The sequence below is a fragment of the Myotis daubentonii genome, chromosome 3, assembly GCF_963259705.1.
Source record: "Myotis daubentonii chromosome 3, mMyoDau2.1, whole genome shotgun sequence".
Classification (NCBI taxonomy): domain Eukaryota; kingdom Metazoa; phylum Chordata; class Mammalia; order Chiroptera; family Vespertilionidae; genus Myotis; species Myotis daubentonii.
This window is the reverse complement of record NC_081842.1, coordinates 139,718,524-139,790,612: the sequence shown is the minus strand read 5'-3', so window position 1 is coordinate 139,790,612 and position 72,089 is coordinate 139,718,524. Positions and strand designations below refer to the sequence as shown.

Below are 72,089 nucleotides of genomic sequence, written 5' to 3'. Positions count from 1 at the left end.
TTATCCATTTTGAGTTTATTTTTCTGTATGGTATAAGTTAGTGGTCTAGTTTCATTCTTTTGCATATATCTGTCCAATTTTCCCAACACCATTTATTGAAGTGATTGTCTTGACTCCATTGTATGCTCTTGCCACCTTTGTCAAATATTAATTGAGCGTAATGGCTTGGGTAGATTTCTGGGCTCTCTGTTCTGTTCCATTGGTCTATATGTATGTTCTTGTGCCAGTACCAGGCAGTTTTGAGAACAGTGGCTTTGTAATACAGCTTGATATCTGGCATTGTGATCCCTCCAAGTTGGTTCTTCTTTCTCTGGAGTCTTTTTTTATTCCATATAAATTTTTGGAGAGTTTGTTCAAGGTCTGTGAAATGTGCCATTGGTATTTTAATTGGGAGTGCATTGAATCTATAGATTGCTTTGGGTAGTATGGACATTTTAATGATGTTGATTCTATCAACCCATGAACATGGTATATTATTCCACTTGTTTATATCTCCCTCTATCTCTTTTTTTCAATGTCCTGTAGTTCTCTGAGTATAGGTCTTTTATCTCCTTAGTTAAGTTTATTCCTAGGTATCTTAATTTTTTTATTTCAATGGTAAATGGGATTATTATTATTTTTTAGTTTCTCTTTCTGTGAGTTCATTAACAGTGTATAAAAATGCCATAGATTTCTGGGTGTTAATTTTGTATCCTGCTATGTTGCCAAATTCATTTATTAAATCCAGTAATTTTTTGATGAGTCTTTAGGTTTTTCTATGGACACTATCATGTCATCTGCAAATACTGACAATTTTACTTCTTTTCCAATTTGGTTACATTTTATTTCTTCTTCTTGCCTAGCACTTCCAGTGCTATGTCAAACAGGAGTGGTGAAAGTGGGCATCCCTGTCTTGTTCTTGTTCTTAGGGGAAATGGTGTTAGTATTTTCCAATTGAGGATGATGTTGGCTATAGGTTTGTCATATAAGGCTTTTACTATGTTGAGGCATGATCCCTCTATTATCACTTTGCTGAGATTTTTTTTTTATCAGGAAAGGGTGTTGGACTTTGTCAAATGCTTTTTCTTCATCAATTCATATGATCATGTGGTTTTTGTCTTTTAATTTGTTTGTGTAATGTATCATATTTATTGATTTGGGAATGTTGTACCAGCCTTGCATCCCTGGAATAAATCCCACTTGGTCATGGTGTATGATCTTTTCAATGTATTGCTGGGTGTGATTTGCTGATATTTTGTTGAGGATTTTAGCATCGATGTTCATCAGGGATATTGGCCTCTACTTCTCTTTCTTTGTAGTGTTGTTATCTGGTTTTGGGATTAGGGTAATGCTGGCTTCATAGGACGAGTTTAGAAGTGTTCTTTCCTGTTGAATTTTTTGGAATAGTCTGAGGAGAATTGGTTTTAGTTCTTTGAATGTTTGGTAAAACTTCCCTGTGAAGCCATCTGGACCAGGGCTTTTGTTTGCTGGAAGTTTTTTGATTACTGTTTCAATTTCATCAGTTGTTATCGCCCTATTCAGGTTTTCTGACTCTTCTTGATTGAGTTTTAGAAGATTGCATTTTTCTAGGAATATTTACATTTTATCTAGGTTGTACAGTTTGTTGGAATAGAGTTGTAGTATTTTATTTTTATTTCACAATCCTTTGTATGTCTGTGGGGTCAGTTGTTACTTCACTTCTTTCATTTCTGATTTTGCTAACTTGGGTCCTCTCTCCTGGTTTCTTGGTGAACATGGCTAGAGGTTCATCAATCCTGTTTATTCTTTCAAAGAACCAGCTCTTGGTTTTATTGATCTTTTGTATTGTTTTTTTGGTCTCTATATCATTTATTTCCTCTCTAATCTTTATTATTTCCTTCCTTCTGCTTACTCTGGGCTTTTCTTGTTGCTCTCTATCTAGTTCTTTAAGTTATAGGGTTAGACAAGTTCTTACCAGTTTTTCTTATTTTTTTTGAGGTAGGCCTGTAGTGCTGTAAACTTCCCTCTCAGGACTGCTTCCACTGTGTCCCATAGATTTTGGGTTGTTGTGTTTTCCATTGTCATTTGTTTCCAGGATGTTTTTTATTTCTTCTTTGGTCTCTTTGGTAACCAAATCATTGTTTAATAGCATGCTATTTAGCCCCCACATGTTTGATTTTTTAAAATTATTTTTATTGTAGTTGATTTCTAATTTTATGCCATTGTGATGTGAGAAGATGCTTGATATGATTTCTACTTTCTTGAATTTGAAGAGACTTTGCCTGTGTCCCAATATGTGGTCTATCTTTGAAAATGTCTCGTGTGCACTTGAGAAGAATGTATATTCTGTAGCTTTGGGGTGAAATGTTCTGAAGATGTCAATTAGTTCCATCTGATCTAGTGAGTCATTTAGGATTGCTGTTTCTTTGCTGATTTTTTTGTCTAGAGGATTTATCAAGCAGTGTCAATGGGGTATTAAAGTCCCCTACTATGATTGTATTGCTGTCAATCTCTCCCTTTATATCTTCCAGAAGTGTTTTAATGTATTTAAGTGCTCCTGTATTGGTGCTATATGTGTTTACCAGAGTTATATCCTCTTGTTGAATCACTCCCTTTAGTATTATGAAGTGGCCTTCCTTATCTCTTGTTATGGCCTTCACTTTGAGGTCTATGTGGTCAGATATATGTATTGCTACCCCATTTATTGTTTTCATTTCTATTTGTCTGAAAATTTTTTTCCAGCCCTTCACTTTCAGTCTATGTGAGTCCCTTGTTCTGAGGTGTGTCTCTTATAGACAGCATACATATGGGTCATGTTTTCTTATCCATTCAGCTACCCTATGTCTTTTGATTGTAGCATTTAATCTATTTACATTTCAGGTTATTATTGATAGGTACTTCTTTGTTGCTATTTGTATTCTTTATGCCCGTGTTCCTTCTTCCCTTTCTATTTCTTCTTTTTATAGCAGTCCCTTTAGCATTTCTTGCATTGCTGGCTTGGTGGTAATAAACTCCCTTAGCCTTTTTTGTCTGTGAAGCTCCTGATTTCACCTTCAATTTTAAATGATAACCTTGTTGGGTAGAGTATTCTTGGATTCAGTTCCTTGCTTTGCATCATTTTGTATATGTCATTCCATTCCCTTCTGCCCTGATGTGTTTCTGTTGAGATATACATTGATAGTCTAATGTGAGATTCCTTGTAGGTAACTTTCTCTCTCTCTCTGACAACCTTTAAGATTCTTACTGTGTGGTTGACATTTCCCATTTTAATTATGATGTGTCTTGGTGTCAGTCTTTTCGGGTTCATCTTGTTTGGGACTCTGTGTGCTTCTTGGACTTGTGTGACTTTTTTCTTCCCAAAAATCAGGGAAGCTTTCTGTCATTATCTCTTCAAACAGGTTTTTTATTCCTTGCTCAGCTTCCTCTCCCTCTGGCACCTCTATTATGCAGATGTTGTTTCATTTTGTGTTGTCCCAAAGCTCCCTTAGACTTTCCTCTTGCTTTTTAAGTTTTGCTGCTCTGCTTGGGTGTTTTCTCTACTTTGTCTTCTTACGCACTGCTTCTTTTAGTCTGTTGAAACCTTCCATTATGTTCTTTATTGCAGCTATGTCATTCTTCATTCCCTCTTGATTCTTACACATGTTGATGAATTTCTCATCCAGCCTTTTGAGCATCTGATTTCTTTCTCTGACAAATTGCTTGCCTCCATTTCATTTATTTTCTTTTCTGGTGATTTCTCCTTTTCTTTCCTCTGGGGATTGTTTTTTGTCTCCCCATTTTTCTGTCTCTTTGTATTTGTTTCTATGTAATGTAAGTTGCTGTCACTTTCTGGTCCTGGGCAACCTGTTTGAGGTCCAAGAAGTTAAAGCCTCTAGTGATCCAATGGTCCAGGACTCCAGAGGTTGGGTCTGCCTTGAGTCTCATGCCTTTGTCTCTGCTCTGAGTTGTATTCCTTTCCCCCATGGATCTGGTTTCTCAGTTGGTCACTGCAGGTGCTCAGGATTGGCAGGGGTACATGCACACTTCTTCTGGTGTTTGACTCCATTGTGGGGTCCTGAAGTGCAGTATCTGGGTGCCCGGGGTCCTGGCACATGGGGTCCTAAGTGCTGGGTCCAGACACATGGCGACTGCGTGTACGGGGTCCCTGAAGCACCCATTCCAGGTGCATAGGGACAAGCATGTGGGGACTGGGCATGCGTGGTCCAGACACATGGGTTCCTGAAGCTCGGGGTCTGATTGTGCAGGTAGGCACAATGCGGGAGGTCTCTCTGGCCTGCAGTCACTACTGGGAGTTGGCAGTGAGCTAGGGCACCACTCACTGCAGATGTGGTAGGCAAGCAGCTCACTGCATGGGTGCTGGGTGGTGTCCAAGGGCAGTCTGGTTGTTGGTATACCTGTGTTCCTGGCCTCCACTGCTCCCCCTCAAGATGGCATGGGCTTCATGTCCTAGTTGTGCTGGTCTGGGAGTTCCTGCTGAAGTAGCAGGGGCTCCCCTTCTAGTAGAGCCCAATCTGCCAGTCCCCAAGACTCCTGTGAGATCTAACTGTCCCTCACTCACCCCCACACACACCACACACCTCCACACACTCCCCTCTTACTCCTTCATTCACACTCTTTCCCTGCCGTCCTGCTGGCAGCTATGTTGAGATCATGAGCCCTCATTCTTAACTATTATGTCACACAGACTCCTGCCCAGCTAGGAGGTAACAGGTCAGTGTTAGGGAATAAAGTGCCAGGGATTCTAAGGCCTGGGACTCAGAGGCCTGTGTCAGGTGGTCAATAGGGTGGTCAAGGAAGACCCCTCTGAGGATGAGCATTTCCGTTAAAACCTAAATAATGAAGTAATTAGTCATGTAAAATCTGAGGGTAGAATTTTCCAGGCCAAGCAATCAGCCAGTGAAAGAAATCTAAGGCAGAAATGAGCTAGGGTTTTTTCAGAGAGCAATGGTATGGTCATGATCTTCATGAAAAAAAGAATCCATATTCAAAGCAGAATAATTTGGTTTACTATTTGCCTATCAGTTTCTTCATCTATTAAAAAGAAAATGACAGAGCCACCCAGTTGTCATAGAAGATTAAAGAAGATCATGGTAGGCATTATTATAATAACTGCTATATGTAGCCTGGCTAACTTGGCTTTTTCCATAAGAACATGTCCATGTTACTAGCTAACACTAAATTGAGCATGTACTCTGTACTTAGCACAACAGGCATGTGATTTAAAGTCTTTACATCTTTCTTGTAAAGTACCTATTATCATTTTGTACATGAAACAAACGAACATTCTCAGAGGTTAAGTAATATTAACCAGTTTTGCCTTTCTTCAAAGCACAAGATGTTTCTCTTCTACTCATTTGTAAATTGTAAATCCCTAGAGAGTAGGCAGGGAACAATGCCTTTTCTGTGTTTTGGCATCACCTACAGATGCAGATACTGTGTAATAAGTCCTTTTTAGATGGAAGTTATGAAGAAATGGTGATAATATTGGAGTGACTGTGATAAAGTGGAACAAAGTGAATTGGAGAAATGGATTGCTTCAGCCACAATCCTGTCCTCAGATGTCTAAATACTTCTGATAAAAGCATGCTCTCCCACTGCTGTGAAGCTGTGCGTGCTTGCCCTGAGAGAATCAAGAATAAAGCTGATTGCAAACTTGGTGCATAACAGAGAAAATAAAGACATCATTTACTGACTGATTTGGACTAAGAAAAGATGTATTTACTTGCAGTTTATTATGTTGAATGTGACAGGCATACATTTGTGCTTTTTATTGAATGATGACTTACTACATACAGGAATTGGTGCAATTTGTAATGCAGATTATGTTTTTAAACAAGAAAGGGTGCAAATACACTGATGACTGTCACATGACTTGTTTTGCACTTCTCAAAAAGTGGCTTGAGCGTGGGAGGAATGAAAAATATACCCTAGATGCACAAATGTAATTTCCAAAGAAGATGATTCTGGGCAGCTTCCAATTCAGTCGGGCAGATTTAGACCGAAGAAATCCATGGCTAAGAAAAGCTAGTATCTTTAAATAGCAGGAATTGGAGTAGGATTATTGAACCACTCCCATTAACTGCTGAGAGGGCTCCAAAGAGAGAGAGAAGAGCTGCAAGGAAAATCAGGATGTGGGATGAAAGAGTATGTGTTGAATGATTACAAACGTTGATGACCTGGGAATGACATTTTGCTTCTAATGATGGGAGGTGGGAGCAGGAGAAAAGACTGAGGGATCTCCATTCTACAGTGAAATGCTGTAGAATGAGAGCCGGCCCATCCATGGCTCATTTTCTGAGTAATGAGTTTTGTGACCTCATCAGCTTCTAGGCACCGGGCCAAATCTTGTGAAACATGTGTGCAATTCCTCGAGGTTGCAGACTTGGGTTTTCTACTTGCAGTGCATCTGTGAATTCACCCGTGGGCAGGATTCAGTCTAGTTTTCCTGATAATCCACCACCATATTCATTTCCCTCAACACATAACTGCACAAGCTAAGTTTATTTTCAATGAAGGCAGATTCTATTAATTGCTTTTCTTCATCTGACTGTTTGGGCTTTACAACTGACTTCATTCAGGATCCAGTCATTAACAAGGAGTGTTCATTCATGCTAATAACTGCCATTAAAGCTGCCTGTGAGTAATATTCGAGAGAATGTATGACTAAAGGTGCAACCCATGCAAAGATTTGAAAATAAGTGGAAACATTTTTATTTTGAGACTTTTATTTGCCTTAAGGGAAGGCAAAACAGGGCATGACATAATTTTTGAATCATGTTTCACAGCGTTCACTGGAGTTTTTTGGTTGTTTTTTAACAGAGATATAGCATGCGCAACATGACATGTCAAAATGGCTCAAAATCTTGGAGCTTCACCAATACATTTTGCTATGGAGATTTTGACTCCTCTCTCCCCCACTTGGTAATTTACCAGAGGCAATTTTCCCTCCTTTAAAGGGCAAACCCTGTTGCTTGCACTTGCTGGAAGCCCTGCCTCGTGTGTGAGAGCAAATGCCAGGCCTCCAGTTACATTTCAAAGAAAAGCTCAGCTTGGCAGCTCTTGTCAGAAGTTACCACAGACAGCGATTTCATTTAAGGCCCAGGCACAGCATTGAAGGGCGGAACAATTTGGGTCTACACTGCAAATTTCAGCTCCCAGAAAATTTGTGCTGCAAAGGCCCACAGTAGGGTACTGGCCCCTTGTGCTCCTAGGTGGTGAGGCCTAGGGCCCTTTTTCTGGCGGCTGATGATGGATTTCCTTCCTTGCCTTTCACAGACCTGCTTTTCTCCTCTGGAGCCTGTGCTTATACTAACAGAAATCACTGTATGAGGGAAGGAGAGGGGACTGGGAGACCTCTTTGTTCTTCAGTGATGCCAAGCTACCTGAGGGCTAATTCTGCCTAGCCTCAGTAGATATGTTGATGCAGAGGTAGTTTGATAAAGTCATTTGGTTTTATTTTGCTTTGTTTCAAATTCATGCCAGAGCATGAAGTAGAAAAAAGTAGCAACAACCATCTTCCCCCTTCCCCCTCTCACTGCCCAACTCACCTACCTTGACCACTCCACGACCTCGCTATTTCCCTAGATCCTTCCAGGATAAGCCTTGGCAGCTGACTAGGTGAGAGACAGTGGTGAGGAGAAAGATAGGGAAGAGAAGATGCCCCCCTGACCTCCTCTAGAAGTAAAGAAGTGACATTAGGACAAGTTTCATTCTCTTTCTGCACGAATGTCAATTAGGGTGAGCTCTTGTAGAACTTGAAGATGTGAAACTGGAGGCAAAGGAAGGTTTTTGGATCCAGATTTTAGATTTATTGGCATTAGCTGTTGAAATAAACGTCATGATTTAACCAAATAAGGCCTTGCTGGCTGAGAGGGGTCCTCAGAGCTGGTTCTAGTTCATAGCCTTATAGAGGCAGAACCACTCAATGGCTCTCAAGTTAATGGTCTATGTGATACCTTTGTTAACATGTTAAAGTAACTGGCAGGTACGGAAACAACTAATAGTTCATTTAGCCTTAAAAGCTCTCCATTTTTATTTCCTAATTGTTATTTTTCCAAGCAGACCTCCATGAAAGTCTCTATGAGGGAAATTATAATCCTTAATTCATTCATATCTAGCCACACCATTGTCTGGATTGCTTATTACATTAGCTTACAGCCATTTTAGAAAAGCAGAAAATATTTTAAATGCAATAACCAACCTGGCTTTCTGCCATAGATCCTTCAGTTTCAGATCAGAAGTTTTCAAACTTCTTTTGACTGTGATTTTAAGAAATGTGTTTTTACATTACAACACAAGACACATATACCTAAAACTGAAACCCTTACCATATGATATGGACTTTATTAACTTCCTTATTCTTTTATCCCATTATAGTCTATTTTATTTTTATTTTAATGCATTTTTATTGATTTCAGAGAGGAAGGGAGAGGGAGAGAGAGATAGAAACATCAATGATGAGAGAGAATCATTGATCAGCTGCAATCCGAGGATGTGCCCTTGACTGGAATCAAACCTGGGACCCTTAAGCCTGCAGGCTAATGTTCTATCTATGGAACCAAACCAGCTAGGGCTATTTTATTTATTTTAAAGAGTGCTCTTTGCCACCCACTAAACCAATATCATAACCACTGATGGGTTATGACCTGCAGTTTGAAAAACAGTGGCCCAGCCTATATGACCATCAGCTGCAGGCTGAGCTCTTGTAAGCCACGAGAAACTGAGAGTCTCAGATAAGCAGTACAAGATCAAGGTAAACTTGCTGCTCAGCTTACTTTCACGTTGAGTCCTACTCAGGCAATCAGGCTCTTGCTGTGTTTCTTATACTCCAATTCCAGTATTGGACCACTTTTGGGTCCCAGCACAATATTCTTTTTTTTGTGCTTTATTTCTCCTACATCATAGTCTTGCTTCTAAACTCCCAGCTATAGGGTTCTGTCTCCACTGCATGCTCTCAGATTTCTCCAACTCTGCCAATGTCCAACAGCTACCATAGTACCCTGTGGAGAGTAAGCTTTCATTGGCTAGACAATAAATGTGCATATGGTAATGGTCTGATGCTTACTACTAAGTCAGTGCAGTGTTAACTTTTCATCTCGTTGGACTTCCTGCTAAGCTCACGATAGTGCCAGGAGTGTCTCAGTTCCCTCTGCACCCACCTTGAATTAAATCCCAGCTCTGCTTCTGAGGGAAGCAGTAGGAGAGGAGTCTGAAGCCCATCAGAATGGGGTCTCTAAAGTGAGAGATCTTGAGCAACAGGGTGCCAGGAGAGCACACAGCTTCTGAGATGGAAAGTCAGGGGGAGTGGGGGGCAGGGAAGAAGAGGCCAATGTCAAATACCAAAAAGAAGTTTGGTGAGAGAAACAGAGGGGAGAAACAGAGGCAGTGTAATGAGGCCCACAGATATGGCACAGAGTCCTGAATCTCACTTTCAGCCCAATCTCTCACTTCCTACACTTGTAAATTTGGAATGATATTACCACCCCATGAGCAGGGCAGGGCTATTGTTGTAGGGAGAAGGGAGATAGCATTTAATGCAATTAGCAATTATTATTTTGCAACTTTGCTTGCAGCCAAGTTTGGTAACAATTTGAGTGCAGAGTTCTTAGATTGTGGCTATGGCCAGCTTGGGCAGATTCTGGTATTCTCTTTCCTTCTTTTGTAGTATTCCCTTCCCTTCCCACCTCCTACTTCCCTAAAAAAACCTACGTTAATGATTTCTCCTAAGGTAGCTGGTGGTAACCACCTGGAGAGCTTCCCTATCCTCTGGACGTTGACATCTCATGAGAAGACTAAGACTAAACGTCTTAGTAATGTAATTGGAAAAATTGCTACTAACTGAATTTTAGGCATTATGATGAAAGTGGAGAGTATTATTTTGGTTAGGAGGGTCTCATTAGTCCTCTCAAAACATTGTCCTCCAAAAACATTGTAATTTAGAAGTTGGCACCATATCTCATCTATTCATATACTTAGCCTTGGCCCTAGTGATATATAAAGCAGAAGTAAAGTATTTTTTGGCTTTGTTCAAAGATCAGGATTCTTCATCATCTTAGAGATAATCCAATAAAAATCAATAGCTACTCCACCAGGAAACACTGGGGAATCATTGTGTTATTTCACTTAACTAATAATAAAATTCACTTACCTCTCAAGAACTCTATTTCCCACCTCTAAAGATTACCTCTTCCAATAATTTTTTTCAAGTAAAATACAGACTGTATGTGGAAAATTTGGGTAAGTCTTGTGTAATTTAAAAATGGATGAGGCACTCATAAAATACTCTTCTGTTTGCATTTCCCCCCAAGATGGTGTATATGTGTGTATTTGTGTGTGATGTGTGCGTATGTATATATATGTATATATATATAATCTGGATATGTTTATAATATTCAGACAGATGCTTATAAATATACATAAGGCAATTCATACATAAATGAATAATTTAAGTTTCTTAGCATCACCCGATCTGTTTATAGAATTCTCTTTCTGTCCTACTTGAACATCACAAAGTTCTTCTCAAACATCTTCTCTTAGCTAGCATTCTGAGCATGCCTGGTGCAACTAACAAAGTTTATAGAACTGTATTAGCTTTAAATTGTGTCATAATTGACCAAAAACTTAGTGGCTTAAAACATGCAAATTTCTTATTTTATAATTCTGGAGGTCAGAAGTCTTAAAATCAGTGTCAGCAGGGCTGCATTCCTTCTGGGATTCTTAGGGGAGATCCATTTCCTTGTTGTTGTTATTTTTTGTTTTGTTTTGTTTTTAGCTTCTGACTAGCAGCTGCCTGCATTACCTGGTCCAGGGCTTCTTCCTCTATTTTGAAAACCAGCAATAGAGCATCTTCAAATCTCTCTCTATTTCCATCATCACATCTCCTTTGACTTTGGCCCTCCTGCCTTTCTCTTATAGACTCCGATGATTACATTAGGCCCAATTTAGGGAATCTAGGATAATCTCTTCATTTTAAGATCCTGAACTTAATAAAGTAACAGGTTCTAAGGATTAGAACATGGATGTTTTGGAGAGCCATTATTGACTCTACTACAAGTATAAAAGAAAACAGTATAATATTGTAATCTTCTGTATGTTAACCTGTCCTTTATAAATGGAAGGAATGGAATTTGTTCATAATGACATGTATGCATGTTCCAATTCGCTAGCTGTCATGCTTCAAATGACTTCCTTATTTGAAGTATCAAATATATATGAGATTCCAAAAGGTGAACACAGGAGACTGTAAACAGGCCTCTAAGGTTGGAATATCTTAACAGAACAGAAAAATCTAAAGTTACTTAAAAGTTATGAATAGTTCAGCTCCTTAACTTAATTTCTTAAAGTGTTAGGATTTACAGCTTAGGCTAAAAGGATATTACTATCTTGATATTTAAAGAAATTAATCAATCAAAAATTTTTTGAAAATATTCTTTGTTGAAAGTATTACATATGTCCCCCTGTTCCCCCCATTGACCCATTCTAGCCCACCCCAGCCCCCTTCACCACCTTATCGTCTGTGTCCATGGGTTATGCACATATACATGCAAGTTCAACATTAAAAGATAACACTTAAAATCACTTAATTTAAAATCATTCATTCTTTGCTTTAACCAACCAATGTTTACAGAGCACACAACATACAGGCACTACATGGGGCACTGGGGTCTAATGCTGACCAAGGTTGACATGAACTTTGCCTTCATAAGCTTACAATTAGTAGCAGATAGGAAAAGTAAGGAAGGTATTACAATAGTGTATAGTAAGTGTGTGATAGGACTGTGTTTCACTCATCCAGTTACACCCAAGCCAGTGCTGGGACTGTCCCTTCCATATCACCATCTCGTCTTTAGGTATCAGGGCCCATCACCCTCTGTTGGGAGAAGAGTTTATGAGTATCCTAAGCTCTTAATAAATGGAGGGTAGTAGTGACTACCCATGTATTTCAGATGAAAAACTACAATAAACTGAACTATAAGAATCAAAACTGTCAAGGACAAAACAAATGGCTGACATGACTTCTCCCTTTGAGCAGTGTGTGCTATGCCTCGATGGTTACAAGAGGTTTATAGGCATTGGTTCAGCTTCAGCAGGTATCCCCAGGACTGTCCCCCATGGCTAGCAATTCTCCTGATGCTGGCCCTGCTTGCCTATATTTGTTCTGTCTGGTCAGACCTCTCATTCCCAGGCCTCCTCCTCTAAGGCCATGCCTGTCCTCCACCCCATCACACTCCTCCTCCTCAGCCCAAAAGGACTCTCTATTTAGATGTAGTGGTGGGGAGGCAATGCTCCATTTTTCTTTTATCCTCTTTCTACTTCTATTTTTACAGTCTAAACTCTGTTCTCAAATTCCCTCAGGACTTCTCTTCAGATATTCAAAAGCCTGTTTAGAGGTTTTAAAAAAAGAAATACTGAACATTGACTGTTTCCTGCTTTTTAGATTCCTGCCTTAACAATCCTACTTCTCCAGGCAAAGTAGATGTCTCTGACAAAGGGGAAAGTCACACTAGCAGAGGATGCTGGGAAAAGAAAAGCACAAAGATGGATATTTCAAAATATTATCATGCAATTAGTGTTATGACAAGGTAAGTGCAGAATGTTGAAAGCCAATAACCTATCATTTCATGTCAGAATGTTACGACAGTTGGACTTCATTGTGAGAGCATTGCAGAGCCCTCAAATGGTCTTAAGCAGGGGGAATGAAATCTTCTGACAATTTGGGTGCAGTGTGAACAGATTAGAGGGAGAACAGAATGAGAGTGAGAACAATTAGAACACGAATGCAGAATCAAAGTGTAGTGGCTAGCGTAGGATAATACAGTGGGGTTGGAAAGGAATGGATGGTTTTGTGAGATGTTTAGGAGGTTCAACTGGCAACACTTAGTGGCTGATTGAATAAGGGGGGTCGAGGAAGAAGAAGAGTCAAGGGTGACTCCCAGGTATCAGATGTAAACGACTGAATTTCCCATTCCCTTGAGACAAGGAACACAGAGGATGAGCTGAAGGTGGAGAGCCAATATAATGAGCTCAGTTTCAAGCAAGTTGGAACACTCAAGTGTTGAAGTTAAACAGGCAGTTGTATATACAATTTGGGACTCAAGAATGAAGTATGGGCTGAAAACAGAGATTTGGACTTTACCAGGGTGGAGAAAATAATTCCAACAGGATGACTCAGAATATCTGGGAGAATATTTTAAAAACTAGGGAACAAATGGTGACTAAGTCAGGATGTTGCAAGATATTGAAATTCCAAGGGTTAGAGAAGGAAACAAGAGCCTGCTAAGTTAACGGAAAAGGAATTGTAAGCAAGGAACTGGGAGAGTGGCATGCCATAGACACTAAGAGAAAATGTTTTTAAAAATCAAGTGTAGTAAACAGCAACACAAGCTGTGGAGAGGTCAGGAAGGTAAAAATAGAAAGAGTGTGTATTGGCTTTAGTCACAAGACCATTGAGAGTTTCAGAAACCAAATCACAGTGGTTTCAAAACTGAAGGGGAGTTATGAGAATGGGGTGAGTAAGTATTGACAACTATTTTCATAAGTGTGGCTGAGAAAAGGAGGTGAGAGAGAGTGGGGGGTGTGGTGGTGGAGGAGGGGCATGGTTTAAAATGGAAGGAACAAATAATTTTAAATGCTTTTATGATTTGAATTAATTAACATTTCTAGCTTAAAAATTCTCAGATTATGCTTTTCATTTATTAAATATACAAAGTAATTTTATTAGTGAGTAAAATATGTGGATAAGTTAAATCAAAGCTCCTTTTTTTTGCCTAAAATAGCCATAAAATAAAATAAAAGTAACTTTCATTTAAAATCTCTTTCATTGCTACTTTCAGAACATTATCATCCCCCCACCTTCTTTAAATACAAGACAAAATACCACCTACGGGTTTGATGCTAAGCAGCTATACCACCTTTTGGCCTTTTCTGTCCCTGCTGTTGCAGTTCTGCGTCACCCACCCAGCTCTTTCACTTCTTTCTCTCAATCACCAACAGTTGATAGTCCATGACGCTCCAGGTTGCCCTGCTGCTTTCAGCCTTGGTCACACTCTCAGAGTGACTTATCATCAGATTGGATCATCATTTTTACTTTCCAAGGTCTCTCTCAAAGAGCTAGTTCTAGTATTAGAAGCAGGATAAGTTGGTGATGGGTTATTTTTACATCTTTATGTTCAACCCTTGGTTTCCTTGCAGAAATCCTTTTAAAGGCTTGTCCAAATTGCCAAGACTCATTAGTCAAAACTGGTAATAAAATCTGTAAATCCCTTATGGTCCAGATAAACTTAATTTCATCATAATCTGGGGCCAATGGGAGTGGTCATCATTTGAATCCCATCTGCATTCACTTGCCTCTCAGGACATCTATCTTCTTTTCCATATATGGCATGTGACTATATGGTATATGTTCCAAGCAAGGACAGAGCCTCCATTATTATCTTAAATATTAGTAAAGCATAATACCTTTCTCAAAATTTTTAGATAAATATAAATAGGAATTTTCATTCCCCAAGTGGTAGAGTAGCTTATATTGAACTGATAGCAATTAGAAACTGTGAACAAAACAGAAAAGCAACTATTTGAAGTCAGTGGAAGGCAACCCAAATGGGCAGAAACAGGAGGGCATTTGATTCTTGAAAAAAGGGAACTGCCCTTTTTTACATATCTTTTGCCCGGAGGGCAGTACTTATTCTTCCTGGTGCAAAGTAGTTAGAGCTCAAGTTGGAAAATGTTTGTTCTCTACTTTCTGAAAGTGTTTGTGTAGTATTGCTCTGTTTTCCTTCAGTATTGATACAATTCAATAATGAAACCATTTGGGCCTAGAGGTATTTTTGTGAACAGATTTTTAAAAAGGCTTCCATTTCTTTAATAGATGTACTGTACTTCAGATTTTCCATTTCTTTTGGTTTTAGCTTTAGTAACTTATATTTACCAAGAAATTTGTCCACTTGATCTGTTGTTAAATATTAGCATTCATAATATTCTCTTATTATCTTTTTAAATATCTGTATGATCTGCAGTGATATTCCCTCTTTTACTCCTGACATTTATAATTTGGAGCTCTAGCCAAGGCAATTAGATGAGTAAAATAAATAAAAAATATTTAGATGAGAAGGGATAGGAAAGAGGGAGCATATAAAGGCATGAGGAAACTTGACTGCAATGGATATAAATAATATATTCATTATCTTGATTGTGGCTATGGTTTTTTGGTCTATAGGCATATTAAAACATATAAAATTGTATGCACTAAATACTTTCATTTTCTTGTATGATTATTTTACCTAAAGCTGTAAGAAAAAAAGGCATAGAGATTAGAAATGAAGTAAAACGGTCTTCGCTTGCAGATAACATGATAGTCTACATAGAAAATGCTAAATATTCTACAAAACAACTAACCGGGTAAATTTAGCAAGGTCACAGGATACATTATCAAGATGCATAAACCTATTACATTTTTATAAACTAAAAGTAAATAATAGGAAAATGAAAAAAATTTAAATCCGTTTAAAAACCATAAAATACTAAGGGATTGATTTAATGAAAGACATACAAGAGCTCCATACTGAGAACTGTAATACATTCCTTAGAGAAATTAAAGAATACCCAAAATAAATAGGATATACCCTGTTCATGGTTTAAAAAGATTCACTATTATTAATTGTCCTCATATTTATCTGTATATTCAATGTACTATCTATCAAAATCCTACCAGATATCTTATAGAAACTAAAGAGCTCATTCTAAAATTTATATGGAAATGCATAAGACCTAGAATAGCTAACAAAATTCTTGATGAAAGAAAGATGGAAGAAAGGAAGAACCAAATTAAAGGCCTATAATACATGATTTAAAGACTCACTATAAGTTTTAGTAATCACAACAGCGTCATATTGGTGTTAGGATATACAAATAGGTCAGTAGAATACAATAGTCTAGTTATAAATCCACATACATATGGTCAATTAATTGATTTTTAACAAATGTGTCAAGAAAATTCAATTAGGAAAGTAAAGTTTTTATTAACAAAATAGTTCTGGAACAATTGAACAAATGTATGGGGAAAATCAACTTTGAATCTTCCCTTATACCTCATAAAAGTTAATTCAAGGTGGGTTATAGTCCTGGCCGGTTGGCTCAATTGGTTAAGCATCATCTTGTGTACCAGAAAGTCGCTGGTTTGATTCCTGATCAGGGCACATACTTAAAAGGTAAAACTATAAAGATTCTACAAGAAAAAGCAAAAGATTTATGTGATGTCAAGAGAAACCAAATAAACTAACAAGCAAAGAAGAAATAGACTCATGGATACAGAGAAAAGACTGACAGCTGTCAGAAAGGAAGAGGTGAGGGGTGAGGGGTTAGGTGAGAAGGGTGAAGGCATTAAGTAAAGAAAGAAAAGAAAAGACAAGGGACACAGACAACAGTATGGCGATTGCCAGAGGGAAGGCGGGTGAGGAATGGCAGAAGGTAAGGGGGGATAAATGGTGATAGCAGGAGACTTGATTTGGGATGGTAAACACACAATGCAGTATACAGATGATGTAGAATTGTACACCTGAAACCTGTGTAAGTTTGTTAACCAATGTCATCCCAATAAATTCAATAAACAATAAAATTATATGAACACAAAAAAAAGATTGCATAAGAAAACATAAAAGAGTATCTTTGTGACCTGGGGTAGGCAAATATTTCTGGGAATGGATATAAAAACACTAAAATTAACAAAAAACTAACAAATTGGACTGCATACAAAAATTTTTAAAGTCCTTGTTAAGAAAATATTCCCAGTACATGTAATCTGACAAATATAAGTATCCAGAATACACAACTCAAAAGCAAGGTTGACTTATCAGACCAACAGTTTCTGTAAAAGGCTTCCAAATTTAGAAGGAAGTAGGAACTTTAGACAGTCCCATGGCACCTGGAGCCAGCCCTAGCTCCTGGCGGAGAGCTTTCTAAGCAAGAGTAGCTTCCTGAGATAGACATCTCAGGACATGATCCACTCTCTTTCCTAGTTCCATCCATTCACCAAAATATGGTCACTAAAACCTTACCAGAGACCTTTTATAAGCCAACTGGCAACGCTGTATTTTCATTCAAAATCCAGTTGAGGTCAACTCTCTGAATTTTGTAACTACCGAAAACCCTGGAGTATATGGGAAGCTGCTCTGAAAGCTTTCTGAAAGTCTGCGTGTGGGTGGGTAATCAGGGCTGTGGTTACTGTAATTCAATTAAGGATTAAATATAGAAAGTTTTCAGAGTCTAAGCATCTCAGAAGGAAACATTTATACAGTTTCTTTTCTCAGAGAGCCATGCTTCAAACAACTGGTTGATGAGTCCAGTCAGATTTATATGAGTGTTTGCATTTCTGCCTTTAAGACTACAGCTTTCTGAGGATGAGTGTAGAATGCATTATGGTGAACTAAGAGGATTATTTTAATGCTATAAATGATCATTTTAGCTAACCAAGCACTGTGTGCTGGTGAGGAGAGTTTAAATTCTGAGGTCTCAATCAAAGTATTGGAAAGCTGTTTCTCTCAGATTATAGCCAAGAGAATGCCATTTCCCCCTGATTGTTAAAGCAATATTTGCATATTGTAGATATTTTGTAAGGCCTTAAAAAGTTAGAAGTAAAACATTACCTTATAATTCCATATTCAGTTTTCCTTATTCATATCATCATAGTTTAGATCGTGTAATAGCTTGCTCTTTTTCTCTTAACATTTTATTATAAGTATTTCTCTATATTTAAAATTCTTGGCAAACTACTTTTCCCAAAAGGTGGATATTAAAATCATTTCCAGTTTTTCTTTCTTTATGCAATGGTGAATAATGATTATCTCTGTGCACTAATTTTTTAAAATCTATTTCAGAATATATTAGAATTCTATCCAGAATTATATATTAACTAGAGGCCCGGTGCACAAAAATCTGTGCACTCTGGGGGGAGGGAGGGGTCCCCCAGCCCGGCCTGTGCCCTCTTGCAGTCTGGGACCCCTAGGGAGATAATGCCCTGCTGGCTTAGGCCTGCTCCCGCGTGGCAGAGGGCAGTCCCAATCCCTAGATGCAGCCTCTGGTCGGGCTCAGAGCAGGGCTAATTGGGGAGTTGGGGTGCCTTCCCCTGTCATGCACAAAGCAGGGCGGATTGGGAGGTTGCGATGCCACCCTCAGTCATGCTCAGGGTAGGGCCGATTGGGGGGTTGGGGCACTGCCCCCTGTCACACTAAAGGCAGGGTCGATGGGGAGGTTGTGGCGCCACCCCCTGTCATGCACAGAGCAGGGTCGATCAAGGGGTTGGGGAGCTCCCCCATGTCACGCACAGAGCAGGGCCAATCAGGGGGTTGAGGAGCTCCCCCCTGTCACCCACAGAGCAGGGCCGATCAGGGGGTTGGGGCGCCGCCACTGTCACACTCAGGGCAGGGCTGATGGGGAGGTTATGGCTCTACACCATCACACACAGAGCAGGGCCCGTGGGGGGGGAGGGGGTTGGGGCGCCACCCTCTATCACCCACAGAGCAGGGCTGATCAGGGGGTTGCGGCACCACACCCTATCACACACAGAGCCGCAGGGCGATTAGGGGGTTGGGGAGCTCACCCCTATCAGGCACAGAGCAGGGCTGATCAGGGGGTTGGGGTGCCTTCCCCTGTCATGAACAGAGCAGGGCGGATAGGGAGGTTGTGGCCCCGCCCACTGTCACACACAGAGCTGCAGGGCGATCAGGGGCTTTGGGCGCTGCCCCCTTTCACGCTGATCCCAGTGCTGGGAGGCCTCGTGGCTCCGCTGATCCCGGTGCTGGGAGGCATATTACCCTTTTACTATATAGGATAGAGGCCTGGTGCATGGATGGGGCTGGTTGGTTTGCCCTGAAGGGTGTCCTGGATCAGGGTGGGGGTCACCACTTGGGTTCCTGGCCAGCCTGGGTGAGGGGATGATGGCTGTTTACAGCTGGTCACACACCCTTCAGGGTGGGGGTCCCCACTGGGGTGCCTGGCTAGTCTGGGTCTGGGGCTGAGGGCTGAAGTTCCCAACTGCTCCTTTTTCTCTTTTTCTTTTTTTTTTTTTTTTATTCTGGGCCAGCTTTAGCTCTGAGGCTCCAGCTCTGAGGCCTCTGCTGCTGAAAGCAGGTATCTGGTTTGTTTGGGTTCTATAATCGAAACAATGTATAACTCCAGCTCTGAGATCCCGGCTCGCTGAAAGCAGGTTTCTGGGGTTTTGTTTAGCTTCTATATTTGTTACAATGTTTCAAACTGCAGGCTCAGAGGCCGGCAAGGCAGGCGGGGAACGTTGGAGTCCTCCATCACTGAAGCAAGCAAGCCTCATGTTAGTTTCAAGCTGGCTGGCTGCTAATTACCATGTTTCTCTTTTATTAGATAGGATATGTCAATGGATATGAAGGATTTTAAGGATCTTGACATTCCACCAGACTGCTTTCCGAAATCTTTGTATGAGCACCCTGAGAGTGCCTTTTCCACCGTACTTATAACAGCACTGCGTGCTCTCAGTTCAGAATATATGCCAATTTTGTATGTGAAAACATGCTCTTTGTTTAGAAATGAGTAACTGTAGTTAATTTTTATTTATTTTAGAGGCTCATTTCCCAACTTGGAACATATTTATTTCAAGTTTTAAAAAAGGGCTTTCCTACAGTGTCATTATCCTCTTTGATGATCTTTTCTGCTCCTTCTTACTAACACTCCTCTTCCCTCTTCCCATGAAGGTTGGTTAAGATTCCACTCAGAATGCCCAACAGATGTTGGTGTGGCTACTGGGTAGGATTGTGGGGGACAGATGGATACAAGAGGATGCTTTTAGTTCCATGCATCAGAAACTTGTAGAAAGCTGGTTTGAAACATTCTTATAACCATTATCTAAAATTATCAGAATAGCCTTGATCTAAATGCTGATGGCATATGACCTGGGCCTCTGCTTCATATCATGTCCTGTGAAGTTACCTAATTCCTGATTATTGCCTAGGCAATGGTTAGAAGACAGGGCACTCCATGTTCCCAGAGACATGCTTCTTCTCTATACATATCTTTTGGCAAACTGCTAGCCCAATCTTAAGCATTCAAATTTGGAGAATACAAAAACATCAATTTCTTTTTCACAGCAGAATCCTTATTATCTCAGTTCTTTATAGTACTAGAAGAATAACCCAAGAATGTGGTAAGTCCCACTGGCTCATGTGACCAATTCATCATAGCCATTTGAGAACAGGATTTTTTAAATGAAAGGGATGCAAGGGGGAAAGTAACATGGGATAAACAGAAGGATAAAGAGATACTAAGAGACAGGGTCACAGAGAAAGAAAAAGAGAGAGTAGAGTGGAGAGTCTCAGAAAAATCAGATACAAAAAGAAATAGATTGGATCTAGGAGAGAGAGAGAGAGAGAGAGAGAGAGAGAGAGAGAGAGAGAGAGAGAGAGAAAGAGGCTGCCTGAATGCATGGCTTCTCAGAGGCTTCCTGCAGTACTGACCATGAGCCTGCCCCTTGTAGATGATTGGCTCCAGGCAGAGAGCTGCTCCTGGGTGACAGGAGAGGACATGAGGCATGCAACTATTGAGCTGATGACTCCATTAGATGATTCTAATAAGTTAGTAACCAGCAGGATAGAACTCACCAAGAGGGAACAAAACCCACAGATAAGATATAAAAGACAGATGTTTACTTCTCTAGAGGACTAGAAAGCCTTTGGGAATCCTAGGAAACTAGATAATTGCTATTGAGGAATTGGGATCTTTCAGACAATGAGAGAGAGGCCAGAAGGGTTGAAAGTTGTTTTTTGGCAGAAAGTCTCCCTGGGAGAAAGTCCTACTTGCCAGTCTCTTCAGCTTTCAAGATAAGACACATGCTGTAAACGGACCCTAAGGAAAATAACACGCATGATTTCAGATATTGTCCTTGAACTCGTGGGTTGCTGCTCCCAGAAGAGCAGGTGGGCAGCATGCTCTGTGATATGCTAATTGTCCATTCTGGAGGGAAACACCTGGAAAATGTGGCAGCAGTTTTGGACCAGAGAGAGAAAGCAAGTGCTTCTGGGATATTATCATCAGTTATTCACAGTTGGATATATTTATCTTCGTTAACATAGGGTTAGGAGTTGAATGTCCCTGTATACAGCAGAAGGAAGTTAAGTAAACTTGGGAATTGCCCTAAATCCCTCCACCTTCCTAATTATCCCCACAGGAATAGACTATGTAAGGTAACAACACTACCATTGTTTGTTGATGTTTAATGACCTTAACTAAGCTTGGCTGAAGGTTGGCTTGGTCCTGGCTTCTGAAAAGGAGCTCTTGCAAGACTAAGTATATGATTGTTTCCTTGTCATGACAGGTTTAATCCAAACAAACCTTGAGATTTCCTCCCTTTAGGGTGTGCTGTCCATGCCTTGTTCAGCAGGTGGAGCTCTGTACGCAGGAAATGACATGTCTAGGCAAGAAAATCTTTCTTGATTCAAAAGAGATCAGGCTTTTTAGAGAGTGTGGAACAGTGGACTATAGAGATAGAATTTTTCCGGTGGGGTATTCCCAGAAGGAAGTGTATCTTCATGTGATGCTTATGATAGTGTGCAACCACAGAAAGAGTTCATGGCAAGCATTTTCCCTTTGACTATGCCTGATATTCTTTGCAATTATTCCAGGCCAATTCAATTTGGCTTAAGGGATTGGACTTATTAATGTGATTAGTACACTTGGTGGTGGTAATGATTACAAGTTGCCAAGTGAATATTGGGAAATTCACTTTAACTTAGACCCGCATGATTATCTCTCTCCATTTTTTCATTAGGCTTTGAGGGTCTAGCTCTATTAAATTCTCAGGACTTTCAGACAGAGAAAGACAAATACTGTATGATTTTACTTATATGTGGAATCTAAAGAACAAAACAAACAAAACAGAAACAGATGATAGATGGGAGAACATACTGATGGTTGCCAGAGGGGAAAGGCTTGGGGGGCTGGGTGAAAAAGGTGAAGGGATTAAAGAGTACAAATTGGTAGTTACAGAATAGTCACAGGGATGTAAACTTCAGCATTGGAAATATAGTCAATAATATTATAATAACTATGTATGGGGTCAGGTGGTTACTTGAACTATTGGAGGGACCACTTTGTAAAGTATATGATTTTCTAACCATAAATAAAAGGGAAAAGTTTTTCAATACTAAAATTAAAAATACTCAGGACTTTTAGTTCACTCATATTTGCTCCTTCAAAGCAACCATAAAAATATTTTGCTTTCTTAAAAAGGAGACTTTTCAAAAAATGTGGCATATTTATCATAAACTCTCACACAAGTTTTAATGCTTAGATAAAAATGCCAATAATAAATGTGTTAAGGAGAAATTAGACATCCATATTATCTTCTCTTCTGTTCCTTTTAATGCTGAACATTATGTAAGAAATACTGAAACCCACAAGACTTCAGTGCGTTGACACCATTCTGGTCCTAGAGTTTAAGCTTAATTGATATCACTTGCTGAATGACTGGATGGATGGATGGATGGGTGGATGGATGGGTGGATGGATGGAGGAGTGGACAGATAACTTGAACTTTGGATGATCCTTGCTGAAATTTGTCCACAGTACAAGATTATTATTGCTGCTTCAGAGAAGTACACATGATTATTTTTATGGAGCTTACTAAGAAAAGTTATCCAACATAAATGTTTCACTTCCATCCATTACATAACATAACATCTTACAGCATATTTTGTCTCTAAAGTTTTCAGACATCTGAAATCATCAGAAGTAACAAACAGTACAGTAGAACTTTTATTTTCTTCAGCACAGCAGAAACAAGAAAGGGAAATTTAGAACTGGTATGAACTGATTTTTATGAATTAGAGACTTGCTTACAGAATATTTGCCAAGAGTTGTGTAAGACTAGAATGATTAAATATGGTGATCATTCAGCCCAACAAACATTAATGGAGAACCTGCTCTGTGCTAAGAAATATACTAGCATTGGAGATCAAAAGTGAATACATCCATTTCTGCCTATGAGGTTTATACAGTCCCACAGAGAAGGTGACATATGAATAGATGATATTGATATGCTATGATTTGATTACCACTAGTGACATGAGAAGAGGATTAGATTATGCTATTCTTGAAACCAGGGACTGCGTTATTCATTTTTATTTTCTAGTATCTCCAGAAAACTGTAGAATTTTATAAATATTATTTTTTAAAAAAATACATTTTATTGATTTTTTTACAGAGAAGAAGGGAAAGGGATAGAGAGTTAGAAACATCAATGAGAGAGAAACATTGATCAGCTGCCTCCTTCACACCCCTATTGGGGATATGCCCCCAAACAAGGTACATGCCCTTGACTGGAATCAAACCTGGGACCTTTCAGTCTGCAGGCCAAAGCTCTATCCACTGAGCCAAACCGATTAGGGCTATAAATATTATTTTTAAATTTAAAAACATATTATTGTTTATATATTTTTTTAAATTATCTTTATTTCTTAGAGTATCTGGAGGACTATAGAGGTTTTAAATTATTTTTTAAAAATTTATCAATTTAAGAGAGAGAGAGAAAGAGAGAGGTATCGACTTACTGCTCCACCCACTTGTGCACTCATTAGTTGATTCCTGCATGTGCCTGACCAGGGATGGAATCCCAAATCTTGGTATATCTGATGACCCTCTAACCAACTGAGTCACTCAGCCAGGGTCACTGTAGGGATTTTAAAATATTATTGAATGAAGGAATAAAACTTAGAGGTTGAACAAAAATTTCTTAAAGAAGATGTCTAGAACATCAATAGTTCTAAGGATACTAATGATGATGGCTAATATTCATTGGAAATTTGTTATGTGCACTATTTTAAATACTCATTCATGTCATCTTCACAAAAAAACTCCCTGAGATAGATGCTATGATTATCCTTACTGTACTGAGGATGATACCAAGACACAGGTTAAAAATTTGTCCAAGACCCAGCTAGTAAGTGTTAGAACCAAGTTTTAAACTCAGCACCCCACAAAAATATGGAAGGACCTTCTAGGCACAAGAAATGGTAAGAGCAAAGACAGAGATCAATGTTTGCAGATGTTTACCAAGGAGCTTAGATTTTATGCTGTGGGAGATCAGAAATCACTGAATTATTTAATCAAAGAAGTGACATGGTTATATTTGTGTTTTATCTAGGTCATTCCAGTTGCCAGGTGAGAGTTAGTTGTAAGCCTTGGGGGTAATATTGAAGGAATACTGAAGGATCAAGAAGAGTTCACCATGTGAAATATATGAGTGAAGAAAGGGTTTCAGGCACTCGTTAGAGCATGTGTAAAGGCTGCATACAAGAGAGTACAGCATTTTCAGGAAACCTAAAGTAGGGCAGTCAAGCTGTAGCATAAATTGCAAGGCAATAAGAGGCAAGGGTAATATAAGATGATGTTGAAGAGGTAAGTGGGGACCAGATTGAAGGGCTTAAACTTTTTCTTTGAAAATGCCAGACCACTGGAGAATTTTTAAGGATGGGATAAGATGGTTAAATGTGTATTATAGAAGGAACTCTCTGTTAGGTGAAAAATAGATTGGAAATTTGCAAGACTGTGAGCAGGGAAATGTGTTTGGAAGCCACCACAATAATCTAAGCAAGACATGATGGCAACTTCAAATAGGGGCAATGAGGTTTAAGAGATATTTAGGAGATAAAATTAATAGATTTGGTGATTGATTTTCAAGATAAGATTGTCAAGATAGAGAAGGTCAGAAGGTCCTGGTTTGTCCAGAATAGTCCTAGGTATGCCAGAGTAATTACCCTGAGTATCTCCACTCACTGTGAAGAGTGGAGCAGTTTGTGTGCTTGGTTTTATGGATACTCTAGTTAGAGGGAAAGATGTCTCACAGGGTTTGGTTTGGTTTTGGTCGAGTAACAGAAAAGATGCCATTCATTGAGATAGGAAAGAAAGGAGAAAGAGCAGGTATCAGGGTGAGGTGGTGAGGATAAATTCTGGACATATTGAGGTTAGTAAGTGCCTGTGGTTGGAGGACCATGGGAGTCTTGATGATCATGTAACATATTAAGGCTAGAGATACAGTTTTAAGAAACATTTGCATAAAATAGTGGAATTGTATTTAATGATTATTTTTGAGCTGCTGTCATAGACCAAGCAATGCTTTGAGACATTTTGTCTTCAGGAGCAAGTGGTTGGTGAAAATTTGGAGAAAATCAAATAATTTCTATGTACCTACGATTGATGAATGGATGTTTCCAGCACTGGTTTCCAGTACTGGTTTGTAGGGCTGGCTATTGGGAGGCTTCTAAGAAAAGCAATCACGTGATTGGTGTAACTGGGATGCTACTGGATATCCAAGGGTAGGGTCACACTATTTATAGAGGAACATGAGAGTTGGTTTCTGTCACGAAGGAGCTTATTATCTAGTAAGTCAGATACAAATAACTATACAACTATTGTCTAGTTAAAGACACATAAGAAACAACAAAAATGCATTTATTTCTAAAATGATACACTTATATATGTAAGTTGGCAGTACAAACTAAGAGTGTTTTAGAATTTCAAGGCAGGGAGAGAACACTGTGGGCTAGAATAGTGGCAGCCGTTTGTGAACTTGGCATTACATTTTCCTGTGATGCTTTGAGAACAGAATAGAAGGACCTTCATGAGCCATTATTTTGCCTGAGTTTAGCCCTTACATGGCTATATACCAGGGGTGGGCAAACTTTTTGACTCGAGGGCCACAATGGGTTCTTAAACTGGACCGGAGGGCCGGAACAAAAGCATGGATGGAGTGTTTGTGTGAACTAATATAAATTCAAAGTAAACATCATTATATAAAAGGGTACGGTCTTTTTTTTTTTTTTTTTTTTTAGTTTTATTCATTTCAAATGGGCCGGATCCAGCCCGCGGGCCGTAGCTTGCCCACGGCTGCTATATACTCTCTGGCCTCATCCTCAGATGTATCAGTATTAGTATCATTTCACCAATTATGGTTGGGAAGATCATATGGAAAGCTTCAAGGAGGTGGGTGCTAGGCCCTGGCATTTAGGAATAGGTGTCCAAAGCTTTGCACTCAGAACAGGTAATGAACAGTAAGAGTGGGATGATAATGAGTCTAGCATATCTGATATACACTAAGGAAACCGGAAGTACTTGAGGGTTCATGTTGAGCAATGACAGAAGACAAGGTGTAGAGAGACCCCGATCTGTTTGCAGAAGCTCTCTTCTGCCTCACTTAACAAGCTGCTGCTTATCTTAAAGACCCAATCCAAATGTTACCACCTTGATGAAGGTTTCTGTGACTCCTCATTTGCTTCTACCTCTTACCATAGCATCAGTCATATTGCTCTGAACTTGTTTACAAGTCTTATTCCTCAGTACTTGTAAACAAGTTCAGAGCAATATGACGTGCGCCATACTCCCTTGTCAGCAAGCTTCAGTTCCTCTGAACTCAAAGATTCATACTCTCTTAGATTTGAATTCTCCTATTTAATAGAAGAGGAAATGGAAACTGGCCAGTGTGGGATTGGCTTTACCCTGAAGTTGGGCAACATGCATTCTACAGAATGACAGCGCAGCTCAATGAAGCTCCTCCTATTGTCCAGGCAAAGATGAACACAGATGAACAATCCCTGTGCGACAACACAGAGGCCTTCTCTGAATAAAGGCAGCTCCTCTCCCCAGGCTCCAGTTGTGTCTCAGTGTAATTATGCATCAAAAGCCTTCCAGCTCACCCCATACAGCTGCCTTTGCACTCTGGGTTCCGCTCTGTGATTGCAGTGGGGGAACCACTGCTAAGGGAGATATACAGACATCTTCTTTCTAGACCTTCCTGACCTTTTGGCCTTCTAAGCACAGTCAAATGTTAATAACACCACTTTTTCATTAGCAAGTTCTTAGCAGAGCGCTTTATCAGGTAAACCCAAATAAAAGTGCCAGGACAAATAGTTCAAGCACTCCAGTGTCTCCGAGTGGCTGCCCTACCTGTAGTTAAACTAAAAGGAATGATCATTGCTTTTCTCCCCTGGAGAAGTTTCACCAATTTCAAAGTGGGCCAGCAACTCCCTGGACAGAAGAGGAAGTAAACTATATATAAAGCAGTGCCTGCTTATTTCTGTTTTAGCCATTTTGGCAAACCACTTGAAAAATGAAATCTTTTGGCCTAAACCCAGTTAAATTTCAGATGCAGTTGCTGTGCCAAGATAATTCCAATTTAGCATCACCTTACATTATTTAAAGCTGTGACTGAGGAAGAATCCATGAGGCCATTGAACAGAACTAGAGTGAAATTTTGTACCTTATGTGGGTTTTTTGTGTGTTTATTTGTTTGTTTTTCTCATTTGTTTGGTTGCAAAGAAGGAAGTTGGATATAAAAATACGAAACAAATGGAGTGGTTGTGGTGCGGGGGGCAACAGTAATTCATTGGCTTATCCATTCAACAATTATATCTTTGAGCCCTAGCCAGGTTGGCTTAGTGGAGAAAGCATCAGCCTGTGGACTGAAGGGTCCCAGGTTCGATTCCGGTCAAGAGCACATGCCCAGGTTGCAGGCTCGATCCCCAGTAAGGGGTGTGCAGGAGGCGGCTAATCAGTGATTCTCTCATCATTGATCTTTCTATCTCTCTCTCCCTTTCCCTTCCTCTGTGAAATCAATAAAAAATACATTTTTTAAAAAAACAATGATATCTTTGAGCACTTAACAAGCTCCTGCTTATCTTTAAGACCCAATCCAAATGTTCCCATCTTGATGAAGGTATCTGTGACTCCTCATTTGCTTACATCTCTTACCATAGTAGCAATCATATTGCTCTGCCTTGTTTACCTGTGCCAGATGCTATGCTAGGTGCTAGAAATAAAGAGAGAAGATCCAGTCTCTGCTCTTGAGTGGCTCCTGGGGATTCAAATATTTATAACTGAAATAAGAAGTCCTGAAAATTTAAAGTGCTAAGGGCTGTATGAGGGGGCACTGAGAATGGAGTGCCTACAATTAGGAGGATTCTTTGAGCTGGAGCTTTAAAAGCAAGTGGAGTTTACCTGGGAAGAAGAGCATTCTAGACAGAGGAAAGAGCTTGTGAGAAGACAGAGACACATGAAAAGGCAGGGAATGTCCTAGAAGCAAGAAGTAATTGTAGCATGTAGAATGTTAGAGAGGAGTGAGGGACCTAAACTGAGACAAATTCGAAAGGGTCTGATATACCACAGTAAACTCAAGATTTATTGTGTAAGCACACAGAGTTATCAGTGATATTTAACAGGCAAGAAGTCAGCAATATCTGGAGAGGGAATGTCAGAAAAGGGCCTCTTAGACAGAGATCTACTCACAGCGATCGCGATCCCTGTTTTAGAAAGAGAACACTGACTGCAGGGCGGAAGGTGCTTTGCTGGTGGAGACCACAGGCCAGTTTAGGAGACGGTGATAAACATCAGATGAGAGGTGATGGAAGTCTGAGCCAATGCAGTTGCAGTGGGCAGGAGAGAAGGACCATTTCCAGAGATATTTTGATGATGAAATGGACAAGACTCAGTCTGATTAAATTTAGTGGTGAAAGTGAAGGAGTAGTTAAGAATGACTCTGATTTCCAATTTAAATGACTGAACTGCCGTGCCAGCCATAGGTTAGAAGAGCCATTTTGGAGAGGGATAGACACATAATGATGAATGAGGGGAAGATGAGGAGTTTGTTTTCGAACCTGTCAATTTTGATGCGTCTTCAGAGCATTTTTGTCTATGATTCACTAAATGTGATGGCTGGCTACCCCAGACCTGAGAAATCTGAGTGTCTAGTAAACAAGTGAGCCTTAAATTAGCTCCTTGGCTGATTCTGATAAGATCTTCCCACCTCACGCTGGTTGAAAACCACTTATGTCGGTGGCTTCTGGTTGCTCTTACAATAAAATCAACTTGCCTTGGCATGGCCTAAAAAGCCCTGTGGTTCCTGGCTCCTACCTAACTTTTTAACCTCATCTTGGCCCCTCTTTGCTCATTTCACTTGAGGCCCCCCGGTCTTGTTCTGTTCATGAAACTCCCAAAGCTCTTCCTTGTCTTAGAATATTTTCATATGCTGTTGCCACTGACCTTCCACATCTTCCTATTTCCAGCTCTTTCATGTCATGTCTGCTCAATCTAAAGTAAATAACCCTCCTCAGATCATGACACATCACCCTTTTGTTGTCCTCAGAACTTTCCCTACACAAAATTAGATTGTTTACGATTTGGAGTGGATTTTTGGAGGGAGGGGTTGTGTTTTGTTTCCCACCCTCACCTCTCCCCATCTACACTTCATGAAACTAGGGGTGCTACTATTACATCTCCAGTACTTAGAATAGTCACTGGGACATAGTATGTGCTCAATAAATATAGGAGATAAGGAGGGGAGGAGGTTGGGGGCACTACAGGAGCCCAGAGCATTGGGTCTGACTCAGAACACAAGAAAGTCTTCTGAAAGAAGTGAGGTTGAGCTGAGTCTTAAAAAATAATGAGGTACCTATGCTGGAGTGGTCAGAGATGAGACTGAGAGATATTCAAGGGCCAGAGGCTGGACCCTTTTATAGGTAACCATAAATCATCTCTTAGTGGCTGATTGTGATGTCATAGGCCTTTATGCTGGCAGATCTGGCTCCTGCTTCAGTGGTCTTTGCAGAACTGACGTGACATGCTTACTGGCTACCTCTATTTCTCAGTCTGGTTTCCTCTGTTAAATTCCTATCAACTACAGAGATGCAATTAAAAGAGGTAATTTGAAAAAAAAAGTTTTTAAAAGGGGGACTTCAAAAATCCTCTTTTAAAATTTTAAAAAATGAATGAATAAATGAATTTATTTATTTTTGGTCAACACCCCTAGGAGCTTTGTCTCTACTAAGAGAGCTGGCTCTGAATGCTCGGTGTTGTTTGATTGAGTCACTGCTGTGTGCTGTTTGTATGAGATATTGGCAAGAAGAGTGCCGAGTGACTGCTGTTACTCTGGGCCCCTCCAGAAAATGAGATGCCTGTCTCCCCAGGGCACCCGAGAGAGCCAAATTCTAAATAAAATAGAGCTGCATCTTCATGAGGATGGTTTCGTATACTGTATTCAAAGGGCTTATTTGGGTTAGTTTTCTTAAACTGGTTTTTAGAACTTGCACGTAAGGCTTTCCCTACTTGATTCACTTTCCTTCACATCACTCCTCCCCCTTACTTTTCTATCCCTTTCCTTTAACTCCAAGTCAGAAATAAAAACTTTACAAATTTATAATAATTTAGTTATAGACATGAGGATTAAACAGGCACAAATTTGAAACAGTAAGAGTGAGCATTGTTCTTACTCAGTGCTTCCCAAAACTTCATTCGTATATCACCATAGTGGCTTTCTCCATAGGTACATGATGTCAGTACTATCACTATTTTTATTTTATTTAATTTATATTTTTGTTTTTTGTTAATCCTCAGCTGATGATAATTTTTCCCACAACTTTTTTTATTTTTAGAGAGTGAACGGGTGGGCGGGAGGGGAATGGAAACAGAGAGAGAGGGAGAGAAACATTGGTTGCCTCCCCCACGCACTCTAAATGGGCCCAGGGATCGAACCTGCAATCCAGGTATGTGCCCTTAACTGAGAATTGAACCCGCAACTCTTTGGTGCACGGGCCCATGCTCTAACCATTTAGTGATGCCATCCAGGGCCATTGTTTTCTTTAAACAGACTTTTTAATTATTTTTTTTCATAACTCTTCATTAAGCCTTATAAAATCATGAGTAAGATATTATGTTTATAAATTGTCCAAAGACACATTAAAATAAATAATTAACTATATTAATAAAAAATATCTTCTCAATAAAGCTGGGAGGATGGGGTGGGGAAAATCTGTCCTTTACCAATTAAATTCATCTCAAGAAGGTTCCAGAATTTGGAATACACTGGCCCAGCACTAAGACCTGAGCAATTTACATCTGCAATGACTGACCTCATTGCTACTGAGGATTCCAGCCCAGCCACAGGATTGTACGTGGTTTCTCCAGGCATGTTTGCTCCTCTTTAATTGGGATCCAGTATTACTGAATTCTAAAGAGGGCTTTGCCGGTAGATCAATTAGTAAATATTCATAATCATGCTTCACAAATCAAGAGAGTCAAAGGCATGCTAAACACCATGATTTTGAAAACACTTTATAAGCAGCAGTCTCCCTTTATGTCGAAAAGAAGAAAGTTCCCTTTCAAGCCTCTAAACTCTGCCCTCCACAGCACCCTGTTCTGCTTCCTTTCTCCTGCTGAATGTTTTATGCTCTTCCCAGTTTTGTGGCTTTCACCCATGGTCTTTCGAGTTTTTCCTTTGGGGCTCAACGGTGTAGATCATACCGCTGGAGTTTGTCATCTTGCCTTTGCTCTGAAGGTGTTGCTGCATGTTATAGGATCTTTGTATATATCCATTTATTTACTTTTGTAAGGCAATGAGGTGTTCCGTATGAATGAGCCTTTGGATAATGAGAGCTTATCCTATGTAAGCTCCAAAATATTTCTAAAATCTGAACCGTTTTGATAGAAATCTTTCTAAATATATTACACACTTGATTGCCTTCTTTTATACACGTAATACAATTTTAACCAGGAAGACAGCAATATGTAAATAGTAGAAGGCCTGCATTTTGTGTATACTTGTGGTTTTCTCTTTGACCCAAGTGACCACCATCGCATGCTAATTAGGCTGAATTTTTTTTTATTCTGATTCACAGGCCCTGTCTTCAAGGAGCCCCAATTTTATTGAAGAAATAGATATGTAAATATATTAAAGAGATAACTAATAATATACATTGCTAGAGTCTAAGAGCACAAAGGGTCAAGGACAAGCCATAGCCTTGTTTGGTCAGAGAGGATGAATGGGAGAAAAAAATTTCTGAACTAAATCTTAAAAGATGAGTAGAAGTCCATTGTGAGGACCAGCAAGGTCAATGTATTTCAGGGAAGGGGACAGTGAGATCAATGACATGGAAGCTTGAAAGAGTGATAAAATCTTCAAAGACCAGAATGTTAAGGGCTTTGTTTGCCAAGCCAATTCTAAATTTTACTTTGAGGCCTGAAAATTTGGAAAGAGTCAAGTGGCATGATCTAGGTTTTAGGAATATCACTTTGGAGCATCTTTTCATTCAAGAGCTATTTATTAAGCATCCACCACATGTAGAAATTGATCAAATTATGCATAATAGAGAAGTAAACAAGTTGAATGAAATCTTTGCTCTTGTGGAGGTAGAACTGGGGATGAAATGGGAGGTAATGCAATTAGGAGATAAACTGAATTGTCCAAGAGATAAGTTTTGAGAGATCTTTTGCATGCAGAACTGATAGGAATTGATCAGATGGAAAAGAAGACTCTAGGAAAATACTTGTGATTCAGGCTCAGGTGGTGGATTGCAGGTGGTAGGCATTAACTGAGACAGACCAGCCACTCTTTGAGGAAAGAGACTATTTCATCAACCTTTGGGAGCATTCCCTGGTACTGCTGACCTAATCTCACTCCTATTTTGATCCAGTTAACCATCTTCTCTGTACGCTATCTCTATATTGAGTATAACTTCTAGTTTTACTTCTATTGTTAAACTATCTTATCTAATAAAAAAGAAACATACAAATTGACTGTACCTTCGCTACCTCCAAGCCACACCCACCAGCCAATCAGAGCAACTATATGCAAATTAACCCAACCAAGAAGGTGACCAGCAGCCACGGAGCTGGAGCAAGCAGGAGGCTTGGTTGCCCTGGCGATGGAGGAAGCCAAGCTTCCCGCCTGCCCTGGCTGGCTGTGGCCTCCGCTAAAAGCAACAATGTTTCAATTATAGAAGATAAATAAATCCCAGATACCTGCTTCCAGCCAGCTTCCACTGGGAGCTTGGGTGGCTGGGGGCTGTGGCCAGCCTGCAAACAGTCATCAGCCCCTCACCCAGGCTGGCCAGGCACTCCAGCAGGGACCCCCACCCCGAAGGGGGTGTGGCCAGTCTGAAAATGGCCCTCAGCTCCTCACCCAGGCTGGCCCGGCACCCCAGCGGGACCCCCAACCTGATCCGGGACACCCTTCAAGACAAACCAGCCAGCCCCCACCCATGCACCAGGCATATAATTAAAGGGTAATATGCAAATTGACCCTAACAGCAGAATGACTGGGAATGACTGGTCACTATGACACACACTGACCACCAGGGGGCAGAGGCTCAATGCAGGAGGTGCCTCCTGGTGGTCAGTGCACTTTCATGGGGGGAGCTCTGCTAAGCCACAAGCCAGGCAAATGGCTGCCAGCACAGCAGTGATGGCGAGAGCCTCTCCCGCCTCCTCAGCAGGACTAAGGATGTCCGACTGCAGCTTAGGCCTGGTCCCCACTGGCAAGTGGACATCCCCCGAAGGCTCCTGGGCTGCCAGAGGGATGTCTGACTGCCAGCTTAGGCCCGATCCCCTGGGGAGTGGGCCTAACCAAGCAGGTGGACATCACCCGAGGGGTCCCTGACTGCGAGAGGGCACAGGCCAGGCTGAGGGACCCCCCGAGTGCATAAATTTTTGTGCACTGGGCCTCTAGTAATATATATTTGGCTATCTCTCTCTCTTACTGTTCTCTGAGATCTCATTTTTCTCTGCAAGCTCAGGGCCAAGCACCTAGATACTTGGTGCTTTAAGCAAGCTGAGTTGAATTATCAGTAGTGAGTGAAAGAAGCTAAGGGGGAAAACAGGGGCTTTGACTGGGGAGCTGGAACATGGGAGGAGTAATTAGAGCAAGATGATTAGTTTAGGTTTGAATATGTTGAATTGGGAGAGCCTGTGGAATATGAATGTAAGGAAAAAGACCAGAGCTTTAGATATATACTTGGGATTCATCAGCATGTATTAACATATGGATATGGATGGTAGTCTTTGGGCAGAGTGTTCCCAAGCATTGTCTCCTCAGAATAAAAAAGAGGGCACAACATTTTTATTTTTATTTTTTCAATATATTTTATTGATTTTTTACAGAGAGGAAGGGATAGAGATAGAGAGTTAGAAACATTGATGAGAGAGAAACATCGATCAGCTGCCTCCTGCACATCTCCTACTGGGGATGTGCCCGCAACCCAGGTACATGCCCTTGACCGGAATAGAACCTGAGACCTTTCAGTCTGCAGGCCGACACTCTATCCACTGAGCCAAACCAGTTTCGGCGGCACAACATTTTTAAAGGTGGTAGTAGGTAGGCTATGGGAAGACCCTGTGTTAGTTCTAAAAAAAGGAGATCAAGGGAAGGGGATAAACATTGAGTTTCTAGAGAGGTAGCAGAAAAACAAGAGAGTAATGTCATAAAGTCACAGAAGAATAGAATTTTAAGGAGGTCATTGCCAAATATCACAGAGATATAAACTAAGATCAAACTAGAAAGTGTTCATCTAATTCAGCAGTCACCTTGGTGGTGAGGATAGTTTCAGTGTAGCCAAAAGCCAGACTTGCAGCTGTATGGTGCAAAAATGGTCCTGTTGAATGTAGTCTGTTCTTCCAAAAAGCTTCAAGAAGAGAAGGAGGAGAGGATAATTACTGAGAGTGATGGGAGCTATCACCAAAGTCAGGGAGAGGTTTCCTAAGTTGAGAAAGTTTGAATATATTTTATACCAAAGAGAACAAGAAGAGGCTAGCATGATGAAAGAAGAGAAAGCCTTGGGTAGATTAGAAGATACAGAGAAGAAGTGCAAGAGTTGGCTTTGAACTTAACAGAGATAGTTATCCTTCCAGGTCAGGAGAAAAAGACACCTGTATAATGGATATTTGTTGGAAAAGGGGCAGGAGGTTGAGGGAATGCATAGTGGATGGCCTGAACTGTCTTTGTGCAGGGAAATCTAAGGATGTACAAAGCCAAGACAGAAGAGAACAGAAGGAAACAGGGGCCCCCAGGGGCTTTGGGTTGGGACCACACATTGAGGAATGGAAGAAGGAACTGGACATGGGCATAGGGAAGAACACCTGAGAAGCAAAGGCCCACACTAATTTTCAGCCCCAGCCTGATTTTCATGGTTTATTTTACGTGGCCGAATCTCCTACTGCAGATTCCAACAAATCCTTTGGTCTTTCCTTGCAACCTGCTAGGCAGAGTGATTTATCTTTTCCTGTGCTTTTGGGTGGGAAGGAATAGCTTCCAGTAGACTGCAGCTGAAAACATTGCCCCTTGGGAACAAAAGATGCTTTCTTTTCTGCCCCTGCCTGCTGTTCCCTTTGCAGTATCTGGCCAATGGGAATTTCAGTGCTACTTTCATGCCCTTCAAAATTGTCCTGAGACTCAATTTAAAAAATGTCCTCCACCCCACTGTGCATGTGGGCTACATGGCTATTTACTCTATGCTAAAAGGCCCTGCGAAGCTGTGCTGTTATTGTCCTTAGGTCAGCTTTTTGTTGTTTTTCTGACTGTTCTTTCACTCCTTTGTCTGAATCAGTCTGCCTGTGATCACCCTTGTACTAGTTGCCTAGGGCTGCCATAATAAACCACCACAATTTAGATGACTTAAAGGCACAGAAATGTATTCTCTGGTATTCTGGAGGCTGGAAGCCCAAAATCAAGGTATCAACAAGGACACACACCCTCTGAAGGTTCTGGGAAAGAATCCTTTTGTGCCTCTTAGCTGCTGATGTTTGCTGGCAACCCTTGGCATTCCTGGGCTTGTAGCTGCATCATTCCAATCTCTGATTCATCTTCATATAGCCTCTCTCTCTCTCTCTCTCTCTCTCTCTCTCTCTCTCTCTCTTTCTCTCTCATAAGGACACCAATCATTGGATTTAGGACCCACCCTATCCAGTATGACTCATCTTAACTAATTACATCTCAATCATCATATTTCCAAATAAGGTCACCTTTAGAGGTTTTGGATGGGCATGCATTTTGGGGGGATTCTATTCAACCCAGTACAACCCTCCTCTAGTCTCCCGTTGTTAATGTACGATGGAGGAGCTAAAACAGTGGAGCTAAGCGTAGCCTCTTTTTCTCCAGCCTTCCCCGGAATCTAAGAGCCAGCCTGCTGTGTTTAGTTTTCAAGCCTTTGAGCTGGTTCCATTTGCAGGGATTCTAACTCCCCAGATTTCTCAGTGAGGAACTGTTTCTGTCTCTACCGTACAAGGTAGATGTGGACAGTCTAACTGTGAGTGCTCTCCTCCAGGTGTAGCTCACACAAAGATGGTGGAGCAGACTAGGGATCCCTCACCTTTGGCCAGCTCCCAGCAGGGCCTCTAGACCGGGGTCATAGGGCTCACCTGTAAGTAGTAACTACTAAGGTCTAGAAAAAATTTCCAGGATTTTTGTGACAAACACAAGCTAACCACCACAATGAGACACAAAAACTCTATTAAAGCTAAATATTAACACTCACACTATTTTGGATTGCAGAGTACAGGTGCTTGCTGGTAAGTGTATTTGATTTCCACAGATCAGAGGATTCTTTTTATTATCAGAGGATTCCCTTTTTTTGCCATGCTGACTTGGAGTCATTTGCTGGTAGCTTAGCCAGGAGGTATGGTTTTGCCCCTTCCTGATTTCCATTTTTAATTTGCAGACTTCCACTTGACCTACTTATTAGGGAGTTAAGCTTAAAAGCTGTAGGTCTCTTGTGCCTTCCTTACCCTTGTGTGAAGCCACACAGACAGATGTGTGCCTTCTTCCCACTGAGTTCAGAGGAGTGTTGCTAAGGGAACCGTGGGGCAGAGATGCTCACCTGTGCCATCTTCAGTGACTGTGTGTTCTCTCTATGAGACCCTGGTCCAAATGTCTGCTTCTGACATCTTGACTTGCTCATGTGCCTCAGAAGCTTTTCTCCCACCTCTTGTTCTGATGTTGAGGGAAACATTCTTAACAAGCAGGGTAGCTATTGCCAACGTCCTTAACATTTTCCCTGAGCTGGGTCGCTCCCCGCACCCTCCATCTTTAGATAAACCATCTCCCTACCTTCAATCAAGAACATATGGGAGTAAACATAAGATGAATCCAGACACTTGAAGTGGATGCCAGACAGAAAAGTACAAACAGGAGTATTTATAGGATGACAGAAAGGGAACTAGGAGAAAAATGTACAGAAGTAAACAGAGGTGTTTGTCCAACAAAAGAATTACTTCTCCACATTTTATTTGCACTCAGTAATTGCCTTTGAGGCCATCCTTGAGTTCTTATACTTCCACAAACTCTTATAAAACAGTGTTTCTGCTTCTCTTACCATAGATTCTCACTTTGAATCCACCTTGGCTTTTGTTTTTTTTCACTCTGTTGGAATATTTATGACTGGGTAGCTTGTAGTGATTTTGGTCATGCATTAATATTTCTTTGAACACTCTCTATTTCCTTTGTGGCTTTCTCTTCAACAGCTTTATCCTGTTTCATTTCCCTCAGCACTTTCCCTTTCTTCCAAAATTAGCTCTACTAAAATTTAATGTCTTTAGTTTCCCCTTCTGCTGTGGCTTCAATTCTCCCTGGTATAAACACAACTATTATTAGCCAATCCCTTTGCTCACCAGCAAGAGTGTGGCTCCCCCCTCCCACTCCTTCACTATGCCCTTGGTCCTCAATCCAGACAAACACAGTTGATCTTGCTCCACCTTGTGCCAAAGAGCTGTGTGAGGGCCACACCTATTGTGTACTTCTGCTCTGCTCTGGGTGTCCTAGTTTGTGCGGGAGCATGGGGTGTTCAGCTCCCCACTCTCTGCTCTGAGACTACCAGCTCCGCCTAAACTGCTGTGGCAGTACATCCTACAGTTGAAACGCGAATTCCCTTTGGACTGTTAAGAGGGAATGCACCGAAGAAATCCGCAGACCGATTTTTTGAGTGTGCTGCATTTTCTGACACCGCTGAAACATTCACGTGGAATGTGCACGCTCTTTCAGCTCTTCACTTTCAAGATGTTCAGTCTGGGCTTGCTCTCCGCTGTGTTTAGGGTATTTTATTCAGCATTAAACTTGAAAGCCTAATTTGATGGACACGACTGAAAGATTGATGCAAAAAAAAAAAAAAAAAAAAGAGTTGCTGTTTATGTTTCCAGCCTTCAGGAAGAGTGGAAAAATACTCACCTCTCCTGCACATTTGCTCGGCTGCAGTTGCCAAGTTATCTAACAGCCAGTCACTATCCAATTTGACAGCATGGTATTTATTTTTAAAAAATTATGCGTTGTGGTGTCTGTTTCTGTCTTTGACAGGTTCATAATAATAATGATAATTCTTTGCCTTTACACAGTGCCTTTTAACTCAAGAGTCTTCCAGTGCTTTGGACCCTCCATGCCTCTGTGGAACTTCATAGATGAGGAGGCAAGGACAGAGATTAAGTTATAATAAGAACAGAGCCATGTGGCAAGTTCATCTCAACCAATAGGAAGATCTTTTTTTTTCTAATTTAGCAGCCCGTTTTTCCACTCCCCATCCCCCACTCTGCTTTCTTCTCGATAAGGGGCTTCTCAAACCCTTCTCTTTCTGCCCTTTCCCCCACCCTTCCCAGGCTCTCTGAGATGGTGCTGGAGACAAACAAAGGGCAGTTGTCACTCCCAGGATATTAAAACTCCCATTTTTTTCTTGCTATTTTGTTTGTTTTTGAATTTTTAAATGTTTTTATTTTTCAATTACAGTTTACATCGAATATTATTCTGTTTTAGTTTCCGGTGCACAGCATAGTGGTTAAATAATTACATACTTTACAAAGTGTTCCCCCAACATTTCAAGTGCCCACCAGGAACCATGCATAGTTATTACAATAGTATTGACTATATCCCTTATATACTGCTGCTATTTCTTGACCTCACTGGGATATGTGTGGTCTGAGATAGTAACAGATTAGTATGAGGACTAGATGGAAAGATATTCTTTCCTCTCTATGGAGAAGAAAGACAACTGCTTCCCCACTGACCCTTCTCACCTAATAGTTCACTTCCTTAGCCCTATTATTACCTGACATTCCTTTGATTGTTTTCAAATAAGAGGAAAACATATTGATTCAGCTCCTTCCCTCAGATACCCATCTTGAGCAGGGTGTTCTGCTGTAGAGAGTGGGGTGTGGCACACAGATGAGATAACGAGAAGTTGCCTGCCTGGAGGAGCTCACAGTCTAACTGGAGGGTGAAGATTGACAGAGTATATAAGGTTCTAGGAGGAAAACAAACCTAGTGAAGAGACATGCAAGGGTCAGCTGCTTTGAAAGAAGGGAGGACCACATATAATTGGGGGACTTGGGAAAAGTTTCACTAAAGAGATCAGATTTGAAATGCATTTCAAGGGACATGAAAAATGTTAAGCTGTTAAAAGATTGGGGTTGGGGCAAGAACAATGTACACTAAGAAAAGAGAAACATGCAAATTGACCATCCCTTTGTTATGCCCACCAGCCAATCAGAGCAATATGCAAATTAACCCAACAAAGATGGCGGTTAATTTGCAAACACAGGCACAGAGTGAAGACTGAAGACAGTGTAGAAGGGAGGCAAGTGCTGCAGAAGGGAATGGAGCCAAGGCAGCGGATACAGGAGCAGAGCTGAGGCAGCAGAGACGGGAGGGAGCAAAGTGGCGGAGAAGGGAGGGAGCGAGGCAGGGGAGAAAGGAGCGGGCTTCGCTCCCTTCTCTGCTTCACTAGGCCTCAGGAAGCCCTATTCTTTCAGGAATCTTCCTGCAACAGGCCTCTAGTCCTATATAATAAGAGCCTAAAATGCAAATCGACTGAAGGTTGGAAGGACTGGTGGAACGACTGGTTGCTATGACATGCACTGACCACCAGGGGGCAGACACTTAACACAGGAGCTGCTCCCTGCCCACAGACCCCAGGCCAGCCAGGGTGGGTATGAGTGGGGTTCCCCCGCCACAATCGCTCCGCCGGTCACCCCAAAGATAGGCCCTGATTGCCAGTCAGGCCTAGGGACCCTACCCGTGCAAGAATTTTGTGCACCAGGCCTCTAGTGTAAAAATATACTGAAAACAGAAAGCAGTCCCTTTTGGCTTAAGGGTAGAGGGTATGTAAGGGGCTTGGAGTGGGGTGGGGTTGGGGGAGGAATGGCTAAAATATTGGCTAGAATTTTATACCACAGGAAATTCTGAGGGCAGAGCTATCATCAGGAAAATAGTCTGGCAATGGTGTGTGGAAGAAACAAGAGTAAAGAGACATAGATGGAGTAAGTGGGAAATAATTTTATAGATGAAAGAATTGAGGCCCAGAAGAAACATTGCATCATTGGGCTCAGTAGCCCCAATAATTTATTTTCAAGGCCCTTACTACTTGTTGTTTGTGCAATCAGAGCAGAAGCCTCCTTTACTTACTATGAAATCTCGGCATTTGTATTGTGGAGGGATAGATATGAATACATGCTGGAGAGTTGTTGGGAGGGTATTTTCCATGTTACTTAAATTCATATTAATGTCCTTTCCCTTGTATGACTTACCTCCATGTGTCCTACCTATATCTGTTTCTAAGAAAGGCTTTTTCACTAAGATAGTAAAGCTTGCATTTTTTAAAAGTAAGAACAGAAATAAGGAAGAGAGGGGTTGATCAAACATGTGCACCAAGACAATGAATCCAAACATCTGCCTATATACTTGGAGAAACAAGGCAGTGAATGTGTTTTCATTGTCCCATTCGCAGTGATCCTGTTCTGTTAGACTGCCACTCAGCAGTGGGGAGTGTTGCCTATCAAAGGAGTGGGGCTTTGCCAACTGCTCAGAGTTGCAGAGGCAGGCCCAGGTCACACCACCTCTTTACAACTTCTTATGCCGAGCAAGGGTGCTGTGAGGAGGGAGTTCCCTGCTAAGGAAGCCAGACCTTGAGGGTGCATTTTCCTTTTGTGTGCTCGGCCATTTACTGAAATTTCTATTCCTGATTATTATTGTTCAGTTACTCTTTGAAGCTGAATAGCTAACAAATGCTCTGAACAGGGCAGGGCTGAGGGCAGAGCTATCATCAGGAAAATCCTGATCCCATTGGTGTCTGAATGCCATTTGGATTACAATAAGAGATACTGAGGCACTTAGCTTTATTTATTTTCAAGTTGTAAGAAAATCTGTGTCTCTTCTTTGAGGTTCAGTGATTGTAACCTCTTTGTATGTGTGCACAGCATGTGCATGTGCGCGCGCGTGTGTGTGTGTGTGTGTGTGTGTGTGTGCATGTACTGGAGCTTCACACTGGTTTTCACAGCACTTTGCCAAACAAAACCCAAACTTCTTACCGAATGAACAGCCACAAGGTAACTGTCCAGAAGTGACAGTTTCCTAGGTTAGCTCATTCCACTAGATGGAACCTTCTCCAGGGTTTATTAATAGCTTTTTCTTTTTCAACTGGACTTATAGCAAAAGCCCCCACATATGTAAAGTTCTTATAACCCAGCCTTCTTAGAAAATCAAATGCCGTATATGGCACCCCATTTGTTCCAACCACCATATAGTCACTGTGAGTTTGTGGCTATATTGCAGGAGAAAAATGTGGCCAAATTTATGTTATTCAGCCAAATTCATCTTGACATTTTATTTTCAAAAAGATATTTTTGTCAATATCTGATGGACCTAGGAAGCTAAAAGCAGTTATCCTGTTGGTCAGGATTAACTGAGAAATCTTGAGATGTTTTAATCGCCTCTTTAGCTATTGCTAATGGTTTGGCCTACTGATACTCATTCAAGATGTGTTTGTTAGCATTTTCACAGTTGCTCTAATTAGAAATAAAGTTCACTGGTCTCATATTAGTGGCCAAACACATAGATATTTATCATTTGAGCACTTAATTAGAGCAATGAGGCTTTAAACTATAATAGTATGATTCACTGCTTCAAAAAACAAATTAAGAGTATACCAGAAGCTAAACCTGCCTTTTGTGTGTGTTTAAAAACAATTTTATTGCATATGTACATATACATACATAGACACACACAAATATATATATGTATGAAATATATGTATCAAATGTGCTTATAAAATGTATATTGGAAAACAAGTGAATTTGTTTGAATTTATTTTTTAAATTATAGATGTTCTTTGAGAAAATGAAAACAAGTTATATAAATGATATTCAGAAATTTGTATTCATGCATTTTAAAGCCAAATATGCTTTTTAAACTAGATCCCTTCCTTACTCTTTTTTTGTTGAGATATAATTAACACAAAGCAGGATGTTAGTTTTAGGTTGTCTTTTCTTAAACTTATCTAAAAATTTAGTAAGTAGTCACTTTGCTTTCATGATAGTTTTGAATTTGCTCCAGAATACAGGATTACAATGTTTTTTCCCCCCAAAAGTTCTACAATAGCCACTTTTGTAAATGTTCATGAAAACCTCTACAACTACTACCAGTTGTTTGTTTTTAAATGTTTACTTATATTCTTTTTTAAAAAATCCTCACCCTAGGATATTTTTTTTTATTGATTTTTAGAGAGCGTGGAAGACAGAGGGAAAAACAGAGAGAAATATTGATGTGAGAGAAACATATCGATTGGTGCCTCCTGCAGGAACCCTGACCAGGCCCTGGGCTGGGGAGGAGCCTGCAGCTAAGGTACATGCCCTTGACTGGAATCAAACCTGTGGCCGACATTCTATCCACTGAGCCAAACCAACTAGGGCTGTATTCTTGAATGTATATACAAATCTAAGAAAGAGAGTGAGAACCTATCTCTCCCATTCTCCAAATAAACTTTTCAACCTAAAGTATAGATTAAAACAAAGAGTACTTATATTAGAGTTATTGAAAGTGAAATGGCCATCTATTTGCAAGCAAATTTATGCTTTCCCCTGTCTTAAGTATGGATAGTTTTTCCAATCATATTGTTCAAAGTTTGAAAGTGATTTATAGTTAGTGGCCATAATACGTTGAACCTATACTTATTAAGATAAGCTGGGAATCACTATGCCAATTTTACATAAACAAAGTTTTTGTGACCTTATCTCTCAAATCTTCCCTTTGATTCTATAAAATGTATTGGAAATCCTGGTCTCACATGCTTAAGCTAGAAATCACCTGCCTCATATGTTCCTACTTCACCTTTCTCTTTCATAGCTGTTCTTTCTCATTTACCCCAGTGATCTCTATGAGTCTCACAGCTTCATGTTCAGCTTAGATCTCATCCCTAAGCTCCAGATTCATAACGCCAGCCACTAACTGGATATGTCTTCTTGATGGTCTCATGGATACCTTAGCACAACTGAACTTCCATGTTCCCACCTAAGAACACCAGCTAGAAACCTGGTGGTCATCTTAGACCAAATTTCGCTAGTTTTCACATAGTTTTCTCTTTCCAAAATATAACTCTGGTTTACCACTTTCTCTCCAGTCTCATAGCCACTGGTGACAAGGACTAGGTCATCTCTCACATGAATTATTGGCAAAACCATCAATCATCCAAACTCAGGAATGGGCTTCCACTGACTGGAACCTGCTGGAAACCCCTCTGCCTCAGACTTTAGTCCCTTTATCTTAGTCAGAGGTTATGTCCAAATACCTTAACAGAACATTCATCCATTGAATACTTAATGTTTGAACTGAGATTTGAAGGGCAAAGAGGAGTTAATCAGGGAAGAGGGGAGAAAGGTCATTCAAAGCAAAGGAAGCAGCATGTGCAAAGTCCCAGTGGTGGGTGGGAACACAGCTGGTAGTATAGACTGAAAGAAGGCCAGTGGGGCTGGAGCAAAGGTCAGAGGAGAGGTCGGAGAGGTAGAAAGCCTGATAAGGGTGAGGCAGGCAGGTACAACTTGTGCAATGCTTTGTTGTCCTTGTTAAGAAACTTCGCCTTAAAAACAATGGTGAGCCTCTGAATACTTAGGAGGGAGGGGTGATGAAAAAACAATTGGAGTTTGTAAAGGATCACTCCGATTATAAATTGGAATGAAAACTGAACTGGATGGCAAGACTCTACCACCATGGTAGGGAGGAGTACAAGACCAACAGTGGAAGGGATGGCAGCTGAGCCTTAGAGCTTCTTTGGGAGCCCTAGATATTCCCAGAAATGTGGTTGCCTGGAAGCAGGCTGGGGTCAGGCTGAGGAGGCCACAGAGAATGGGGTCCTCAACTCTAGAGGCAATGGCCAGACCCAGAGCTAAAAGCACTGGTGCCAGGTTGATGCCCAAAACAACAGTTGGGTCAAGCAACACCACTGCAAATTCTGGGAAGACTCAGAGAATGGCCCCAACAACCAACCAGGGGGAGAAATCCTAAAAGACTGGATAATTACCTCAAGGAGATGTCTTTAACCTAGAAGATGACAAGCCTATATGTTTTGTGCCATCAACATAAACGCAGGCTAAAGAGCAAGATGAAATTGGTAATGGAAAGTAAAATGTGTGGTACATAAATTCAAAATCAATACATAGCCAATTGAGCCACCATGTGAAATTATTCATTTCAGGTGCTTTCAAAATTCACTAAATGCATATAATTTTATCTGCTTGTAAATGCCAATTTCCATCAATTTTTGGAGCTTCATATTTGGAAACAAATGCTGATCTTGATAATGGCTACTCCCTGTAGCTTTGAAGGAAGTGAACTTCGTAAAATGTTTTTGATTCAGTTTGAATACAGGACAATTGCAATTAGAATAGTAAAATAAATAAATAACATGTAAGCATATTAATTGATGATGGGAACTGTAACTCTGGATAGCTAAACATTTTGCACTAGCCTGAACAATGACTTCTCGCCTTTTTGGGTAAACTCGCTGGAAAGCCATGTCATCAAAAGGAGATAGGTGAGCCTGGCATCAGATTTGGATTGGTATGCCCTGGCCAGTGTGGTTCAGTTGGTTGGGCATTATGCTATGCACCAAAATGTTGCTAATTCAATGCCAGGTCAGTGCACATATCCAGATTGTGGATTTTATCCCTGATTAGGGTGTGTACGGGAGGCAACCGATCGATGTTTCTCACATCAATGCTTGTCTCTCTCTCCCTCATTTTAAAAATGAATTGGACTGGTGTGCTTAATGGCATAGTCTGATCATTAGATACATCCCTCACTAAGACGGGGATGAAGCTTCCATCAGCATGGGTGCATCTTTTCCTCTAAGCAGTGCTTGACTAGGCATTGCCAAAGTTTAACTCGATGACTTTTCTTTCTCTTTGTGCCATAATCTTTTCACTTTCTGCCACTGATTTCTGAGATTTGTCCACACAGATGAAGACCCCCTGGTTAAGATTTATTATTTATTTATATCAAGAGCTTCGTAAGTGCAAAATCCTGATGCTTTTTTAGTATAAGAACCACCCTCGAGGACCCTTCAACCTTCATTATAACAAGTCTTATGTGGAAGTTATTTGGAAGTTAACCAGTTGAAAATTCATTGCATGGCAGTGTCTGATGAATGAACATTTATCCTATCACAAATGTGTCCTTCTCCCAAGGTGAGTAATTCCAATTTTTATGCCTTGGCTACTGAATCTGCAGTACTTGCTCTACTTGCTCTTGTAATCACAGACTATGCAGCATAAACATAGAGGTGAAGTCAAGAAAGTGGAGAATCAAGGCAATTGTTAGCAGTCCTTTCCTTCTCCCTGTTGTTTCTTTCCTCTTATTTATATTTCCCTGCCTGCCACACAAAACCCAGATGCTACTCCTTCCCACCTCATTATATATGCACAAAGTCCCACTGAGGAAGGAAAGCAAAACCTGGGGGGGGGGGGGGGCGCAGACTGGGCAGATAAAAGAACTTTGACATGATTTTGCAGTGACAGCACTTCTCACACTTATCATCCAAACCTTCTCCTTGCTGCCTTGTCTGCTTCCTTTACTATCCTCTTACCCTAACTCATGGCTTTCACTCTCACCTCAGTTATTCTTCCTTTATTTCTCCTTGTGGAGATGAAGGCAGGTGTGTGTGTGTGTGTGTGTGTGTGTGTGTGTGTGTGTGTGTGTGTGTGAATTAAATTGGATTGAAATACACTGGAATGAATGAAAGCCAGGGAGAAAGCCATTTCCCCACCATTGCAGAAACAGCTCCCCCTAGAAAGGAGATAGAATTGATGAGGACCTCAGGTAGAGTCCCAAAGCCCTATCCCTTCGACCTTCTTCCTCCCCTCCCCCAAACTGGGCTTTCCACTCTACATGACTTCTTCCCTTAAAAAAGGAAGTAGAAATGAGATGGCATCACTGTGTGCCTACACACTCTGCTCCCACTTACTTCTGCTTACTAAAGAGACAGGCTCAGCTCTGGGCCCAATAAGTGCCCACTAAAGCACCATATCATATCTCCTAAGCCCAGGCCCTTCCTTTTGCTTATTTGTTGAAATAGCAGATGGCATCTTGACTTAGGCCCTCCCAGGAAAATGGAGATGAACAATGAGGATAAGATTCAGCAGGGATCCTTTAAATAAATTGCACTGGTTTCAGATAATTTTAATGGCATATCACTTCCATTGGAACAAGTAAATAATCAGACATGTATTAAGCAAAGGGAGCCAATCATGATGACCTTGACACTTGATAAAGATAGTCAATCTAGATAAAGTTGCTTTGAGGTTTGTTTTCTGCAGTGCCTACAGTTATCCTGAAAGTCTTCAAGTATTTTTTTTGTGGGCATGGACTCCTCCCTTCTAGGACATTTTACAGGTACATTAGGGCAGCATCTCAGTTCTCAGATAAAAATGCCAACTAAAAGCAGAAATGAGGGGAAAAATTTCTACTTTAGAATAATGACAGGTTGGCAGGTTGAATGGTGGGGTAACAGGAACAAGACGAATTATCTGCTTCCGTGACACCCATTCCACTGTCGTACTCACATTAACAGCATAGGCATGACTGAGATGGAGTTTCCATTAACACGCCCATTCTGGTTCTTTCTGTTTCCTCTGTTCTCCAATACTGATCAGCTCCTTTTAAAAAATGTCCTCAGGCTGAAATTTTCCCTGCTTGACATCAATCCAAAGGTAAATTGCCTGCAAAGTTTGAGGCAAATTGTAATTGTGCTCATGTCTGCTTCACCAAGTGTACAAGCCTACTCTTCCAGTCAATTTTCATTTTGGGAATCTTCTCTACAGCCTGCTTAGAGTCACTGACAATGATTTAATAACAGACTTTTGCCTGCTTCATTGAATAACCATGAGCTACTTTTGATTTTGCTAATTTAAAAAAGGAACAGTAAACAATCCTGGCATTATTATACCAAGTTAAGTCATGTAAATAATGTATAATAAGTATTAGCAAAACATTATTTGGAATTATATTTATATCATGATTGATAGATACATATAGATAGACAGAAAGAATCATGTTAATTTGTTTATACTAGTATCTAGCTAGATCTATTTATCTCTTCATCAGTGATCAATTTAATTTTGACAAAGAGACTGGGATTTTGCTACTGAGCCTTTATATATTATTATTATTTTTTTTGCCCCTGTAGATTAACTGACTTGTATTTTTCTTTGAAAGATTATGGGTTCTACATTTAGATGGCAGGAATTGCCTAGTCTTCCTGGTTGAGAATGTCCCAAGCCACATTACTCAGGCTATAACTAAGGCTGTCTTTAACCTGGCAGGCTTGTTACCTGAAAGATGTCTTATAAGGTCATCCCAACATCAAATCCATCTTGTCTCAGGGTGGCAGACTCTCAGAGGGCTTGGATGCCCGTGTGTGAAGCCAAACTGAGGATGATTGCAAGGCAGACCAGAATACGGGAGCTAGCAAACAAGTCAGGGTGCCCGAGTGTGTGTCGTGGAGTTTCACTGAGGCTCCCCAGTGGACACAAGTGCTTCTTTGAATGGTTCCAGACCACGGCACTCTCCTCAGCCTCTCTAACCACACACGGGGTCACCTTGCCAGGATGGAAATGTTATCATTGCTGTTACTTCTTCATCTTCATTTCCTAAAGAATAAAAAGATCCTTTTGACTACATCTTGTAGGCAGAGAGTACTTTTCCTCCCTTTCAAGTCAACATGTAACGAAAATTTATAACAAAGAAATAAACGAGCCACTTAGCTTTCATCACTTGCCCCATTCTGGTCTCTTCATTCTATTTATTCTTCATTTTATTGGATATAGAAAGAGAAGGAATGAAAGAAGTCTGGATTTTTTAAAAGATGTGTTTGTTTCCACCTAATTTGATGAATGTTATTATACAAAACATTAGAAATGTGTTAAGAGGAATTATTTGTTTACACCTTAAGCTGCATGAAAAGCAATATTGCTTCAGTCTTGTTAAATCAATTACTCTCCAGGCTTTCAGGAGTTGGCAAGCAACACTGCATGCCCTCCAAAAGAGCTGAAGCTGCAGGATTATTATTTAAAACCTATATGATTCATACCTTCCAAAAAAACAAATGTAATCCCTTCTGAAATCCAGATTGGACTATTTCAATAGCAAACACATTCACTTATTATTTCTGGCACTCCCTTTCGTGTTAGGGACTCCTTTGGCCATTCAGTCAGGCCCGGCTTTCATAATGAAATCTATCCCTCAGATAAAGGAAAATAAACAGACTTGGTACCTAAGGCTAACGTGATTTTCTGAGTTTTGGAGGGCAGCAGATTGTTTATTTTTTTCAACCTGATAAGTTTCCAAGGCAAAATGATTTATCTCTGTCCAGTTCTTCTTGGGATATTCACTGGGCAAAAAGTGGATTAAGGAAGAAGTAGAGAACGGGCTCAAATATAAAGGGAAGGAACTCGAAGGGCAATACTGAAATGATGATGGCCCAACCTGATTACTGTGCATCCTCTAAAGAGAGCAAAAATCAAATTAAATTGGAGAAAAAGAAAGTGAAAAGAGAAGGAAATTGCAATATTTTGGTCTAAGGGAGATTGCATTGTAGGGTTAATAGAATTTAGATGGCAACATCATTTTTAAAAGTAGATTGGCTTATGCCTGTAATTCCTGAATGTACTGTTCTTAGGCAAGGTTTGTGTGTGTCTTTCTCTAACATGACACGAGAGAGAAAAAAATGTTCACAAATGATAATTGCCTCGTGCCAGCAGTCACATAATTTCCTTTCAAAAGAGAGCAGGGAAAAGAGCTGCTGCCAAGCCAGGCTTGCAGGCTGTGAGGCCCCAGAGCTCTCCTTTTTCTGAGGTCCCACCCACAGCCTGTCATTTCTCTCCAAGGCCTCAGTTGGGCACCTGGGAAAGCTCCCTCCTGAGCCTGAGTTGGAGGAACTGCCCAGCTGGGATTCTCCTCTTCCAACACACACTCTCCATTCACCACGACCCTATGGGTGAGGAAGCTCATCACGCTGGAGGAGGTACCCTGACCCGTCACCGAGACAAGACACACATAGACAGGTGAGCAACCCAGTAACAGTCCAAGATGAATGTGGATAAATGCCGAGTTAGTGCAGACTGGTTGTTCTCACTCTGGTATCACATCACAGTAGGCTGTCATGATCGTTGGGGAGAAAGGAGTGGAGTTGGGGCTACCATTGCTACAACAGACCTGATCCCCTGACCTGCTTTAGAGGAACAATGGCAGGCGGTGTCTGTATAGAGCTCAGAGTGCGCCAGGCCTCCCAGCAATCCCATGGGTGGAAGGTGAAGAGAATGAAGGGTACCCAGCTCTTAGAGAATCATCTACCTGAGGTACTTTGTGTCTGGTGCAAACATGAGCTGTCATTTGCATTATCCTCCCCAACTGAGAGATGAGGAAACCAAAGTTGAATGGTGGTAAGAGGTAATGGTTGGTAGGGGCTGAATTCTCACTGTGATCTGACTCTAAAGGCCATTCTCTTCACTTCTATGTCTCACTACTCTGTGACGAGTGGGCAGGTGTGTCGAGCCCGGCGGTCTCTATCAGTAGTTTTGAAGCAGAACTGCATTCAGTGCCTCAGGGGAGACTTGCAGGACGAAGTTTTAAGAGCAGTCTCCATGGAGGAAAAGAGGTGTGGGGACCTGGTTTGGGTTGAGGAGGCAGAGAGGAAGGCGGTTTAGATGGTGGAGAGGGACTGGGAGGTGGTGGATGGGACAGTTCAACTGGGTCTGATGGTTAACTGGAAAGCAGGACATTAAGGAATTTAAGCTCATGGCCCAGTCTTGCTCTTCACATCCTGCCGGGCACATGCTGCAAATTCTCCTCCTCAGGCATCCAGTTCCCACTGAGGTCTTCTTTTCATCCTTTCATAAGGCTGTTGCATGTTTACTCAGCCACAGAGCCCCAGTGCATCATGGGACCTTGACCGGTGCATCCCGCTGGAGCACTGTCCTCTCCAGGACAAATATTTCCAGGATCGGGGAACTCACTACCGTGCAGGGGAGCCCGGTTTGTTGATGGGCATCATTTCATCTGTAGAAAGCACTTCTTTATGTAACCTCTGCTGCGTGAGCCCCTCAGGTGTTTATAGGTGGCTACTCCTATGCTGAGTTTCTGCTCCAAGCCAAAGGGCCCCACTTGCCTCCATTTAAAACCTGTCCCCATAACTTCGCTTTGATGCAACTACCCCTAGTCTGTAACTCCCTGGAAATAATAGTATGGCTTTGGGAGCAAGGAGTGAGTTTACATTAACAGCTCTCTGCATACATAGAGCAGTTAAAAATGGACAGAAAAGCACTGAGAGGAAATGGAAAGTATATCACCCACACACATGCATGAAAAGTGAAACTAAAGTCAAAGCAAGCATTACCTGTCACATGAGGTGTTCCAGAAGTCTTAGTGCAAAATAACTTCACAAGTATATTTGCTAAGGTCTTACAAAACACACCATTGGAAAGTTAAATTACTTAAATGTCCATTTTTCTTATTATGATTTAGAAATGTTTAATAATTTTTTTATTGTAATATTTGTTTCAGGCAACATTGGCCATCTTTGGAGGGGAGGGATGCTGATGAGGGACAGGGGATCCCTTAGAGATGTGTGACTCCCTCGCTCACTTGCACATAAAAGGACTTTTCTTTTTCTTTTTTTTTATGAAGAAGGCTGCATTTACTAGGTGTACCAGTTAATAATGAGGATTTTGTAATCAAAGAAAACAGGATAATTTCAAGAGAAACATCAAAAGTGCTTTATTCAAAGTAATGTCCATCGCTAGCTACACATTTCCCCCATCTGTCAGGTAATTTGTGGGTACCATCCCAATTGAATTTTTCTTGTTTTGAGGCAAACCATTCAGAGGCCCAATTTTCCACTTCTTCATATGTTTTGAAGTGCTGCTCAGAAAGTGCGTGTGCCATCGATCGGAATAAGTGGTAATCTGAAGGAGCAAGTTCTGGTGAATACAGCGGGTGGGTTAATACTTCCTAGGCAAGATCTTTTAATGTGTCTTTAACTGGTTTTGAAGTGTCTGATGGTGCGTCATCATGAAGCAAAATTATTTTGCCATGTCTTCTGGCCCATTCTGGTTGTTTCATGATCAAAGCATGGTTCAAATTGACCTGGGCGTTCTTTGTCTTTCACATCGAAATAATCACTTTTAAAGCATTTAAACCAGTGTTCATAAGTATCTTGAGATGGAGCATGTTCACCATAAGCTTCCCGAAGTATACAATAACTTTCAGCAGCACTTTTCTTCAAAATAAAGTAATGAATTAAAACTACCTGCAAATGCTCTTTTTTTGGCACGAAATTAGACATTTTTAAGTGTAAAAATATCTATGATGTTAACACCTTCAGCAAATTTGACATATGAAGTTTTGAAGCTTGCTGTCAATACAAAAAAATAGCATACATATCAAATCGCATATATATCAACATATGTGTAACTCCATCTATTGAAAAAATCCTCATTATTAACCAGTACACCTAGTAAAGTATATTTTTATTGATTTTTAAGACAGGAGAGGGAGAGAGAGATAGAAACATCAATGATGAGAGAGAATCATTGATTGGCTGCCTCCTGCATGCCCCCTACTGGAGATCGAGCCCACAACCCAGGCATGTGCCCTTAACAGTAATCAAATCAGCGACCCTTCTGTCTATAGTTTGATGCTCTATGCTCTGAGCCAAACTGGCTAGGGCTAAAAGGAATTTTCCAGTGCCAGTTTGTGATTGGGAGCCAAGAGGTCAAGTTGCCCACGCCCAAACTATGCTTGAGTTCTTTCCTTTTCACTTGCTTCCATCCTCAAAGTTACCTTGTGTTCCAAGATGGCTGCTGGAGTGCTTGCTATTAAAGCTCGGCTCCATGCAAGCATTGGGAAGAAGCAGAAATCAGACACATTTCTCCTTTCTTTAAAGGAGGCTTCCCAGAATTCCTACACAACACTTTCACTTATATCCATTGGTTAAAAACAAGTCACAGCTAGAACCTGTCAACAGTGCAGCCCACTTAAAAAGTAATAGATTCCATTATCAAGAATGGAGATTGAAAGACAACTAGAGTTTCTCTTCTTCTCAACCAGTGTTACATGAGAGCACTGGCTCTCCCACATCATCACACCTTTTTTCTACCTTTGCCAGTTGACGTACTTTAAGTGGTATCATGTTGTTTTTATTTACATTACTGAAAAGGATGACCATGTATCCATGTTTATTAACTAACTAGAGGCCCAGTGCACGAAATTCATGTACAGGTAGGGTCCCTAGCAGCTGCTGGCTGCCAGCTGCTGGCCAGGGCCTTCCTTTGTTCCGCGCTTCCCCCTGGTGGTCAGCGCACATCATAGTGAGCAATCTAACTCCTGGTCGGTCGAACTCCTGAGGGGACACTTTGCATATTAGGCTTTTATATATATAGATGTATTTGTAGTCTTCTCTGATAAGTTGCTACTGATATCAATAGTCTATTTTTAATTATTTTTCATCTCTTTCTTATTGATTATTGAATCCTTTATGTATTAGAAATATAAACCAGCCAATACAGTGTGGCACAGTGTATCTTTTTCATTTGAATATGTTTTTGTTAAATACTTATTGTATGTTGTACATTTTAATTGGCATAAATTATATGTCTATATCTATATCTATATCTATATCTATATCTATATCTATATCTATATCTATATCTATATCTATATCTATATCTATATCTATTTATATCTATAATTCTGTTTCTTACTCGCTTCACTCAGGTCTACAATTTTAAGGTCCTTCCCTGATGTTCCATGTGTATTTGGTCCATTGTTTCTAATTTCTGCTCCATCCTCTTGGTGTGTGTCTAATGTTTCACCAGTCCACTCTGCTAGCAATGGACACTCTCCCAGCAATGGACAATGGGAATTGGGATTGTTCCCATTACAAACAACACTGCATCCACTTATGGATCTGTGTGAGATGGATTTCATTGCTTTATAATGAAGAGCTTCTGTTCAACAAAGACTGACATAGATAAAGTTAACAGATGACAAAGAGGAAAATGATATTTGTGGTGCCTAAACTAACAAGGGATTAATATCTAGAATACACAGGAACCTTCTCAAATCAAGAAGACAAATACAGAAAACCAATAGAAATTGGGCAAAGAATATAAACTGGCATTTTATAAGCATTTTATGAAAATGGAAACCCAAAAAACTAACAATTATTTGAAAAGATATTCAAATTCATTAGTAAGCCAACAAATGTATGTCTTATGAGAATGACAAAAAAACAGAAACCAGATAATGTCAGGTATTGGTGTGGATTTGCAAACATGGAACCCTTCATGCCAGCAGGAGAGTAAACTGTGGTCAAATTAAGTGCACACACACTCCTGACCCCAAAATTCCACTCTTCTACCAGCACTTTTATAGTTTGGGTTTTGTTTATTTTTAGCACATAAATATTTAATCCATCTGGATTTATTTTGTTGTAGTGGGTAAGTACTGAGCAATATTTATTTTCCGCAAATGTTTGGCCAGTTGACAAAACACTTTTGAATAATACCACCTTTCCCTCACTGTCACTTTATCATTTACTAATTTTTTATAGATTCCTGGGTCCATTTCGAAGTGTTAGGTTTCTAAAGAGCAGATTTTGGGGCTGCCAAGCAGTGACCCATTTGGAGAACGTTTAATCACTCCTGTGTTTTGTGATTTGATGTCAAGAGCCATGAACTAACTACAGATACAAAGAAAAAAACAGTCACTAAAACCAAGGGCTGTTTTTCCTGGTACTTATAAACTCCTGTTGTATGGAACTTTGTTTTCTGGCTGATATTCTTAAATGAGCCCTTTCTCACATTCCCCCCTCCTTCCTGGTCTCCAACCTTCTGGTAGCATCTTTTACTTCTATTTCTTTGACAGATGTTAAATTTTTATCCTCTCTCTCTTCTCTCTTCCCTCTCTCTCTTACTAACCCATCCCCAAACTTAATCCTGTTTCAAAAAGAAAGTTTAAAGTCTTGAATATAGTTTGGAAATCAGAAAACCTCTCTGGAGATTAGCAATTTAGCAATTTGGAGATTTCACTCAGCCCAAATACCAGTAAAAAAACAAAGAAAAAACAAAAAAAACAAAAACAAAAAAAACCCCTTCGGAATTGAAGTGCCTCTTTGTTACACTATGGCAAGCCTGGTGGCACTCATGTGCGTTCTCCTAGCATGAGGCTCTCCCTGCACAGGCTCAGTGCAATGATCAGAAAGAAGACGCCTGGCCACTGAGGGCTAAACACTTGAGAAGCAGCCCTGCCAGAGTGACTCAGTGGTTGAGCATTAACCTATGAACCAGGAGGCCGCTGGTTGGATTCCTGGGCAGGGCACATGCCCAGGGTTGCAGGCTTGATCTCCAGTAGGGAGTGTGCAGGAGGCAGCTGACCAATGATTCTCTCTTTCATTATGGATGTTTCTATCTCTCTCTCCCTCTCCCTTCTTCTCTGAAATCAATAAAAATATATTCAAAAACACACAAAAAAAAACCCCACAAAAAAAACACAAAAAACAAAAGAACTAGAGGAACAGCCCAGACACCTAAAAACCAGCTTCACATCAGGGAGATCAAGTCACATATCAAGGCTGCAAAAAGCGTGCTCTGCTCGAAGAGTGTCAGTCACTTTAGTTCTAAAAGACACAGACAGCACTTAAAGGCTGTCAATCATGCCCTATAAAAGAAGGCAAGTAACTTTTAACATATGAATTGCCAGCATTTTCCAAGTAAATTAAATAGAATTTTTTGATGTAAAAATTATTATTTCCCAGATTTGGCCAGTTCTTTTCCATGAGAATGTTTGGAATAGCATTGTCTGTCAGATAAAAAGAAAAAAAGATTAAATAGACCTATTAAAGCAGAAAGGAAAAGATCTGGTCCCTTGATGGTAATGTTCCATAGTCAACTTGAAGACTGACAATGTGCTAGACTAGGAAGCTGTCCTGCTGGGGAAAGTCAACAACCAAATTGCACTGTCCAATACAGCAACCACGAGACACATGGGCTATTTAAGTTAAAGTAAAATTCAATAAAACTAGTTTTAGTCACACTGGCCACATTCCAAATGCTCAATAACTCCATGTGGCAAAGTGGCTACTGTATTGAACAGCAAATATATAGTACATTTTCATTATCACACTGAGTTCTATTGGGCACCACTGATTCCAGCCGTGGGCAAACTACGGCCCGTGGGCCGGATCCGGCCCGTTTGAAATGAATAAAACTAAAAAAAAAAAAAGACCGTACCCTTTTATGTAATGATGTTTACTTTGAATTTATATTAGTTCACACAAACACTCCATCCATGCTTCTGTTCCGGCCCTCCGGTCCAGTTTAAGAACCCATTGTGGCCCTCGAGTCAAAAAGTTTGCCCACCCCTGGATTAGACCCATGTTACTCAACATATGGCAGTAGGCCAGCAGCACAGACATCACCCAGAAGCTGAGCGGCGTCATGGGTGTGGGGCCCAGAGCTTAGAAGGGTTCTGCTCTTGGTTTAATGCTTTGTTGTCGCCATCTTGGAATTGATAATGACTTTTGAGCAAGGGGTGCTGTATTTTTATTTGCACAGAGCCCCACAAATTATGTAGCCAATCCTGCATGGAGCTTGTTACAAATGCAAAACATCTGGCCCACCCCACACCTGCGGAGTCAGAACCTGAATTTTAATAAGATGCTCCTCCTGCACACTGAATTTTATGGACATTAAACTTTGAGAAACAGGATCTAGAAGAGCAGTCCTTAAGCTTTTTAAAATATGGAACTTTTTCTTTAAATTGATAAAAATAAAATTTACACAGAGCCAAATATATAAAACAGACCAAAATAATTACACCCAAAAGTACAATTTATATAGTCATTGTTAAATAACATCTGGTTAATTTGGGGTTCCTAGGGTTCTGTGGAAGAGCTTGAACACCTCTACTCTAGAATCCCTTGGTTGGAGATAGTTTACAATGTTGAAGCAGCCCCAATCCTATACCTAAGGAGAACTGGCAAACTCCGGGTAAGCCAAGTCTCTTGGAACAAGGAGACAAATTGGAACCATGGTAACCATAGTATGATGCAATCTTTGTAGGTGATCTTGGCCAAGGAGTATTCAAGCTCCTCCCACTTTGTGCTAGGCACTTCGTTACATCACCTCGTTTAAACGTCACAGCTCAATAAAGGAGGTGCTGGCATTAACCACACCCTACACATGAGTAAGTGAGGCTTAGGCTAAGTAACTTATCTAAGCAAAGGCAAGATTTGAACCCAGGTTCAGAACTGGAATTAGGATGGGATGAGGGAAGCACTCTCCTTGGGTGCAAAATTTGAGAGGCAAAATCTCAGTAATCAAGATAAAGAATATTTGAATTTGATTTTTTTAAGTTTAAATTAAAACCATCCATGAAGAGCAAACTATTCTCATCCTATCTAATCATAGACAAACATGGTAATTGACTGTACCTTTGCTATGACTCCCATTGGCTAATCAGCACGATATGCAAATTAACTGCCAACAAAGATGGCGGCTAATTTGCATACTGCAGGCAGGCTGGGACAGCTCCATCCCGCCTGCCCCACCGCCATCTGGGCCTGCTATTTCCGACCCGGGGTGGTGGGGCGGGACAGCGCCATCCCGCCTACCCTGCCACCATCTGGGCCTGCTATCTGCGACCCAGGGTGGCAGGCGTCTGTGTGCGACCCGACCCCAGGTGGCTGGGCAGTGCAGCAGCAATCGGCCAGCCTGCCTGGGCATCCGGTGTGCGACCTGACCTGGGATGGTGCCCCCAACCCCTGGATCAGTCCTGTTGTGTGCTCAACCCGGGGAGGCGGGGCAGGCACCGAGGGATCGGGCCTGCCATCTGCCACCCAGGGCGTGGGCCTAAGCCAGCAGGTGGTTATCTCCTGAGGGGTCCCAGACTGTGAGAGGGCACAAGTGGGGCTGAGGGACACCCCCGCCACTCACCACCCCCGCCAGTGCACAAATTTTTGTGCACCGGGCCTCTAGTCTATGTATAAAAGCTTAAGCGACCGTTATGACCAGATAACAAGCCAGTAGCTATGACGTGCACTGACCACCAGGGGCAGATGCTCAACACAGGAGCTGCCCCCTGATGGTCAGTGCACTTTTAGATAAAGGCAGATTATTGTTGGTTTATGACCCTGTATTATTGTGCAACAGGAACAGTCGTTTCCTCTCAGCCCATGTTCCCAGCACTGGGCATTGCACAGCCACCGAGTTGAGGAAGGCTGGCAACAGTGCATGAACAGACTGGTCAATGCAGACTTTAGCTCTAGTCATGATTTCTTATTTTAGAGATTTTTACTTTTACCAATTTGGCCACCCTAAGAGAGGATGATTTGATAAATGTAGATAGGGGCCACATTTTTCCTTCTGCCTCAAGCTCCAATGTGTATTGCCACTACCCAGGTCCATCAGATTACAGATCCTGGGTTGAAAACCTGCCTGTGCCTACACCAGTGGTCTCTGTCCTGGCTGCACATTAAAATCAAACATCCCCACACTGGGACCAATCCCCAGAGTCCCCTTTCATTTGTCTGGGTAGTTCAGAATGAGGCCTGGAATTAGGTTTGTTGTAAAACGTCCCAGTTCATTCTAACGCAAGCATGTCAAACTCAAAGACTAACATGGGCCAAATAAACAAAGTTTAGGTATATGTGGGCCACACAAAAACAAAAGCTTCAATTTTCATAGAAATGTAGGTTTATTTCAATAGAGACATGTTGAATACAAAGGGCTGAAATAAATGAGTAATCATTAACAAAATAATAGAAAATTTTATTAAAAATTAATATTTTTTCTTGAACATTAACTTACCAGACACTGAATAACTACACAAAATAATAAGCATTAAGCAAATAAAACTATTTTTCTTGGTCTCCAAAAGTGAAATATTTCCTGTTGTGCATACCAAACAAGTCAGTCCAAGACTAATGACATGGAATTGGCTGCTAAAATGTTTGCTGCTAGTATTAGTGGCAAGAAATGGTGCACCTGTGGGTAAGGCATGTAAGGGAAATGAATGCAACATGATTATAGTAATCAGTCATTAGCGAATGTTGTTCATTATTAATAACTAGAGGCCCAGTGCACGAATTCGTGCATGGGTGGGTTCCCTCAGCCTGGTCTGTGATCGGGGCAATTGGGGCCATCTCGCCCAGTTCTCATCAGGGCTGGCCAGTGGTGGGGAGGGACCGTGGGAGGTTGGCTGTGGGAGCACACTGACCACCCGGGGGCAGCTCCTGCATTAAGCATCTGCCCCCTGGTGGTCAGTGCACATCATAGTGACCAGTCCATTGGCCGTTAGGCCGACCGGGTGTAACAGTTGCTTAGGCTTTTAAATATATAGATTATGTATAACAGGGTATTGTAAAAATTAAGTTATGGATTTTTTATTAAAACATTTCTTACATACTGTTGTATTGACTGGGCTGCAAAAATATTTGTTGTGGGCCGCTTGTTCTAATGTGTGGCCAAGGTTGACAGGTACTTTGCTACACTGTACTGCCTCCCGTGGAGGATGACAGGAGCCCAGCACATAAAACGACATTCTCCCTGAGCTTTCTGTGAGGTGAGGTCAGCTGGAAAACACTCTCTCTTTCAGATTGGAGTAAGAATCGTAGAATCTTAGATCTAGTTGTTGCCTTAGGAGTCATAGATTGTTGAGCTAAAAGGACCTCTAATCAGATTGCCAATGCTACTGATGAAAAACAGAGGCTCAGAAAGGTAATGAGTGGTGGAGAGACGGGAGCAACAAAATCCCAGAACTCAGCCAAGCTCTTCAAGGCACCCATCAGAGAAAAAACACTTCCTTCTCTCACCAAAAAGAAATGAAAGCAGCTCCCCACGTCAGTAGATTACCCCAAGTCATAAGAATTATAGTAAAATTTGTCTGTTTAATTCAGCATCTTAAAACATTTTTCAGAATAAACTTAATTAATCTGAATCCCAATTGTTAAAGTGATAACCAACAGGCCGAGTGTTTTGTTTGATCGGTGCTGTTTTAAAAAGTTGACCGGACATTTAAACGTTGAGAGAGTTCACATAAAATTTTAGAGAATGTACTTCTCTTGAAAGCTTGGGATATTAGGCAAGTGGACCTGCATTCCTGTCCATAACAAGTGGCCGAGCTGGGTCACTGCGGCCCATCGAAAGCAGTCCCAGCGCTCCCCTTTCTGTCACAGCCCCCACTACTTCCAGTCGCATCCATGCTCTAGGCTGGCTAAATGTCACTGCAAAATTTAAAACGAAAGTTGACATCTCATAAATGCCAGAATCCTCCACCCAGTCTGTTTCATGCATTTACATCAACTACTTGGCCCTAGTAGCATTTGAATCTGCAACTCCTGATCATGTTGTCATAGTTCACCATAATTCGCCATACGCTGGGGCAGAAAGAGCAACTCCTCTGCTCACTTCTGAGTGGAGAAGCTGCCCGGGCTGGTGGGGACTGGAGGAGGGGCCTTGACAAAGAGCGGAGGGGGCTGGATCTTTTATTCTTCAGTTTCTGACCACATGGCTTCGTTTTAGTCATCGCGACACACCACAGACTGTCAGAGTTTTTCCTTAGGAATCTCCACTCCATCAAGAATCTTCTTTCTTCTCGTTAATTTGTGCTATTCTCCCGTCTCAGAACATCCTCCGTCTTCATCTGAAGTCCATTTGTTCTTCCAGGCTCAGCCTCCTGGATGACTCTGATCCGTGTGGTTCTCTCCCTTCTCAGAAATTCCTATGACATCAAGTCAGTAGAGAAACCATATGCTCTTTTGATTTCTCCAGAACAGAGAACACGCTCCTTCCGTTTGCCTGCTTGTAATGTTTGAATCTCCCTAACACCCAGGATGATGCTGAACAAACAGGATCATCTCAACAGACCCTGTACTTTAAAAAAAAAATTATTGTTGATACTATTACAGATGCTTCTCATCACTCCCCCACCCTTTGCCCCCACTCTTCTGGCCTTCACCACACTGTTGTCTGTGACCATGGCTATGCATACATGTCCTTTGGCTAATCTCTTCACCTTCTTTATTGCAGTCCCTCCTCACGCCCTCCCTCTGACATCTGTCAGTTTGTCCCATGTATCCATGCCTCTGTTTCCATTTTGTCCGTCACTTTCTTTTGTTCATTAGATTCCACATATAAGTGAGATCATATGGTACTTGTCTTTCACGGTCTGGCTTATTTCGCTTGGCATAATAATCTCCAGGTCCATCCATGCTACCGCAAAGGATATGATCCTATGCTTTGACTCAGCGTTCCCTCTGCTTTCCTCTGCCTATCAGAGCAGGTGATGCAGATCCTACTTTTAGCCACTAGAGGGCGATCGTCCACACGCATCTTGCGCTGCCCATGTTCCCAGCTGCACAGATTACTAGAGCCTCTGGAAGTAGGGCAGGCTCATTTATTTCCTCTCCAACACAGCCTCAGGCCGCTAGAGCCTCTGACGCCAGGGTCCCTGCCGTGCAAACAGCAGAATGAAAACACTGCAAATAAGAAAGGTCACTGCATCTGCTCTGCACATTTATTTCTCACCTGAAATCTCCGCTTCACTAGCAACGTCCCAGCTCAGGCTCCGAATATTTTCCCCAGCTCAGTATTCCAGCAGGAGGGAAAATACATCTGTGACTACTGCGCACATGTGTGTGTATGTGTTTACAGATTATTACATCAGATTCATGGCCCAGGATTGTGTCAAGGAAGGTTTCCATCCATCCTCCCGGCCCTCAGTCCCTGGGAAGTTCCTGATTAGGACCCTGATGCTCCAACTCTGCTCTGCTTTGGCTGCTGTTGTTTTCCACAAATAACAAGACTGACCTTTTAAAACAGGCCCTATCAAATTGCAGCAGCCTTAAGGCAGAGGCAGCGGTCAGGTTTTATCTGAGAGATTTGTTGAGCCCAAAGTAACAATATGAAGGGAGCACTGTAGGTCTGGAAATGGGACCGATGCCACGAGGGTAGGAAGCGCAGAAGGGCAGGTAGGTACCTAAGGTAAGACTAATCACGCATGCCCATGGGCCCACCATGGTGTCACGTTGGTACTGCGGACGATGATGCTGGCACTGGTTGAGTCAGAGGGACAGCAAGGGCTTGGCAAGGGCATATGTTTGTCAGACGTTCACACGGATTTCCAGGCACTGGGAAGAAAGCTTGCCTAGAGCTCAGCTTGGACTAGTGAAGACCTGGACTCAAAAGCCCTAAGCACAAGCTTCCTGGCCCGGACTAATATGTTGCAAGGTCATCTCACTGGCAGCTTCTAAGAAGCATTCAGATCTACTGGCAAACTTTACGTGTCTATTTCATCCATCACCAACACCACCATCAAAAGGATGCACTTATTAATAGAGGTGGCATAGCATCTCTGAAGCCAGACTCCCTGAGTGGAGATTACAGTTCTGACATTTATTTGCCAGAACTTAAACTCGCTACCTCAGTTTTTCACCTGTAAAATAGGACTAATAATAGTACCCACCTCAGTGGATTACTCTGAAGATTAAATGAGTTACTCTCTCTATATAAAAGGCCAATATGCAAAGGGTCCCCTCGGGCGGGAGTTCCACCAACTGGGCTTGCTATGACAAGCACTGACCACCAGGGGGTGGCGCAGAATGAAGGAAAGCCCCGGCTGGGGGCTGGCAGACAGGGAAGGGAGGTGGGGAAGGGAGGCCCCAGCCCGCAACCGGCAGCCAGCAGCCGCTAGGGAACCTACCAGTACAGAACTCAATAGCAGAGTTAGTATTGTTAAAATGGCCATATTGCCCAAAGTGGGCTACAGGGTCAGTGCAATCCCTATAAAATTGCAATGAGTTGTTTGTTAATCCTCACCCTGGGCATATTTTCCCATTGAATTTTAGAGAGAGTGGAAGGGAGGAGGAAGAGACAGAGAGAAACATTGATGTGAGAGAGACACAATGATTGGTTGCCTCCCACACACACCCAGATAAGGGTTGGAGATTGAGCCTGCAACCGAGGTACATGCCCTTGACCAGGAATTGAACCTGGGACCCTTCACTCTATCCACTGAGCCGAACTGGCTAGGTCTCTCTCTCTCTCTCTCTCTCTCTCTCTCTCTCTCTCTCTCTCTCTCTCTTTCTTCTTTCCTTCCTTCCTTCCTTCCTTCCTTCCTTCCTTCCTTCCTTCTTCCTTTCTTTTTAATTTTTTTTCCTTTTTAATCCTCACCCAATGATATTTTTCCATTGATTTTTAGGGAGAGTGGAAGAGAGAGTGAAAGACAGAGAGAAACATCAATGTGCGAGAAACACATCAATTGTTTGTCTACTGCAGGAGCCCTGACCAGGGCCTGGGCTGAGGAGGAGCCTGCAACCAAGGTACGTGTCCTTGACAGGAATTAAACCGGGGGAATCTTTGGTTCATAGGCTGATGCTCTATCCACTAAGCCAAACTGGCTAGGGCTTTTTTTTTTTTTTTTTTTTTAGAAGTAGTAGAAAAATATATTCTAAAATTCATATGGGATCTCAAGGTACCATGAATAGCCAAAACAATCTTGAAACAACAAAGTTGGAGAGCTCATCCTTCCTGATTCCAAAACTTAGTTCAAAACCACAGTAATCAAAACACTATTGTACTGACATATAGAGCATCAATGAAATAGAATAGAGAGCCCAGAATAAACTCTCACATTATGTTCAAATGCTTTTGGACAAGATGGCAAGACTATTCAATGGGGAAAGGGCAGTCTTTTCAACAAATGGTGTGGGAAAACTAGATATCCACATGATGAAGAGTGAAGTTGAAGCCTTATCTTATACCATATACCAAAATTAATTAAAAACAGATTGAAGAACTAAGCATAAGAGCTAAAATTTAAGGTAAAAGCTTCATTACATTGGATTTGGTGATGATTTCTTGGATATGACACCCAAAGTCCAAGCAACAAAAGAAAAAACAGATAAATTAGACTACATCAAAATTAAAAACTGTGCATCCAAGGAGACAGCCCACAGAATGAAAAGACAACCCACAGAATTAGAGGAAATATTTCAAATCATATATCTGATAAGGGTATAATATGCAGAATATATAAGGAACTCCTACAACTCAGCAATAACAACAACAAACCTGATTTAAAAGAGGGCAAATAACTTGAATAGACATTTATCCAAAGATGATACAATAGCCAACAAGCACATGAGAAGATGTTCAACATTGCAATCATTAGGAAAATGTAAATCAAGACCATAATGAGATAATTCGCACCCATTAGGATGGCTACTGTAAAAAATAATGATAACAAGTGTTTGTGAGGATGTGAAGAAATTGGAACCTTCATGTGATGCTGGTGGGAATGTAAAAATGATGCAGCCACTATAGAAAACAGTATGGCAGTTCCTCAAACAATTAAAAGTAAAATTACAGTATAAACCAGCAATTGCATTTCTGGGTATGTATACCCAAAAGAATTGAAAGCAGGGTCTCGAAGAAATATTTGTACACTTATGTTCATAGCAACATTATTCAAGATAGTCAAAACCTAGAAGGAAGCAACCGAAGTATTCATAGATAAATGGATAAACAAAATGTTATATGTACATACATGGAATATTATTCAGGCTTTAAAAAGAAGGAAATTCTGACACGTGCTCCAGCACGGATAAACCTTAAAAGCATTGTGCAAAGTGAAATAAAACAGTCACAAAAGTACAAATACTGTATGACTACACTTATATGAGGTACCTAGAGTAGTCATGTTCCTAAAGGAAGAAAGTAGAACAGTGGTTTCCAGGGGTTGGAGGGAAGGAAGAACAGGGAGTTCTTATTTAATGGGTAGAGAGTTTCCATTTTGCAAAATGACGGGTTCTGGTGATGGATGGTGGTGATGATTGCACAACGCTGTGAATGTGACTTAATGTCGCTAACTGAATACTTAAAAATAGTTAAGATAGTAAATTTTATGTTATATATATTTTACCACAAGTTAAAAAAACATGGATAAGAAAATATTCAAGTATTCATTCATTCAACAACTATTCCTGAAAGAATGACATGTGCCAAGCACTGTGTGGAATGCAATGGTGAGAAAAATAGATAGTCCTGCCCTAATGAGGGTTATATTCTAGTGGGGACAGAGGCAATAAAAATATAAACAGAGAAATGGACAAAGTAGTTTAGATACTACAGAGAACTAAGGGAAGTTAGCAGGGTGATGTGATAGTGAATGACTTAAAGGCTGGGGTTTACCTAAGATGGAATGATCAAACAAAACAAGTCTGAAAGACTGACATGTGAGCTAAGATCTGAAAGACAAAAAGAATAAACATGCAAAGAGCCAGATTACAGGTGCAAAGGCCTCGAGTTAGGAAAGTGATTAAAAAATTCAGGTAACAGAAAGAGGACCTGGGACTGGAGCATAAAGAATTAGGGGAGAATGGGAAAGGATGGGCTTGGAGAGCCAGGCCACGGCTACTTCATGTGAGGCTTTGTTCACTGGACTAAGTTGTGTAGATTTTACTCTGCATGATCCAATCGATTTTTTAAAATGTGTGTGTGTGGGGGGGGCGGGGGGCGCGGGGGGCGGTTGGAGAGTGAAAGCAGTGAGACCAGGGAGGAAATGAGAGGTGATGGCAGCTTTCAGACATGTTTTGCTTGATCATTCCATCTTAGATAAACCCCAGCCTTTAAGTCATTCACTATCACATCACCCTGCTAACGTCCCTTAGGTCTCCGTAGTATCTAAACTACCGTGTCTATTTCTCTGTTTTTATTTTTATTGCCTGTGTTCCCACTAGAATGTAGCCCTCATTAGGGCAGGACTATCTATTTTTCTCACCATTGCATTCCACACAGCGCTTGGTGATGGCAGCTAAAGTGGAAGCAGCAGACATGGAGTGAAGTGGATGGATTTTAGATAGATTTTTGAGTTAAAACACAGGATTGCTGATAGTCTGATCTGACAGTGGAGGTTGAGGGGAAGGAAGAAATTAATCATTATTTCTAGGTTTTCTTGACATGAGTGGGTGGTGGTGGTATTTACCAAGACAGTGAAAGAAGCAGACTGGGCCAGAAGAGTTAGATTTTGTACATGTTACATTTAATGTGAATATTAAATGTGCGAATGGAAATGTCAAATAGGCATTTGTATATACAAAGGAGAGGGCAGGCCTGGGAACATAAACCTGGGAGTCATCAGCGAATACATATCTAGAGCCAAAAGCCTGGTTGCTATTCTAGGGAGAGATCATGTTCTGGATGTTTTACGTGGCCGTTTGCCTGGAATAGAGAGTGTGTTTGAGCCCCTTAGTAAGGCGGTCTCGCAGCAGCTTCCCATTGGAGCAACTCCTCTCTCCGGGCTCACATGTGCAGGGCCAGGTTCTATCAGACATTGAAGAAGAGGGAGAATTGCAGGGGTCTAGGGGTTTTTCTCTTTCCACTTCTTCCAAGTTTTTATTCAGGGAGCAAGTTTTTCAGTGAAGGCCAAACACAAGTTAATTGACTTGCTTTCTTCGTTCCCACTTGGAGCATAGCACGGGATAGAAATTATGGGAAGCAGAAGAGAGAAGTAAGTGTGAGTCCTTCCTGTTAGAAATTTAACTACAGTGGTTCCCTCCTTATCCATGGGGGCTATGTTCCAAGACCCCAGTGGATGCCTGAAACCTCGCAGAGTACTGGACTCTACATATACTATGTTTTTTCCTATACATACATATATATGATAAACTTTAATATCTTTTTTAATTAAACCTTTATTATTGAACTATTACACATGTCCCCTTTTCCCTCCATTGACCCCTTCTAGCTAGCCCCCGCCCACTGCCCCAGGTCTTCACCAATCTAGTTCTTTGGTTGATCTCTTCCCATCCTAATTTCTAAAGTAGGCAATTTCACGGATAAAATGTTCTTTCTTACCATAGAGCTTAGTAACTTTATCATATGATTTTTTTCCTTTTCTTATTAAGTCAAGAACTTTCACTTTTTCACTTAAAGGAAGCACTTTATGGCTTCTCTTTGGCATATTTAAATCATAGATAACACTACTCTTGCGCTTTCGGGCCATTATGAAGTAAAATAAGGGTTACTTGAACACAAGCACTGCAATACCGCCACCGTCTATCTAATCACCAAGATGGTTACCAAGTGACTAACAGGTGGGATGTGTGTAGTGTGAAGATGCTGGACAAAGGGATGATTCACGTCCTGGGTGGAACAGAGTGGGATGGTGCAAGATTTCATCATGTTACCCAGAATGACATGCAATGTAAAACTTACGGATTGTTTCTTTCTGGAATTTTCCATTTAATGTTTTTGAATCACAGTTGACCATGGATAACTGAAACATCAGAAAGTAAAACTGTAGATAAGGGTTGACTATTATATTCAGAAAAAAGAAAATTAATGAAAAAGTTAAATAATCATAGGTAAGGCATTATATGGGTTCAGTGCAGTAAAGGGGAACCACCCATTTTGAGAGAGAGAGAGAGAGAGAGAGAGAGAGAGAGAGAGAGAGAGAGAGAGAGAACTAGGTGCATAAGAAATTGTGGAAGGATTCAACAGTTGACTCTGAACTGGCCCTCATGACCAACTCCAATTACATTTCAGAACTGACCACCAGGGAACTGGCAACTCTGAAGGCACCACCAGATCTGCTGAGCTCAAGAACTCACTTTGACAAGCTGCCAAAGACAACCTAGAATCAGGAAGCTGCCAGCATTGTGCCACTAAGGACATTGCCTCTCAACACTCATAAAACAATGGGATCTGGACCACAGACCAGCCATGCCTTACCCTACACCACGCCTCCTGCACACAACTCTCAGTACTCAGGAACGGACATGGACTATTGTAGATGAAATATTTAGCATCTCCACAACCCTTTTTGCCATTTGAAAACAGCCAGGTCAAGGAGATTGTTTCTATCTCACTGTCGCCTTTCAAGTTCAGCTCAGGTTCACCCACTTGTCAGAACCTATTGCCTGTCCTGAATCCTAGTGGCAGCAGAGTCAGGGAAATGTACTGTTCCGCTCTCTCACCTCTGAGGTTCAGGGAGGGGCCTTAGGAGAGCTTCTCAACTGGGGGTGAGTTTGCTCTCCCTTTCCTGGCCTTGAGACATTTGGCAATGCCTGGAGACACTGCTGGTTGTCACAACTGGGAGGTGGGTACTACTGGTGTCTAGTGAGTAGAGGCCAGAGTTATTACTAAACATCTTACGATACACAAGCCAGCCCCCACAACAAAGAATCGTCTGGCTTAAAATGGCTGAGGTTGAGAAACTGTGCTACAGAAAGAGAGTGAAAGAGAGATTGACTAAACAAAACCACCGTGTCCAGCAACGGAGAAGGGCCCAGATTCATTATACAAATCATTAGTCTCAAAGTGGTTTCTATGTTTTTTGTTTGTTTGTTTGTTTTTAAAGAAAGTCCATTAGAAGCTGGAGTAGTTAGAGAATTTTTCACAAATGATGTGAGGCTGGAATTGCATTCTAAAGATGGTTAAGAATTGTATATGCTGAGACAGTAGCAAAGATGATGAGTGTGAGGAAGGGAAAGTAACCTAAGGCTGGAAGTTAGGAATGAAAAGGCATGTTTATAAGGAAAAGGGAAGATCAGCCTGATGTTATGAAGTTTCAAAATAGGTGTTTAAACAGGTGGTGTCAGATTGTGAAGAGCTTTGAACATCTGGCTGAAAAGTTTGAACTGTAGCGTGGTGGAGCGGAAAGGCTTAGGAAGGCGGCAAAAGCAAGTTTGGTCCTGACTCCTCCACATCCTGGAGTGAAATCCTGGAAACATTTCTTAGCTTTTCCAGGGTGCAGTCTCCTCTGCCAGAGATACTATTACAGCCTTCGGTGGTTTACATAAGCTCAGTGTGTACAGGACCCTGTTCCTTTTTTGTCCTTTTGATAATAGGGACCTGTTGGGCCTTGCATATTCCCCAACTTAAAAAGAAATCAGACAATTCTGTAGCCTACAAGCCGATCTCTCAATGCAACCCCAGCCTTGTAGTCAAAAGCCAAGTAAAATAGTGAGTGGAACCATGTGGCATTTTGTTATGTTTGGGGAACTACTTTTATTAATTTACTAGAGGAGTGGTGCACAAACATTTGTGCACTGGTGGGGGGGGGGGGAGTGTGTATCCCTTAGCCCCACTTGTGCCCTCTCACAGTCTGGGACCCCTCGGGAGATAACGACATGCTGGCTTAGGCCAGCTCCCGGGTGGCAGAGGGCAGGCCCAATCCCTAGGTGCAGTCCCTGGTCAGGCTCAGAAGCAGGGCCGATTGGGGAGTTGGGGCACCGCCCCCTGTTACACTCAAGGCAGGGTCGATGGGGAGGTTGCAGCGCCACCCCCTGTCATGCACAGAGCAGGGCCCATCAGGGGGGTTGGGGGGGCGCACCCTGTCACACACAGAGCAGGGCTGGTCAGGGGATTGGGGAGCTCCCACCTGTCACACACAGAGTAGGGCTGATAGGGGAGTTGGGGCACTGCCCCCTGTCACACACAGAGCAGGGTGGATCAGGGGGTTGGGGCGCCGCCCCTTGTCACCCACAGAGCCACAGGGCGATCAGGGGGTTTGGGTGGTGCCCCCTGTCACGCTGCTCCAGGGGCCAGGAAGCCTCGCAGCTCCGCTGATCCTGGGTTCGGGAGGCCTTGCGGCTCCGCTGATCCCAGTGCTGGGAGGCATATTACCCTTTTACTATATAGGATAGAGGCCTGGTGCACAGGTGGGGGACGGCTGGTTTGCCATGAAGGGTGTCCTGGATCAGGGTGGGGGTCCCGCTTGGGTGCCTGGCCAGCCTGGATGAGGGGATGATGGCTGTTTGCAGCTGGTCACACCCCCTTCAGGGTGGGGGTCCCCACTGGGGTGCCTGGCCAGTCTGGGTGAGGGGCTGAGGGCCGTTTTCAGGCTGGCGGGTGACTGAAGCTCCCAACCTCTCCTTTTTTTTTTTTTTTAATTCTGGGATTTATTTACCTTCTATGGCTGTCACCAGAGCTGAGAGCCGGCTTTAGCTCTGAGGCTCGGCTCCAGCTCTGAGGCTTTGACTTCTGAAAGCAGGTATCTGGGGTTGTTTGGGTTCTATAATTGAAACACTGTTCCAACTCCAGCTCGGCCAGCTGGCTGAAAGCATGGGGTTTGTTTAGCTTCTATAATTGCAACATAGTTGCTTAGAGTGCAAGCTCAGAGCCCAGCAGTGGCAGGCGGGGAACCTTGGCTTCCTCCTTCACTGGAGCAAGCAAGCCTCCTGTTCGTTTCCGCTACCTGGCTGCTGGCTGCCATCTTGGTTGGCAGTTAATTTGCATATCACCCTGATTAGCCGATAGGAAACATGTCGGAGGTATGCTTAATTACCATGTTTGTCTATTATTAAATAAGATAAAGCACAACTTAAATAATTTGTATATGTAGGATCATACAAGTATTACGCTCTGGTTAAGACTATATGTACAAGTATTATGCTGTATTCTAGACTGTCCATGTACAAAGTGATGTAGTGACACGATCATGATAACAAGTGCTCCCAACAGCTGTCTCAATTTATTGATTTATTTTGTTCGTGGAGACATTGCTTGACTCTACTCTGTTTGACAAGCTAACTTTTTAAAATTGTGGTAAAATAGACAACATAAAATTCACAATTTTAACGGTTTTAAGGTGTAAAATTCAGTGGTATTTAGTACATTCATAATGCTGTGCAGCCATGACTACAGTCAAGTTTCAGAACATTCTTATCACCAAACCCACACCCATACTCATTAATCAGTTGCTCCCCATTTCCACCTATCCTCTAGCCCAGCCATGGGCAAACTACGGCCCGCGGGCCATGGCCCGTTTGAAATGAATAAAACTAAAAAAAAAAAGACCGTACCCTTTTATGTAATAATGTTTACTTTGAATTTATATTAGTTCACACAAACACTCCATCCATGCTTTTGTTCCGGCCCTCCGGTCCAGTTTAAGAACCCACTGTGGCCCTCGAGTCAAAAAGTTTCCCCACCCCTGCTCTAGCCCTTGGCAACCACTAATCTGCTTTTGTCTCTTTGCACTTGCCTATTCTGTATATTTCAAGTAAATGGAATTATATATGTGTGGCCCTTTGTGTCTGGCTTTCTCACTCAGCATAATGTCTTCAAGGTTCATCCATGTTCTGGCATGATCAGCACTTCACTCCTTTTATGGCTAAAGGGAGTCCATTGCATGGATCTACCACATGGTGTTTACTGATTCATCAGCTGGTGGACATTTGGGTTGTTCCCACTGTTTGGCTATTGTGGATAGTACTGCTATGGACATTCACTTCAGGTTTTGTTTGAACAACTGTTCTATGTTTAACTTATTGATGAGACACAGAATTTTTTCCACAGCATCTGTACCATTTTACATCCCCACCAGTAATGTATTAAGGGTTCTAAATTCTCCATATTTTTGTTAACAATTGTTATTTTCCTTTTTTTTTTGGTCATAGCCATCTTAATGGGTATGAAGTGGTACATCTTGTGGCTTTCATTCACATTTTCCTAATGACTAACGACATTGAACATATTTCCATGTGGTTCTTGGCCTCAGTGTACTACTTTTAGGAGATGTGTCTATTCAAGTCCTTTATCCATTTTTGAGTGGTTTATTTGTTGTGGCATTGTAAGAGTCCTTTATATGTCCTGGATATTAACCCTTGTCAGATATATGATTCGTTGGAATTTTCTCCCATCTTGTAGGTTGTCTTTTCACTCTGTCAATGTTATATTTTTATGCACATAAGTTTTTCATTTTAACAAAGTCCAATTTATCTATTCTTATTGTTGTTTCTTGTGCTTTTGGTGTCATATCTAAGAAACCATTGCCAAATCCAAAGTCATAAAATTTTACCCCTGTGTTTCCTTCCAAGGGATTTATAGTTTTAGCTCTTATATTTTGGTCTTTGATCCATTTTGAATCACAGTGTCTTTTGAGCCACCTGCCTTCTATGGAACCCTAATCCACATGTTGCCCCACCAACCTCCTATCTCAGCCTCTTCAAACAAATGTCTGCTCACCATTTTCCTACAATGATCTACTTAGGCCTTCTTCTCTGGTCATGCTCCATTCTTCTGAGATATCTTTCTAAAAGTTCCCCCACCAAAATCTTCTTTCATCAAAGCCCCTTCAAATATCCAGCTCTGTGTGCTATTAGCAGCGGGAAAGCATTGAATAAATTGACGGACACTTAGAATTCAGAACAGCTGGTCAATGAAAGTTTTTGCCTTGTCTAAGAATAGTAAATTTTACTAGGGGGGATTTTAAAAAATGGACTTTATTTTTTTAGAGTTTTATGTTCACGGCAAAATTGAGAGGCAGATGTAGAGATTTCCCATATAGTCCCTGCTTCTATACATGCATAGCCTCCTCCATCATCAATATCCCCCCACCAGAGTGGTACATTTGTTACAATTGATGAACCTATACTGACATAAAAATCACTTAAAATCCATAATTCACTTTAGGGTTCACTCTTGGCAACTCTTGGCCTTCTAGATTCTATAGGTTTGGAAAAAGGTATAATGATATGTATCCACCACTGTAGTATATGCAGAGTTTCACTAAATAGCCTCCATGCTCTACCTATTCTTCCATCCCTGCCTTCTGACCTCTAAAAACCACTGATTTTTTTTTTACTGTCTCCATAGTTTTGTCTTTTCTAGAATGTCATGTAGTTGGAATCATACAGTATGTAGCCTGCTGTTGGACTTTTTTTTTTTTTTTAATCTTCACTAGAGGATATTTTTACATTGATTTTTAGAGAGAGGGAAAGACAGAGAAATATCGATGTGAGAGAAACACATCAACTGGTAGCCTCCTGCACAAGCCCCTACCAAGGCTCAGACTAGGGAGAAGCCTGCAACCAAGGTACGTGCCCTTGACCTGAATTGAACCCAAGACCTACAGTCTGCAGGCCGACACTCCATCCACTGAGCCAAACCGGCTAGGGCTGGACTTTTAAAATAACTTATTGCCATAGTTCAGACAATGATTCTGCAAACTCTTTGAAGAAAGAATTTGTGATTTGTCTTCTCATGTGCCCAGGGGC

General features: G+C 41.4%; 1 long non-coding RNA gene across 1 annotated transcript; it reads left to right on the top strand.

Annotated features, from left to right (window-relative positions):
• Positions 1-13,223: 13,223 nt before the first annotated feature.
• Positions 13,224-68,116, top strand: LOC132230748 (uncharacterized). The gene is made up of 3 exons (XR_009451928.1): positions 13,224-13,465; positions 62,288-62,408; positions 66,634-68,116. It is a non-coding gene; the product is annotated as an uncharacterized LOC132230748 (long non-coding RNA).
• Positions 68,117-72,089: the final 3,973 nt, after the last annotated feature.